Genomic DNA, 60948 nt, shown 5'->3' on the forward strand with positions numbered 1-60948 from the left:
CCAGAACAGTTTGGATTTGTTAAATGAGAAATGTCTCTTGAACACCCAGGGGGAGATGTGGAAGGGCAGTTGGATATGTAAGTCTAGGAGGGAGGGGAGAGTGCTGGGCTGGAGAGAGACACGTGGGAGTTGTCAGCAAATTTATGACCTTTAAACTCCTAAATCTGGATGAGCTTCCCAAAGGGGTGAGTAGAGCGTGCGGATAAAGGGGTCTAAGGCCTGAACTCTGTGTTAGTGTGTCTTTAAGAGGTCAGAGGATGGGGAGGAACCATCCTAGGAAGCTGGAACTTGACCATTGGACTTGGCTACTCGGAGGTCACTGCCTGGGACCCTGAGGAACAGTTCAGGGCTCTGGGATGGGGTATCACAAGTGTGATTGGAGAAGTGGAAATAATGCAGAGACAGCCCAGTGCATTTTGCCATTAAGATGAAGAGATAAGTGGGCAGGAGCTCCAGGTGGAGTGATGTCAAGACAACTTTTCATATGTAAGAAACACTGGCATGTTATATGCTGATAGGAATAGTGTAGAAGGCGGTGGGGGAAGGGGGTGGACGACAAAACAATGATGGGGAGGGGAGAGTTGCTGGAGGAATTGACTGGAGCCAGGAGTGGGACAGTTCATTCCTCGGAACAGGTGGAGAGTGGAATAAGTCACCACAGGAGGAGGGCGGGGGGTGACGAATAGGGTGAAAGCTTCTGGAAGTTGCCTTCTGATTCTGTTCTTTCAGTAAAGGAAGCAACGTCAGAGTCTGAACAGCTTCTCCCCTCAGTTGCCCATTCCCTTTCTTTGACCTGCCCCCTCTGCCAGTTCTGAGGGAAAGCAGTGGTGGCAGGTGGAGGGGAGGAGAGCAGGGGAGAAGGCTTCATGGCACAGGCTGGGGAGAGCGTGCTGTCAGCTGTGCTGAGGGGCAGATGGAGAGGACAGTGGCGGGTAGGACTTGGGCAGACACTAGCAGGCAGAATTTGAAAGGCCATGTGTAAGGTGACTGACTAGAGGGAACCTGAGCCTGCAGGGAAAAGAACCATGTCAGGAGGAGTTTTACTTGAGCAGGGGGTGAGGTGCCGACTTCCACTGACATCCAGATCCAAAATTCCTGGTCTTGGCTCCCCAGAACTTTGCCTCTTGACTGTCCCCTTTCCCACCTCCACCCATGGAAACTTCATTCTTTTAAAATATATATATATTTTTTATTGACTTCAGAGGGGAAGGTAGAGGGAGAGAGAGATAGAAACATAAATGATGAGAGAGAATCATGAATCGGCTGCCTCCTGCACACCCCCTACCTGGGGATTGAGCCGGAAACCCAGACATGTGCCCTGACTGGGATTCAAACCTCCTGGTTCATAGGTCAACGTTTAACCACTGAGCCCACTGGCCGGGCATGGAAACTTCATTCTTTTCCCTCCCCTTCTCCTGCCTGATGTGGTTCCTCTCAGGACAGTCATGCCCTGTAAATGCTAGTGCCCTGGGCCCTGAACTCTGTAGACAGATGTCCCCCAAATTGGGGCATGGAAGAGAGGCATCTGTGGACTCCAATGCCCAGCCCTTTCCCCAGAACAGGTCCCTGACAATCCCATCTCCCCACTCTTCACAGCTCTACACATTTTTTTTCTAAATATATTTTTACTAGAAGCCCGGTGCACGAAAATCGTGCACTGGAGGGGTCCCTCCGCCTGGCCTGCGCCCTCTCGCAGTCTGGGACCCCTCGGGGGATGTCCGCCTGACAGTTTAGGCCCTCTCACAGTCCAGGGCTCTTGCAGTTCAGACCCCTCGCTCCTTACCACCTTCCTGCTGGGCTCCTTAGTACTGCCATGAGCCCGGCTTCTGGCTGAGCAGCACACCCCCTGTGGGAGCACACTGACCACCAGGGGGCAGCTCCTGCATTGAGCGTCTGCCCCCTGGTGGTCAGTGCGTGTCATAGAGACCAGTCGTGCTGTTTCGTTGATTTGCATATTAGGGTTTTATTATATAGGACTAGGGGCCCAGTGTATGAATTCATGCGCCTTGAAAGGAACTGTGGGCTGCGAGGCTGCGGTGTGCACAGGGGCAGGTCTCGGCCCATTCTCTGCACCCCTGCCTGGCCCCTCCCACTATGGCCCCCAGTCCCCTGTCTGCTGGCAGCCCTGCTCCTGCCGCCGCTGCTCCCACACTGACCCCCGCTCGCACCCGCTGATGGCACGGAGCAATTGGGACCGGCGCCAGCAGTGGGTGCAAGCAGGGCTGTCGCCAGCAGTGGGTGCAAGAGGTGGCTGCCGGTCCCGATTGCCCCTCAGGAGCAGGGGGAGGTAGAGAAGCCTTGAGGGGTGATTGGGGCTGGCAGCTGCTGCTCACACCAGCTGACAGCGCCGAGCTATCGGGGTGGCACCAGGCAGCGGCAGTGGGCAGGGCCTGCGCCAGCAGTAAGTGCGAGTGCCGGGCGGGACCGTGGCACGGGGAAGCAAAGAATTTTCAGTAACCAACAGAGTCTCACCCTGATGATAGTGACCGGTGCCCTGACTTGGTCTGGTGACCCCACTCACCTGCTCCACCATCCCACCACGGCCGACGCCTGCCATGTTCTGCTCTGCCACCTGCTGCTGGCACCCGCCATGTTCCACGCGCACCCCCTGGTGGTCAGCGCACGTCATAGTGACTGCTTGTTTGGTTGTTCGGCCCTTCAGTCTATTTGCATATTAGGGTTTTATATATATAGATTGATTTCAGAGAGGAAGGGAGAGGGAGAAAGAAGTAGAAACATCAATGATGAGAGAGAATCATTGATCGGCTGCTTCCTGCACACCCCACACTGGGGATCAGCCTGCAACCCAGGCATATGCCCTGACTAGGAGTCAAACTGTGACCTCCTGGTTCATAGGTCGACACTCAACCACTGAGCCATGCCTGCCTGGCTCTGTACACATTTTTAAACCTGGCAAAAGATGAAGGGAATATTGTAACTATAAAGTTTAACTGTTTAAAAAAGGGTCTGAAATGTGAGGATAGGGGAGGGGAATGGGAAGGCGACAGGCGTGGTCTGAATGGGTGTGGATTTGCCCAGTGGGGAGGCGGAGCTAAGGCCATGGGGTGGGGCTTCCTTCTTAAGTGTTCCCCGACTTCAAACAGGGAGGAGCTGCTTTGCTGCTCAGTCTTGCGCTTGGGATAGGTGGGAGCCAAATGTTTGGGCGGGGCCTCGCCCCACCAGTTCCAGGGAAGGGGAGGAACCAGGCGTGGGTGGAGCTGAGAGATGCCCACCCCTGCTCACCTCACCTGCAGGGGACCAGCTGCTGAGCGCCCGCGTGTTCTTTGAGAACTTCAAGTACGAGGACGCACTACGCCTGCTGCAATGTGCCGAGCCTTACAAGGTCTCCTTCTGCTTGAAGCGCACTGTGCCCACCGGGGACCTGGCGCTGCGGCCTGGGACCGTGTCTGGCTACGAGATCAAGGGCCCACGGGCCAAGGTGGCCAAGCTGGTACGCGTGCTTAGCCCGGCCCCAGCGCTGGACTGTCCCGGCGATCTCGTCTCTGCGCCATGAACCCTACTCCCTTACACCGCGGGCCAGCCTTGCCCTCTGTCTTGTCACTAACCCAGTGCTAATCCCACCCTTTGCCTCCAGTTCTGTGACCCTAAACTCCTCCCTGGGTGGGGGACCCTCCCAGACCAGGGCCCTCACCCACTTTGGAGAGGTGTCCTCACTCTCAGCTCCAGGCTTGCGAGGGGTCCGGGACCAGGGGATTCCAAATCAGGATTCCAGGTTTCAGCCTGACTGCTCCTCACTTACTGCTGAGTGGCCCTGGACAAGTTTCTTTTCTTCCGTAGGCCTCAGTTTCCCCATCTCTAGAATGAGGGTATTGAGGAAAATCCTGATTGAGGGCCTAGAAGTCTTGGGTCCCAGTTTCTCCATTCCTGTTGACTCACTGTAAGATTCTAAATGAATATCTTCGCCTTCAAGGGCAGTATGATGAAATGACAGGCAGGAAGTGGGGATGGTGTTTTGGGGACAAAATGCTGAATCCATCACATCCCCAGCCTGGTACAATACCAGGTGGGGCTCCCCCTGTCCACCTTAGGCCTCACTGTCCCACTGCCTCCCGCCTCTCTCCTCTCTCCCCAGAACATCCAGAGTCTGTCCCCTGTGAAGAAGAAGAAGATGGTGGTGCCTGGGGCCCTGGGGGCCCCTGCAGATCTGGCCCCCGTTGACGTCGAATTCTCCTTCCCCAAGTTCTCCCGTCTGCGTCGGGGCCTCAAAGCCGAGGCTGTCAAGGGTCCTGTCCCAGCTGCTCCCACCCGCCGGCGCCTCCAGCTGCCGCAGCTGCGTGTCCGGGAAGTGGCCGAAGAGGCCCAGGTAGCTCGGCTGGCTGCCGCTGCTCCTCCCCCCAGAAAAGCCAAAGCGGAGGCTGAGGTGGCAGCAGGGGCCCGTTTCACAGCACCCCAGCTGGAGCTGGTTGGGCCTGGGTTGCCGAGCACAGAGGTGGGTGTCCCCCAGGTCCCAGCCCCAAAGGGACTGGGGAAGGAGGCCCCCGCAGTAGAAGCAGCCACTGGCTTTGCCCTACACCTGCCAACCTTGGGGCTTGGAGCCCCCGCTGCACCTGCTGTGGAGCCTGTGGCTGTAGGGATTCAGGTTCCCCAAGTGGAGCTGCCCACCTTGCCCTCGCTACCCAGTCTGCCCACGCTGCCTTGTCTGGAGACCCGGGAAGGGGCTACGGCAGCACTGACGGTGCCCACCCTGGACGTAGCAGTTCCTGCTGTGGGGGTGGACTTGGCTTTGCCGGGTGCGGAGATGGAGTCCCAAGAAGAGGTGCCTGAGGTGGCCCTGAAGATGCCCGGCTTCAGTTTCCCCCGCTTTGGGGCCCGAGCAAAGGAAGTAGCTGAGGTCAAGGTGGCCAAGGGCAGCCCTGAGGTCAGGGTGAAGGGGCCCAGACTTCGAATGCCCACCTTCGGGCTTTCTCTCTTGGAGGCCCGGCCCACTGCCCCCGAAGCCGTTGCTGAGAGCAAGCTGAAGCTGCCCACCATCAAGATGCCCTCCTTTGGCATTGGGGTCTCGGCACCTGAGGTCAAGGGGCCTGCCGTGAAGCTCCCCAAGGCCCCTGAGGTCAAGCTCCCAAAAGTGCCAGAGGCAGCCCTTCCAGAAGTGCAGCTCCCAGAGGTGCAGCTGCCCAAAGTGTCTGAGATGAAGCTCCCAAAGGCGCCGGAGATGGCGGTGCCCGAGATGCAGCTGCCAGAGGTGCAGCTGCCCAAAGTGTCTGAGATGAAGCTCCCAAAGGTGCCCGAGATGGCGGTGCCCGAGATGCAGCTGCCAGAGGTGCAGCTGCCCAAAGTGTCTGAGATGAAGCTCCCAAAGGCGCCCGAGATGGCGGTGCCTGAGATGCAGCTTCCAGAGGTGCAGCTGCCAAAAGTGTCTGAGATGAAGCTCCCAAAGGTGCCCGAGGTGGCAGTGCCCGAGGTGCGACTGCCAGAGGTGCAGCTGCCAAAAGTCTCAGAGATGAAGCTCCCAAAGGTGCCCGAGATGGCGGTGCCCGAGGTGCGACTCCCAGAGGTGGCACTTCCGAAAGTCTCAGAGATGAAGCTCCCAAAGGTGCCCGAGATGGCGGTGCCCGAGGTGCGACTGCCAGAGGTGCAGCTGCCAAAAGTCTCAGAGATGAAGCTCCCAAAGGTGCCCGAGATGGCGGTGCCCGAGGTGCGACTGCCAGAGGTGCAGCTGCCAAAGGTGTCAGAGGTCCGGCTGCCAGAAATGCAAGTGCCAAAGGTCCCAGATGTGCAGCTTCTGAAGGCACCTGAGATGAAGCTGCCCAAGGCTCCAGAAGTGCAGCTAAAAGCCGCCAGGGCAGAGAAGGTAGAGGGGGTGGAATTTGGCTTCAAGATGCCCAAGATGACCATGCCCAAATTCGGGAGGGCAGTGTCCCCGTCACGAAGCAAGTCAGGCGAGGCAGGGGCTGAGGTCTCAGGGAAGCTGGTGACACTTCCCTGTCTACAGCCAGAGGCGGACGGCGAGGCTCGTGTGGGTGTCCCCTCTCTCACACTGCCCTCCGTGGAGCTAGACCTGCCAAGAGCACTCAGCTTGGAGGGGCAGGTTCCAGTGGCTGAAGCGGGCAAGGTGGAGCGAGCAGAAGGCAAGGTAGCGCAGGCAGAGGGCAAGGTGGAATGGGCAGAGGGCAAGGTGGCAGCAGGGGTTGGGGAAGTGGCCTTCCGGATGCCCTCTGTTGAGATCGTCACTCCACAGCTGCCCACAGTGGAAGTCGAGGAAGGGAGGGTAGAGGTGATGGAGATGAAAGTCAAACCCACCTCCAAGTTCTCCCTGTCCAAGTTTGGACTCTCGGGGCCAAAGGTGGCCAAGGCAGAGGCTGAGGGGGCTGGGCGAGCCACCAAGCTAAAGACATCCAAGTTCGCCATCTCACTCCCCAAGGCTCGGGTGGGGACCGAGGTTGAAGCGAAAGGGGTCGGAGAGGCAGGCCTGCTACCCGCTCTCGATCTGTCCATTCCGCAGCTCAGCCTGGATGCCCATCTGCCCACAGGCAAGGCGGAGGCGGCAGGGGCCGATTTCAAGCTCAAGGGTCCCAGGTTCACCCTGCCCAAGTTTGGGGTCAGAGTCCGGGACACTGAGGCTGGAGAACTAGTGCCAGGGGTGTCCGAGTTGGAGGGCAAGGGCTGGGGTTGGGATGGGAGGGTGAAGATGCCCAAACTGAAGATGCCCTCCTTTGGGCTGGCTCGGGGGAAGGAGGTGGAAATCCAGGGTGGGCGTGTTAGCCCGGGAGAAAAGGCAGAATTGATGGTCGGGCAGCTTAAGATCCCTGAGGTGGAACTGGTCACTCTGGGGGCCCAGGAGGAAGTGGGGGCAGAGGGGGCGGTGGCCGTCAGTGGAGCACGGCTATCGGGCCTGCAAGTGTCCACAACCAGGCAGGCAGGCACTGAGAGCCAGGAGGAGGTGCGAAGGATGCCCCTGGGCATCTCTCTGCCTCAGGTGGAGCTGACCAGATTTGGTGAGGCTGGCCTGGTTGCCACCTCGGGGCAGCGGGCTGAGAGTGCAGCCCCTTCAGCAGAGGGCACAGCAGGCTACAGGGTCCAGGTGCCTCAGGTGACCTTGTCTCTGCCTGAAGCCAAGGGAGAGGGTGGTGAGCTGTTGGTGGGCGAGGGCGTCTTCAAGATGCCCACTGTGACCGTGCCCCAGCTTGAGCTGGATGTGGGGCTGAGCCGTGAAGTGCAGGTGGGTGAGGCAGCCACAGATGAGGGTGGGCTGAGGCTGAAGATGCCCACATTGGGGGCCAGAGCTGGGGCTGGGGTCGGGGGACCTGGAGACCAGACCCCAGGGGCCGAACGATCCTTCCACCTTTCACTGCCCAACCTGGAGCTCTCGCCTCCTGCCATGGGCAGCCATGCTGAGTACCAGGTGGTAGAGGGTGAGGGAGACGCTGGACACAAGCTCAAGGTTCGGCTGCCCCGGTTTGGCCTGGTGCGGGCCAAGGAGGGGGTTGAGGAGGGCGAGAAGGCCAAGAGCCCGAAGCTCAGGCTGCCCCGTGTGGGCTTCAGCCAGAGCGAGGCTGTTGCTGGGGAAAGCTCCCCCAGCCCTGAGGAGGAGGAGGAGGAGGAGGAGGAGGAGGTGGAGGGCAGCAGGGAAGGGGCTTCTGGTCGCCGTGGCCGCCTACGAGTTCGCTTGCCTCGAGTGGGCCTGGCTACTTCTTCCAAGGCCTCTCGGGGGCAGGAGGGCGAGGCAGCCTCCAAGTCCCCTGGTGGGGAGAAGTCCCCCAAGTTCCGGTTCCCCAGGGTGTCCCTAAGCCCCAAGGCCCGGAGTGGGAGCAGGGACCGCGAAGAGGGTGGGTTCCGGGTCCGACTGCCCAGTGTGGGGTTTTCGGAGACAGGGGCTCCAGGCCCCACCAGGATGGAGGGCACTCAGACTGCTGTCATCTGAAGCCCCAGGACAGAGGGAGACTCCCCTCCTGTCTTCCCCTCCCCCACCCCTTTTGTATGTGAGTTAACCAGCACTAACCCTCAGAGGGCCAGGAGCCGCGGAGGCCTCCTGCCTGGCTCATTGGCAAGAGTGTCTGTATCTTGCCAAGCCATGTGAATAAATAATCCAGAGGTAGCCTTGTGTCTGGTCTTCTCTGTGTATTGGGAGGGTGTGGGGGGTAAGGGAGGGTGCAGAGAAAAGAATCCCAGAGAAGGAAGGAGGGGGGACATGATCCTGGCCTGAAGGAGCCTATGTAGGCAGACACAGGCCACCTCTGGTCTGAGGAGAGTCAGGGAGGCCTTGGGATGGGCGTAGTGGGAGGGGGGGCCGTCCTAGCCCTTCAGAAATCCCAGGGGCCCCTGAGCAGGACTCTGGGAAGTTCCCCAGCAGAACATAGCAGCAGGACCCCTCTGCTGGGGACTCCGCCTGCCCTGGGGAACCCCCGCACTGGCCAGGACAGCCCCAGGGGCCCTAAGAGAGCAGACTGATTGCTACCCACCTGCCCTCTGCTGGCCACTTCTCCACCAACAAGAGCGCCTCTGCATCCTGGCTGTGCCTTTTCTGTCTGGCTGGTTTGACAGCCTGGTCCACCCGGCCCCACCCAGGAAGGCCTCTCCTGGCCTCTCCAAGCTCCTGGGTTCAGAGCCTCCACTCAAGACATGTGGTTGCTTCATAGGACTAAGTCCTGGGGGCTCAATCTCGGCTCCCAGGGACCCAACCTCACTCTGGATTTATGCCCCTAAGCTCCTGCCAGGGCCTGCAGACACCGCCTCCCCCCATCTCCCTGCCATGCCCAGACTACTAGGAAGACCTGCTTTCCCATCCCAAATCTCCCCTGATGCCCCCATACCCACCCCTCCACTCTATTCCCATCCCAGAGGATGAAGGGCCATGCCCTTGAGTTGTCACAGACCCCCCACTTACTCCAGTACCTTCTTCCTTCAAGCCCGCCCCCCTCCGGTCACTACCCTGTCTCATGCTTTCTCTTTGTCTCCACCAAACATGCAGGGTTATCTGCCCTCATGGCACACACACCCCTTGACCAGCTCAACTCTGTAGCATGTGGGGTTTTCCTCCCACAATGGCTACCCCGTCCAGTGTCTGAAGTGACTTCTCTGTGATCACACTAAGGGCTTCTTCTGTCTCCCTTGTCCTGACTTCTCAGGCCCCTTCCTCCTTCCTGCACACTCCCCTCTCTTCTTCACTCCTCTCTCTCCTTGTGTCCTTTGGGCTCATCCACTCCCACACCCATCCTAGGCCTGTCACCCTCCCGGAGGCTTCTGCTCCTCACCTCTGGGTGACAGTTCCCAAATTCTTTCCTGGGTGCATGAGGGGATCCACTGGCCTCCACATGCCTCCCCTGGACATCTCCTGAGCACTTGGAGGATGTGTGGGGTGGTGGTTCAGAGCTTGGCTCTAGAGCAGGGGTGGGCAAACTTTTTGACTCGAGGGCCACAATGGGTTCTTAAACTGGACCGGAGGGCCGGAACAAAAGCATGGATGGAGTGTTTGTGTGAACTAATATAAATTCAAAGTAAACATCATTACATAAAAGGGTACGGTCTTTTTTTATTTTTTTAGTTTTATTCATTTCAAACGGGCCGGATCCGGCCCTCGGGCCGTAGTTTGCCCACGGCTGCTCTAGAGCCATACTTCTCAAGGTGAAAGCCTGTCTCTGGCACCCAACTTTTTTTTCAATTAAATGGAGCTATTAAAATGTATGGGGTGCCCAGCCAGCGTGGCTCAGTAGTTGAGCACTGACCCATGAACCAGAAGGTCATGGTTCAGTTTCTGGTCAGGGTACATGCTTGGGTTTTGGGCTCGATCCCCAGTGGGGGACGTGCAGGCGGCAGCCAATGGATGATTCTCATCATTGATGTTTCTGTCTCTCTCTCCCGCTCCCTTCCTCTCTGAAATCAATCAAAACAAACAAACAAACAAAAAATAAAACGTGTGTTGTAAGGATAAGGCTTCTAAAGCACTCAATATTAAATTCCCTAACCTGATCTTAGCATCCTCTCCTCCAAAGTGCTTCTGTCCACGTCCCCATTTCTGGGACACCTCCCCCCCCAAACTTTTCAGCCCCTTAGCCTGGCCTCCTGAATGTCTCATCCACAAGCCTCTTGCCTGTCTCCCCAACCTTTCCCGCCTGGGCCTGCTCCAGGCTCAGGGCCTCCACTCTCGCCCCTTCTGCTTCAGCTTTCTTCACACAAGTAGCTTTCTGACACTCAAAAGCCCTCTGTGTCTCCCCAGTGCCCTCAGAACAATGTCCAAAAACTCCTTAGCTTGGCACTCAACCTGAATCCACCTTGGCCACACCTTCCCCCATGTCAGCCACAGGCTGGGGCAGGTATTTTCTGAAAACACACACACACGCACACACACACACACACACACACACCCCTTTCGCTAGGAAAAGCTGCCTTTCTCACCTGTTTGGGAATGTTCCTTGCTTCTGCCTGAGGTCCACCATCAGACCCCCCTCTCAATGGATCCGTTACTTGTCCAACCTCTTCAAGATTCTGCCACTGGGTGGGGGAGGGGGTTTGAACTGCCACCCCACCCCCCATTCCAGCGAGGGGCTCAGGTCTCCAACAACAGAACCAGAGCCACTTAGCAACGCTGGAACCCATTTGGGGGGGCCTGGGGCCCCTCGTCCCAAGCCAGGAGGGCTTTGGGGGAGGGGTGCAACTCTTGGCATATTCCCCGTGTGGCCCAGGGGGTTGTGAGGTGCCCGGGAGGCGAGGGCAAACCTCACAGGGGTCGTAGGCACGAGTGACGTTCTCTTTCCCCCACTGGGGGTACCTCGGGGACAGCGGCAGAGGAGGGCCAGGAGGCCTTCAAGACAGAGGTGGGGCAGAGGTGGTGGCAGGGTGGTGTCTGGCGGCCGGGGCACCATGGCCACCATCCAGTCAGAGACTGACTGTTACGACATCATCGAGGTGCTGGGCAAGGGCACCTTCGGGGAGGTGGCCAAGGGCTGGCGGCGAAGCACGGGCGAGATGGTGGCCATCAAGATCCTCAAGAATGATGCCTACCGCAACCGCATCATCAAGAACGAGCTGAAGCTGCTGCGCTGCATGCGGGGCCTGGACCCCGAGGAGGCCCACGTCATCCGCTTCCTCGAGTTCTTCCACGATGCCCTCAAGTTCTACCTGGTTTTTGAGCTGCTGGAGCAAAACCTTTTTGAATTTCAGAAGGAGAACAACTTTGCGCCACTTCCTGCCCGGCACATCCGCACGGTCACCCTGCAGGTGCTCAGAGCCCTGGCCCGGCTCAAGGAACTGGCCATCATCCACGCCGATCTCAAGCCTGAGAACATCATGCTGGTGGACCAGACCCGCTGCCCCTTCAGGGTCAAGGTGAGGGGCTGCCCTGGGTGGCAGCATCTCCTGTTCTGTCTCCTCCCAGCCTTCCCCAGCCCTGGACGCTCTGGTTGTGAGGAGCAGGAAGACAGTGAGGGGCGACTGCCCCAGTCCAGGTGGGAGACATGGCTGGGCGGGACTAGGCTTGTGGGGGGTAGTGGGAGGAGGGGCACGGGTGGGTCTGAATAGATTTTGGAAATGGAGACAACAGGGTTTGCTGATGGGTCTTATATGAAGTGTCAGAGAGGACCTGAGGGGGCACAAAAGCCTGTTGGCCTGAGCAACTGGAGGATGGCAGTGCCATACCTCGTCACAGTGAGTTTGCCTGTCAACAAACACTTTCTGAATGTCTGCTCTGGGCCTGACCCTGTGCTGGTGCAAGCTCCTGGGCTCGCCCATCCCACCCCGACCCTGTCAGAGCTCCTGGGCTCCCCCACCCCGACCCGGTCAGAGCTTCTGGGCCCCCCCATCCCACCCCGACCCTGTCAGAGCTTCTGGGCTCCCCATCCCACCCCGACCCTGTCAGAGCTCCTGGGCTCCCCCATCCCACCCCGACCCCGTCAGAGCTCCTGGGCTCCCCCACCCCACCCCGACCATGTCAGAGCTCCTGGGCTCCCCCACCCCACCCCGACCCTGTCAGAGCTCCTGGGCTCCCCCACCCCACCCCGACCCTGTCAGAGCTTCTGGGCTCCCCCACCCCACCCCGACCCCGTCAGAGCTTCTGGGCTCCCCATCCCACCCCGACCCCGTCAGAGCTCCTGGGCTCCCCCATCCCACCCCGACCCCGTCAGAGCTCCTGGGCTCCCCCATCCCACCCCGACCCTGTCAGAGCTCCTGGGCTCCCCCACCCCACCCCGACCCTGTCAGAGCTCCTGGGCTCCCCCACCCCACCCCGACCCTGTCAGAGCTCCTGGGCTCCCCCACCCCACCCCGACCCTGTCAGAGCTTCTGGGCTCCCCCACCCCACCCCGACCCTGTCAGAGCTCCTGGGCTCCCCCATCCCACCCCAACCCTGTCAGAGCTCCTGGGCTCCCCCATCCCACCCCTGCCCTTGTGTCTGTTTCTGGGTTTGTTATTGTCCCCTGATGATAGGAGCTAGGAGCGCCGTGAGAGCAGGGCCAAGGCGATTTTGGTCACCACTGTGCCCTTGGCCCCCCCAGCACAGCGCTGCTGTGGAGTCAGTGCTACGTGAATGTCAGACCTGTGTGGGTGTAACAGTGCTTGATAAGGAGGAGGACCTGGGCTGCTGGGAGGTGTCTTTCTAGTGGGTGACTTACAGACGCACGCAGAGAGACACTGAGAGGGGAGAGACACAGACAAGCCATGAAGTGGCAAAGAAAGAACAAGAGATACAAATGAGACAGAAAGACAATGATAGATTTTTAAAAATTCATTCATTCATTCATTCTAAGCTCCTGCTCTGTGCCAGTCGCTGTTCAAGGCATCTAGGGGCTCAGCAGTGAACAGACAAAATCATGCCCTCATGAGACTCAAATCCTAGTTGGTTAGAAAAACAATGAACTCAATAAAAATATAAAATATATAGTTTGTGAAATGGTGTTAAGAGCTATGGAGAAAAGCAGAGGCCCAGGAAGGGGAGTAGGAGGGGGAGGGGACTGGTGTTTGATAGGACGTTTCGGGGAGGCCTCCCTGAGAAGGTGCCTGGAGTAAAGACCTGAGGAAGTGAGGGTGAGTGATGTGGACACCCAAGGAGAGAGCATTCCAGGCAGAAGAAACAGCCCTGCAAAGGCCTGAGCTGGGAATATATCCAGCTTATTGAAGGAACAGTGAGGGGCTCCTGTGGCTGGAGCAGGTTAGTGAGGGGGAAGGTGGGAGGAGCTGAGGGCAGAGATGGGACGGGCAGATTGTAGGAGCCTTCGGGCCTGTGGTGAGAACTTTGGCTTTTGTCACAGGATGTAGTAAAGCCACAAGAGGATGCTGAGCCGGGAGGTATGTGACCCGACTCAGGTCTTCACAGGATCTCTCAGAGCACATGTGAGGAACACACTGGGGGGCAGAGGCGGGAGCAGGGAGAGCTGTCTAGGCAGGAAATGATGGAGGCAGGACCCGGCGGGGCTGTGGCTTCGATGCACAGTGAGCAGATTCTTGATCTGTTCAGAAGGTGGAACCAACAAGATTCGCTGATGGACAAGGTGTGGGGTGAGAGAGCAAGAGAGGGGTTTAATGCTCACAGGCATCCATTCTAGTGGAGAGAAACAGAAACAGAGGCACCAACACACAAAGCAGCGACAAAGGCTGCAGGAGGCAGGCAGCGACATAAGCGGTAAGACTAACAGACAGCGACTGACAGATGGCAGAAGCAGACAGACACTGGGAGAGACGCCAGCTGAGGCCCAGATCTGTTTTCCCCACCCCATGCCTTGCCCACTGGGCGCCCTTTCCACACAGGTGATCGACTTTGGCTCAGCCAGCATTTTCAGCGAGGTGCGCTACGTGAAGGAGCCATACATCCAGTCGCGCTTCTATAGGGCCCCCGAGATTCTGCTGGGGCTGCCCTTTTGTGAGAAAGTGGACGTGTGGTCATTGGGTTGTGTCATGGCCGAGCTGCACCTGGGCTGGCCGCTCTACCCTGGCAACAACGAGTATGACCAGGTGCGCTACATCTGTGAGACCCAGGGCCTGCCCAAGCCCCACCTGCTGCACGCCGCCCGCAAGGCCCACCACTTCTTCAAGCGCAACCTCCACCCTGATGCCACCAACCCCTGGCAGCTCAAGTCTTCGGCTGACTATCTGGCTGAGACCAAGGTAGGGGGGCAGGTGCAATGAGGGCAAGCAGTGTGGGGGCTGCTGCATAAAGAAAAAAAAATCTAGCCAAATACGGTTTGGCTCAGTGGATAGAGCATCGGCCTGCGGACTGAAAGGTCCCAGGTTCGATTCCGGTCAAGGGCATGTACCTGGGTTGCGGGCACATCCCCCGTAGGAGATGTGCAGGAGGCAGCTGATCGATGTTTCTCTCTCATCGATGTTTCTAACTCTCTATCTCTCTCCCTTCCTCTCTGTAAAAAAATCAATAAAATATATTTTTAAAAAAAAAGAAAAAGAAAAAAAAATCTAGCCCAGCCAGCATGGCTCAGTGGTTGAGCACCGACCTATGAACCAGGAAGTCACGGTTCGATTCCCGGTTAGGGCTGTCAGGGCACATACCCAGGTTTTGAGCTCGGTCCCCAGTAGGGGCCATGCAGGAGGCAGCCGATCAATGATTCTCTCTCATCATTGATGTTCCAATCTCTCTCTCCTCCCTTCCTCTCTGAAATCAATAAAAATATACTTTAAAAAAGAGTTAACACATATAAAGCACTTTAGAAAGTGCCTGTATTTAGTAAGGGTCTGAATCTGAGCTCTGTGCTCCGTCTTCCAAGGTGTGTGACTTTGGACAAGTGTCTTTGACCTCTCTGTGCCTCAGTTTCCTCATCTAGAAAATGAGATGAGAAGAGCATTTACCTCCTAGGTTAGCCTCAGGGAGGTCTGGAAGCTTGGCTCAGCTGTGAGGATTGTCACAAGAGAGATCTGGATGAGACCAACAGCGGGACTGGAAATTTGAGGGTCACTCTGGGGGCTGCTGCAGTAAGAGGGGTCTGGGTTATACCACAGTGTGACAGAAAGGGTGGCGTAGCCCCTCTGCCAGCTGCGGATCTGGGGTCAGGCAAACGCGTGCAGTGTGAGGGATGTAAATGAGGCCCAGGTGGGACTGGACCTTTAAGGCAGCCTGTCTGCCACCTCTGTGGCTACAGTCACACACCTGTGCAGAGTCTGGGTGAGACAGCAGAGGACTGGAAGTTTGGGTCAGCTGCAGGACCTGTCACAAGAGAGGTCTGGGTGAGACCAAAGATGAGACTGAAAGATGTGGCAGCTCCTCTAAGGGCTTCTTGCCTGGGGGTTGCCAAACTAGTGTGGCAAGGAGGTTCAACCACTGGGAGGCCCGGAGGCCTGGGATGGAGTGTGGGAGCTGTAGCAGCAAAAGGGACCTGGGTTTGATTCCAAGGAGGACTAGAGGCTTAGGGCAGTTGCTCTGCTAGCTGCTTGCTGGTAGGGGCTGGGCCCACAGCTCCGGTGAGGACTGGAGGTCTGGGGTGAGGTGTGAAACTTGAGTGAGTGATAACTCTGGGTTAGATGATAGGAGGACCAAAACACATAGGCAGGTGCACTTCCAGCAGGAACAGGGCTCTAGATCCGACTAGACGCAGTGGTTCTCAACCTGTGGGTCGCGACCCCTTTGGCGGTCGAATGACCCTTTCACAGGGGTCGCCTAAGACCATCCTGCATATCAGATATTTACATTACGATTCATAACAGTAGCAACATTACAGTTATGAAGTAGCAACGAAAATAATTTTATGGGTGGGTCACAACATGGGGAACTGTGTTTAAAGGGCCAGAAGGTTGAGAACCACTGGACTAGAGGGACCAGGTTTGGCCCTCCCAGCAGCAAGAGAGCTTCAAGTCAGATCACAGGCAGAACTGGAATCAGGATTCAGATGTGTGGACTTCATAGCAACAGGAGAGCTCTGGGCCAGACTGCAGGGCCTGCTGGAAGTTACAGGAGTGACGGGGCCCAAGGCCTCGGTGTGGTGTCAACCCCCACCCACTGTGTCCCACCTGCCCACTGTGTCCCACCTGCCCACTGTGTCCCACCAGGTACGCCCACTGGAGCGCCGCAAGTACATGCTCAAGTCACTGGACCAGATTGAGACGGTGAATGGCAGCGGGGCAGCTGGGCGGCTAACCTTCCAGGATCGGGAGGCGCTGGCCGAGCACGCTGACCTCAAGAGCATGGTGGAGCTGATTAAGCGCATGCTGACCTGGGAGTCGCACGAACGCATCAGCCCCAGTGCCGCCCTGCGCCACCCCTTCGTGTCCATGCAGCAGCTGCGCAGTGCCCACGAGACCACCCGCTACTACCAGCTGTCGCTGCGCAGCTGCCGCCTCTCGCTGCAGGTGGAGGGCAAGCCCCCCACGCCTGTGGTGGCTGCTTCGGAGGAGGGGCCCCCCTACTACCGCCTGGCTGAGGAGGAGGAGGCCGTGGGTCTCGGCAGCGTGTCGGGCAGTGGGCCCTTCTTCCGTGAGGAGAAGGCACTGGGCATGCAAAGGGCCATTGACCAGCTGGATGACCTGAGCCTGCAGGAGGCGGGCCATGGGCTGTGGGGCGAGACCCCCAGTGCGCTGGCCCCACTCAAGGCAGCTGTGGCTGGCCTCCGGGTGCCCGACTCAGGCCCCGAGCCCATCCTGGCCTTCTACGGCAGCCGGCTAGTTGGCCGCCACAAGGCCCGCAAGCCGCCCACAGGCTCCAAGTCCGACTCCAACTTCAGCAACCTCATCCGGCTGAGCCAGGCCTCGCCCGAGGAGGAGGGGCCCTGCCGGGGCAGCGGCTGGGCAGAGGGAGAGCACCGCGGAGCATCTGCAAAGCCGCCCACCATCCCGAAGCGGGACGGGGACGGTCCAGACGTCAAGGACATGACTATGGATGCTGAGGTGAGTCAGGTGGTCAGGAAGGGTGCAGGTGGTTGGGGTCAGGGGTGCCCACAGAGCTTCGGGGGGAGGGGGTGAACCTGGCCTTGGCTCCCCACACATGTGTTGCCAACAGCTGGATCAGAGTCCAACACACACTAGCCCAACCTCGGAACATTACCAGGCTCCACACACTAACCCACACTCAGGACACAACTAGGATGGGCGAGGCTCTGCACATATTAACATGCCGTCAGGCTGTGTAAAAACTCAGGGCACAGTAATCCACCTGGAGGAAGTGACGAAGGCCCCGCACATGCTCACCCACCCTGGGAAGATGTGACAAAGCCCCAGCAGACACTAACATCCCCTCAGGACACACTGGTCTCAGCACACACTATTGAAGCCCCAGGATGTGACGAGGATTGCAACGGTATAGAATCGTCTTCAGAAGTGACAAGGGGTCAGGTGGGACAGGAGGGCGTCCATGAGGGGCAGGATGGTGGCTTCTTGGCTGATGCCCTCTCTTCTACCCCACAGAGGCCGAGCCCTGAGCTCTTCGACCCCAGCACCTGTCCTGGAGAATGGCTTAGTGAGCCAGACTGGGCCCTGGAGGGCATCAGGGGCCCACGGGCTCAGGGGCTCCCACCCCGCCATGCCCACCCACATGGTCCACCCCGGGCCACCAGCTTTCTGCAGCATGTCGGCGGGCAGCATTGATGGTGACCCCACCTACACCCATCACTGGTGGCTGAGCTAGCTGGGCTGGCATCCCTTCCTCAGAGCCATCCCCTGAACCCACAAATTCTTACAGAAAGTTATCCAGAAATTCCCATTGCCCCACCCACAGTGCATGCCTGCACACACCCCCAAACACAGGAGGGCCTTGGTGTCTGGCCTGTGACCACCTCGATCAGAGGGGCACAGAGGCGGCTGCACCCTGTTGGCCCTGAGCACGTTCTTGGCCCTGCTGTCTCTGCCTATTTCAATAAAGAACTGTTCACAGCCCTGCCTCATGCCTGTCCTCGTGCTGGGGGTGGGGGGTGGGGGGGGTTCAGGCTGGTGCCCAGGCCTGCTCTGATGCTGCACCCAGTTGGCCATTGGCTCAGGCTGGAGGCTGGGCTCCCAGGACACTGGGACAGGCTGTGCTTGGCACACTGACCCAATCCCTAAATATGCACAGTGCCTGGCACACAGCACACGAGAACCACCCTCAGAACACTGTGTCCGGCAGGTGCCCATCCAAGCTTGCCAGATGCCAAGGTCTCATTGTGTGTTTACCTGTCCTTGTCACTACAGGCTGGCCATGCACTTGGCTGGTGCCAATTCACACTTGGTGCATGCGCCAGTGTTCAGACAATCGAGTCCACCCTTGGGCTATGGCGATGGTTCGTCTGCTGGGAGCACGCCGAGTGTGTGGCACACACTAACCCATGCTGGCTACAGGACGCTCAGCATGCACCAAGCATGCCATCATACACTGCATGCTCAGCACATGCCAGCCCATGCCAGTTACACATGCCAGCTGTGAGAGCTCAGCACATGCTAAACTAGTGGGCCACATGCTGTATGCTCAGCAATGGCAGGCCACTCCCTGAAGACTCAGCACATGTCAATCACATGCTATGTGCTAGGCACATTCCAGCACATGTTAAGAGCTCAGTGTACATGCTCATGTCCCCACCAGAGGCCCATGCTGGCTGTCCCCGATCCCAACGACACCCTGCCTCACACCACTCAGTCAGGCAGAGACTGTACAGACAAGTTGTTTACTTCTTATTAGAACCTGGGCCCTCTTTGCCCTGGGAACGGGGGGAGGCCGGGGGACTGGCCCAGCATGCATCCCCACTTCTTCTGGGGCTGATCCCTCCCCCAGCTCAGCTGGGATCTGGGGCCACAGCATCAGGCCGCCAGGGGCGAAGGTAGAGATGGGAGAGCAAGGGGGATCTGTGGAGCCACAACGGGACAGACAGAAGCAGGGCTACGGGGACAGGGACCACGACCCAGGGCATCTGGGTGTGTGGGGGCCTTGAAGGCCTCAGCCTGTCCGCTGGGACAGGTCTCAGAGCAGGCGACAGGCATTGCCCACGCTGTCGGCTGAGGCGTCCAGGTCGTGGCTGTAAGGGGAGTCCCAGTCCCTCAGGAAAACAGCCTCCAGCTGGCTCCGCAGGCCGCCCTCGCCGTTCTGTGTCACCAGCAGCGAGGTGCCCGCCGTCTCTGTGAAGTAACTGCCAGACCAGTTGGAGGTTCCTACAGGGCAGGGGGCAGAGTCAGGGCCTGTGGCAGTGCCTGGACCCCCTCCCAGCCCCCGGCGGTGCTCGGACACTCACCGATGTAGGCGGCACGCTCGGTCACCATGTACTTGTTGTGGTTCACTCGGGCATATGGGATCCGGGCCTGCGCCTTGTCCGCAGGGACCACAAAGAGTTTCTGCGGGGGGAGGGGAGAATGGAAAGCAGAGACGCCCCCGGGTGTGGGGTGGGGAATGGGGACAGGTCTGTAGGATTGGGGAATCCGTGAAAACCACAGGGCCAGAGCAGGGTCTGGAGGGGTGGCTTTCAGGCAACGCTGGCTGGGAGGCCCAATGACTTCATTTGCCACCGTTCCCTCTAGAGTGACTCCCAGAGGGGCTCTTCTAGAACGGCCCGTAGGCAGCACCTCAGATGTCCCATTTTCCAGACAGCCTTCCGTCCCCTCAGGCTGGGGCAGGTGTTTCCTCTGGGCACTTCCATCCCACACTCACCCTCCACCCTGCCCCCCCAAACCTGGGCCTCACGCACGGTCTCCCCGTCACCGCACGGTTCACTCTGGGCTGTCTGCTAGGTGAGCTCCACAAGTACTGTGTGCCCAGCACTGCCCAGCACAGGGGTTAGGAGTGGTCTGTGGCGGCGCTTACCACCTGGATGTCGGAGTGGGTGTGGTTGTCACGCAGGGCGGCCAGGGAGAGCAGGAAAGCTCGCATGGACGGCTCAGAGTGACCCCAGCAGCTGACCAGCAGGCGCACCTTGATGCCCCGCTCGTAGGCAGCCCGCCGCAGCCCGTCATCGATGGCAGGCCAGAACCTTGGGGCGGGGGTGCAGGGTACAGGGTGGCGTTATCCACAAGCCTCACTCTTAGCTTGATGGAGCGAGGCCTGGGCCCTGCCTCAGCTTCTGAGAGCCCCCAAACCCTAAGACACTCATCGCTGACTCCCGGTCCTGTTCCTGCCTCCTTAAATGCCACATCCTTTACTCCCTGATTCTGGCTCCCCTTCCTGCCCCCCCAACCCGGCCTTTCCATCATCTTGTCTGCTGCTCCTACTACTTGCTCTGAGCCCCCCAACCCTCCTGCCCCAACCCTGAAAACTCTTAGCCCCCATTCCCTAGGCCCTCATCTGTCTCCAGCCCACGCTCCCTGCTTCCCACTCCAGAAATCCTGCTCCCCCTGCCTCTGGCCTCCAGTCCCCATCTCACCCCCCTAACCCCAATATTCTCATCCTTTTCTCTGACCCCTCTCCCTGTTACCTCTGTCTTCTCTGCCTCTCCCCATCGCTTCACCTCCATCTGTCCCCTTGCCTCGGCTCCACTGCCTGCTTTCTGGGCCCCTTCACTCCCTCTCCCACTCCAGCGGCTCCCTGTCCACCCACCCAGCAGTACCTGCGCGGGTGGGAGAACTCCATGGTGGGCAGGTAGTTCATGACTGCGATATAGATGAAACTCCGGGCATTGTCCACCACGTTGAGCAGAGCCTTCAAGTCTGGGGTGCGGCCACTCGGACACAGGGGTGGGGGCGCACTCTGGGGGCGAGGGGACAGGTAAGACGTGTGCCATGCCAGGGGTGCCACCACAATGGACCCGTGTACAGGCAGCTTGTCACTAGCCAGGTCCTGCGGTCTTGCTGAATCTGCAGCCTCCATGAAGGGGAAGGATGCTTATGACGTCCATTTCACAGGTGAGGAAGCTGAGCCGCAGAGAGGGTAATGACTGGCCTGAGTCACACAGCTGATAAACTGAGCCAGGATTTGAACCAGGCTGTCTGGTTTCAGAATTTATGCTCTAACCCAGTGGTTCAAGACAAAAGGTCCCTGATCCAGCACTAACAGCATCAACTGGGAACTTGTTAGAATTGCAAGTCTGTGGGCCTCACTACACATGGCATCCCGAATGAGGGTGCTGAGGTGGAGCCCAGGAATCTGGTGAAATAGCATTCCCGGTGGTGCTCTCTCTCTCTTTTTTAATTGATTTCAGAGAGGAAGGGAGAGCGAGAGAGAGATAGAAACATCAATGATGAGCTGCCTCCTGCACGTCCCCTTCTGGGGATCGAGCCCGCAGCCCAGGCATGTGCCTTGACCGGAATTGAACCTGGGACCCTTCAGTCCACAGGCCGATGCTCTACCCACTGAACCAAACCACTAGGGCACTCCCGCTGGTTCTGATGCACGCTCAGGTGTGAGGACCTCTGCTCTCATCGCTTTCATCCCTGACTCACTCACAGGCCCCCCTGAGGGCACCCCTCGTGTGCCCATGCCACACCAGGCCCTTTACCCAGCTCTCTCCAGCCTCAGGGCAGGTGAGCAAACTCAGGTTCTGAGAGGGTGAACCCTCAATCCCCTGTGGGAGACCACTGGAGTACAGGACCCCAGCATCCATACACCGTGTATGGCCCCCCCACAATGACTGGGCCTGGCCAGGTGACTTGTTTGGGGGGACTGATGGGGACGAGGTTGGCCACCCCAACTAGTGAAAATATCAATAGCTAAAAAGAGCAGTGCCTTGCCCTAGACCAGTGATGGCGAACCTATGACACGCGTGTCAGAGGTGACACACGAACTCATTTTTTTGGTTGATTTTTCTTTGTTAAATGGCATTTAAATATATAAAATAAATATCAAAAATATAAGTCTTTGTTTTACTATGGTTGCAAATATCAAAAAATTTCTATATGTGACACGGCACCAGAGTTAAGTTAGGGTTTTTCAAAATGCTGACACGCCGAGCTCAAAAGGTTCGCCATCACTGCCCTAGACAGTGTGGCTCAGCTGGTTGGAGATCATCTCATGCACTGAAGGGTCCCAGGTTTGATTCTGCTCAAGGGCACGTACCTTGGTTGCAGGCTCAATCCCTAGTGTGCAGAAGGCAACCAATCGGTGTGTCTCTCTCATATCGATGTTTCTCTCTCTTTGTCTCTCCCTCTCCCTTCCACTCTCTCTAAAAAAAATCAATGGAAAAGTATCCTTGTATGAGAATTAACAAAACAAACTCCACAACAGCAGTGCCTTGTCTAGAGTGCTCAGTATCTGCCACAGAGACAGCCAGCGCTGTCCACAGAACTTCTGCAGCGATGGAAATGTTTCTGTACCTGCACTGTCCTGAGGTGGCCGCTTGCTGCATGTGGCCACTGAGCACTTGGAATGTGGCTAGTGTGACTGAGGAACTGAATTTTCAGCTGGATTTAGGGCTCATGGGGAGGAATAGCTGGGTCCATGCAAGCCCTAAGAGGTTGTAAACATTTTCTAGATAAAACTGAGGCCTAGTGAGGTTGGGATACAGCCCAGGCCCCTAAGTAGAGTGAGCAGGAGTGAGGGCTAGTGGTCCGGACCCCCTCCCCACCAATCCCTGGGCGGGGCTGGGTTGGCCGTGTGTGAGGGCGTGTGGCCAGGGTGTGATAGGCCACTCTTCCTTCAGACTCACTGCCAGGTAGGCCAGAGCAGGGGTCCCGTTGAGGCAGATCTCCATTGGTGTCTTTTGATTGTAGAGGGTGTCATAGGACTGGGGCCAGGTTGACGGGATGGAGCTGCCCTCCTGGCCCAGGTACCAGTAGGCCTCGAAGATCTTGGTCAGGTCTTGGGCTAGACAACTGCAGTTGTACATGACCACGCCCAGCTCCTTGACCTGTGGGAGGGAAATGCTGGGCCTGGGGTAGTGGCCTTCCCATGCCCCCTCAAAATCCCCATTCCTTCCCATGCCCCTCAAAATCCCCTCTCCCTTCTTTTTTTTTAAACATAAATATTTTTTTATTTATTTCAGAGAGGAAGGTAGAGGGAGAGAGAGACAGAAACACCAATGATGAGAGAGAATCATTGATTGGCTGCCTCCTGCACACCCACACTAGGGCTTAAGCCCACAAGCCAGACACATGCCCTGACCAGGAATTGAACCGTGACATCCTGGTTCATAGGTGGATGCTCAACCACTGAGCCACGTCGGCTGGGCTCTCTCCCTTCTTTTTGCCCCTCAGTTCCCCTCCGCCCCTCCCCGCCTCATGCCCCCCCCCCCCCCCCCCCGACCTCCATCTAAAGCCCTGGAATGGGCATGAACTTGATTCAAGACTAATATCTTTAGTCAAATTTTTATGAAAATCAATGTCGCTCCAAAGCTCCAGGTTTCCTGAACCATTGCATATGCTGTCACTTCTACCCTCCAATGAGGGAGCTCCTGCTTATTCTTAGGTTTCAGCTGACAGTTTCCTCCTCCAGGAAGCCTCCCCTGACTGCCCAGACTGCTTCAGGCATTCCTCTGGGCTCTCACGGCCCCTTGGGTTTCCCTCATCACTCTCTCTGGTGGCAAACCCATCTCCCCATTGGACTGGGAGGAAAGACAGCAGGGATGTCTCAGCCACAGCTGTATGTTCAGCATCTCCCCAAGGAGTTGGTGAGATTAGGGGCTGAGCAAATGATCACTGCCTGAGCTATGCCCTCTATCCTGTCTTGTGCTGGTTCCTACAGATCCTTCAGTTATCAGATTAGTTATTTCCTCCTCTGAGAGCCCTTCTGATACCTCAGCTTGGGGCCCCCTTCCTGGCTCAGACCTCTCTGCTTGTGCTTCCCCCATCCCAGCCTTGACTCCTCTGGGCTGACACTACCTGGTGACTGGCCTGTCTCCGCACTGGGTAGTCCATCTGCTACCTCCGTGTTCCCAGCGTTACCCAGAGCAGAGCTGGGCTTAGAGGAGGCATCAGAGAGTGAATAATGAAGCCTAAATGGGTGGACTGGGCCTTGAATGCCCTGGAGAGGGCCTGGCCGCTGTCACTGGGGACCAAGCTTCCATGACAGGTGGAGGGCAGTAGAGGGCTGGATTTGGGGACTTTCCCGGTAGAAAGTGGGAAGGAAGCCATTGAGGACTGGAGAGAGAACTCTGGGATTGAAGAGGGTGTCACTGGAGGCTGGGCACCTGTGGAGCGGGGAGTGGTCTGGAAAGGCGGGTGGGCAGGGTGCAGGCAGACCTGGGTGAGGGAGCGCCAGTCCATGTTGGCACTGCCGATGTAGAAGTGGGTCTGGTCCACCACCCAGAACTTGGTGTGCAGGACGCCATGGGTCAGCTTCTGCATGTCCACCATGCGGACCTGGGCACCTGCAACCGACAGGAGTGGGGGTCAGGGGCTGGCTTGGATAGCCCAGCCCAGCCTGCACCCAGCTGCCCACAACTCACCGCTCTGCAGCAGGGCCTGCAGGTCCGCCTGGGGCTGGGGCCCGCTGGGCTTGCTCACAGCAATGCGAACCTTCACACCTCGAGGTGCCAGGGTCTGGAGCTGCCGGAGGACTTCCTCACCCTTGGGAGGGGGGTGGGGAGGAGCAGAGCCTCTGAGGGGCTGGTCCAGCCAGCTCTCCAGCCCCACACAGCACCCCATGGGCTTGTTTTGATACTGGGCTTCCAGATGAGATCAAGAGTGAGCAGGCTTTACATTAGCCAGTATGCCCAGGGATGGCTTTACAGGTTAGGATATTAAAACCTTTACTTGTTTTAATAACTGGCCGCTCTGAGCTTCGTCAGGGCCTCCCTGCCACTCCCGTGCCATTCCAGGGACCTTCCCAAGATCCTACCTTGGAAGTGTCAATGCCTGGTACCATAGGGGCCTCCAGGCACTTTACAGGATACTGGGGGTTTGGCTTAGGCTGGGGGCCTGGGAAGGTACAGGTGAGGCTTGGTGATGCCAATAACAGTAATAGTGACAGCCCACGATTCCCTAGTTCCTACTTGAGAGGGGCCTGTTCTAAGCCCCTTCACGTCTGAACTCACTGAATTCTCACCACTCTCACTGAGGGGGCAAGTCTGAGTACCATCCCGAGGAAGCTGCAGATGAGGAAGCAGCGCCGGAGGATTCAGTGGTGAAGCAGGACTCGAACCCAGGCTGTCTGCCCCCCAGGCCTGTGCTTGCGCTTTGAACCACTCCAGTGGGAGCAGCAAGGAGTGCGAGTACCTATCATTTCTAACTTTTGTAATTTTTTTCAGGTAGTGCTTAAGGAGCCCCACAGTGTAAATAAATTTTAAGCCCATTTCTCACAAAAAGAGGCAGCAGAAAGAGAAAAAAAAAAGGGGAAACTTCTGTGATTTTCAACAAAGGGGTGATCCACCTAGACTGCTCCTTCCCAAACCTTGAAGCTTTATGGTTTTTAAGTTTGTCTGCAGACCACAAGAATATACTAATAACAAAAGCTTATAAAGGCCTGACTGTGTCGGGCACCACGCTATAATTTGCATGATTAGCCGGTTCCATCCTCATAAGGGGTGGGTGCTATACATTGGCCCCATTCCACAGGTGAGGAAACTGAAGCCTGAGAGTGGCAGTGACCTGCCCAAGGGAAGCGGCAGCCTGGCTAGAGGCTGGGCTGTTTCTCACTCGGCTCTTCCATTTCTTGGGGTGACAGGGTCGGGGCAGCTTGTGAGTAAGTGACATCTGCCAGCCTACTCCCTCGTAACCAAACCCACACCCGACATTCAGAGGCCGACAGAGGACGGTGACAAACACCCCCGGTCCAGAGGGCCATGTGAAGACAGTTGCTTCCAAACACCTGTGTCCAACCCGTTGCATGAGACATGCCTACCTGTCTCCTGGGCTGCAGGAAAACCCCTCTCACCCCCACTCCTAATGCTTCCCACTGCCCCCTTGCTTCCCACCAGGGCCCGGGTTGCCAGGTACCTGCTGTGCAGAGGGCTCCTGAGTGTGGGTATCATTGTTGGTGAGGGTCCAGTAGAAGGAGGCGATGTCCAGGCTGCTGTGGGCCCGGGCGAGCAGGCTCAGCCAAGCCTGGCTGGTGGAGGGGTGGCTAGTGGAAGCCTCAGGGAAGTCCAGGCCCTCGGGGATACTCTCCACCAGCACTGCTCTGCAGGACGGGGGAGGGCGGCTGGTTTCAGGCATAGCAGACCCCCAGCTCACCTGTCTGCCCACCCAGGATGGAAGATTGTATTGTGCGTGCCTGTAGTCATGATTCTCTGAATTCATGCCTTTGTCTACCTGGAGGTGTGGAAGGAAGGTGTGTATGTGGATATCCGTGTGGATGCCTGTCCGCAGATGTGGACAGATGATGCAGTGTGTGTCTGTGTGTGCCTGTCTCTTCACAGACCTGGACAGAAGATGATGCTGTGGCTGCCATGGGAACAGTGTCAGGGGATGGGGGTGGGCACGGAGGGAAGAGCCTGTGGTGCACTTGGGAGTCTGCAACCACCTCACAGTCATGGGCACTGGGTGATGCTGACGGCAGGCCCTTTCTGGTGTGTCTAAGCGTCCCTCGCTTGTCAGGGCTCTTCCCCCACCATCCCAGGCTCTCTACTTCCCCACTTACTCGCAGGGGTCATAGCAGGGTGCTGGGGGCTGGTTGGCTCCAAAGAGATGCAAGTCGCTGTATTCCCATAAGAACAGCTGAGTCATCAGGGCACCGAAACCCACAACAGCCAGGATGAGAACCAGCAGGACCCAGCGGGCTTTCTGTGGGAAGAGGCGGTCAGCCAGCCCAGGGGGCACAGCCCGGCCCATGCCTGAGACAGACCCAGCGTGGCCGCGGGCTCCTACCTTCTCGGCAGCCTTCCATGCCTCGATCTCATTCATGGGCAGCTCACCGACGGACTCCTCAGTAGGCAACTTCAGCTGGGGAACAACAGGGTGGTTTGGGGGTGACATGGGGGTCCCTACTCTCCACTGTACCCAGTCCCTCCCCACTGGGGCCCCATCCACCTACCTCCTGATACATCAGTTTAGGCTTCATCTTGCCAGGCAGCCGGGGGCACGCAGAGTGCAGGTAGGAAAGTGGGTGTATCAGGGTCTCCAAACTGTGGGAACAAAAGCTGGCACTGTGTGGGGGTGCTCTGGGCTTTTGGCTGACACCACACAAGGCGGATGAGTCTTGGGGCTCACGGGATCCACTGGGTTCTGTCCATGATCACGGGGGTCAATGGCACGGAGCCCGCCAGCCCAAAAGGAGGAAGCAGACCGCTGGTCAGCAGGGATTTCGAAATCCCTCAAGCTCTAACGCCTCTGCTCTCTTCCCAACGACATGCGGTAGCCGCCCTTTCAGTGCCCGCTCTGCAACCCACCAGCACCTTGCCTTCTCTAAGCGCTAATCTCGACATTCCCAGAGAGACAGCTTCGGATGGGGTCAGCTCGGCGGAGCCTCAAACCTCTGTGCCTGGCTTTCCTAGCCAGGGGGCATTTTCCAGGTGCCTCCTCCGTTCTGACCCCCAGGTACCCACCAGCCAGCTCAGGCCGGGAGCCCAGGACCATCCTGGGCCTCCCGCCAGCCCCCAGCCCATCCCCCCCAGCCCGCCTCCCCTCCCCTACCCCGAGGTGCCTCGGCTTCGGTCGGCAAGCTGCAGCTGCTACTCTGCGGGGCCCCAGCTTCTGCCCCAACAGGCTGAACTGGGGCGAGTGGAAGGCGGGGGCGGGGACCGAGGAGGCTCCGCCTCTGCAGCAGGGAGTCTGCGCAGGGACCAGGGGGGCCGGGCCCCCAGGTAGGTTCCGCCTACCTGGCCTGGCGGGGAGTGTCCATGGCCTGGGCATGGACTTTGCTGCACCCGACCCCAGAGCCACCCGTACAAGGCAGGGAAGCCACAGGTAAAGAAAAAGGATCCCCGCGTCCCCGCCGGGGGCTGGGCTGGTTAGAACCTCCTGCCGCCCAGCGAAGAGGCTGCGGTCTGATCCCGTAGGGGGCGCTGTGGAGGCGGCCGAGGGGTGTTTCTCCGTCTCTAGAATCGGTGAGAAACGTACTCCCGGGTGAGAATTTAAAAAAGACACCGCCCCCACCCCCCCATCTTTTCTCTCTACAAACCTTGTGAAGTTTCGTACCACGGGCATGCATTGCCTAATCAAACATAAATACATAAGATAATGTTTTAAAAACTTATAAAATGGAGACATCAAAGTTGAGTGACAGCTCACGCTCTGCGTGTGAAGAGCAGGGCGGGGAAAGGAGACGGTGGGTTTTCTGTTGGAGTCTATTTTACTTGATTTATCATTTTTTTAAAAGCCAACTGATAGGGATTTTTTAAAATTTTGTTTCTGAATCCAGGCTCTGGCTCGTGGATAGGCTGGGTTTCCCACCTCTCAGTCTCCTATCTCCCAAGGAGGATTAAGGCCATCACTGCAGATATAAATTGGAGAGCCCTTCCCCACCCACTTCTGTCAGTGAAAGGGGGGCAGGACTCGCTCCCCGCAGCCAGGCAGGAAGTTAACAGATAAATGCAGAAAAGTATATTTTTGAGAGAAGAGCGTCAGAAGTGGTTGCTTTGAGAGCGGGACTTGGGGGTGGGTTAGAATTGCATTTTAATATATCTGTATTTTCAGGACCCCAGGTTGGGGAAGTAGAGCTCGGCTAGACCCATCCTCTCATTGCAGGGAGACAAATGGAGACGGGGCAAATGGATCCAGCAAGAACTGGCAACAGACCACGGTATTCTGAGATTACAGAGCAGAAGATAGCAAGGAGACAACAGTCTTAGAGGTGGTTGGTAGCAGGGTTTCAGGGTGGGGAAGGAGGTATGGGGCAGGAAACAACTTATGCCTTTTTTGTTTTTTTGTTAACCCTCGCCTGAGGATATTTTTCCCATTGCTTTTCAGAGAGAGTGGAGGGGAGGGAGGAAGTGGGAAAAACATTGATGTGAGAGACACATGGACTGGTTGCCTCTTGCATGAGCCCCCATGAGGGGCTGGGAGCGAACCCACAAACCAGGTAGGTGCCCTTGACCCTGAATCTGAACCCATGACCCTTTGGTCCCTGGGCTGACACTCTAACCACTGAGCACACCAGCCAGGACTTGCCGTTTCTTTATTTGCAAAGGCCTGGGTGAGAAATGTTGTATTAAGATTAAGGGGTTGGAACAGCAGATGTGAAGTTAGGAAAGCTGAGATGAACAAGAGCAAAACTGAGGGAGCAGTGAGGCTTGGAGAGGTGAGGGACAGGACTGAACACACTGAGCCTGGGGAACCGGGAGCCACTAATAAACCAAAAATAGGAAGAAAATAGAGGGAGTTCACTGAAACGGTTAGTGACCTTCTGGCTTTCAAATTCTACTAGTATAGTGATTACAGGGACTGTAATGAGGGGTTTGGTTGTAACTTCTGTTGTACTTTCATCAAAGCAAAACACTAGCACTGGAGAAGTGGGTTCCATATATGAGGATTCATATATGAGCCTCCACACTTATGTGACTGTATGACCTTGAAAAATGACAATGCAACTGTGCCTTAGTTTCTCCATCTGCAAAATGGGCATGGTAACAATAGCACTTTTCATAAGGTTGTTCATGAATTTTACACATATTTATTGAGTACCTGTGTACTTGGTATTGTTTTAGGCTCTGGGGATAATGCTGTGAACAAAACAGACACGAGGAAAGACAGACAAAAAGCAAAATAAGTAAATTATACGTAAATTATAGTAATAAGTACTATAGAGAATCAGGAAAGAGGGATAGGGGTAAGGGTGGGGGTAGGGTTGTTTGCAATTTTAATTAAGTCAGAGAAGGCCTCTCAGAGAAGGAGCTACCTGGACTTCCTTGGGGAAGTGTTCCAAGCAGAGGGAAGGCCAGTGCGTCTGTAGCACAGTAGGCACACAGGAGAGGGAGACATGAGTCTGGGAGGTGACAGGAGCAGGCCATACAGGGTTACCTGGACCATGTGAAGACAGGGCCTGAGCAGAGGAGGGTCCTGCCTTCGGTGTTGTAGTGGGTTGAATTGTGGCCTCAAAAAAGATATATCTGATGTGGCATTACCCCTGGAACTTGTGAATGTGACATCTACAAAAAGGGTCCTTACAGAGAACAGACTGATGGTTGCCAGAGGGGAGGTGAAAAGGTGAAGGGATTATGAAGTACAAATTGGGCCCTGGCCAGTGTGGCTGATTAGTGGCAGTCTGTGCACAGAAGTGTCTCTCTCACATCGATGTTTCTCTCTCTCCCCCTCCCTCCCTTCCACTCTCTCTAAAAATCAATGGGAAAAATATCCTCCAGTGAGGATTAACAAACAAACAAAAAGAAGTACAAATTGGTAGTAACAGAATAGTCACAGGATGTAAAGTACAGCATAGGGAAGATAGTCAGTAATATTGTAATAACTATGCAAGGTGCCAGGTGGGTACTGGAAATATCAGGGGAACATGTGATCAAGTATATGGTTGTCTAACGACTATGCTGTACACCTGAAACTAACACAAAATAATATTAAATGTAAACTGTAATTGAAAAATAAAATTTAAATTAAAAGAAAAGAAAAAAAAAAGTCGCCAAAACCGGTTTGGCTCAATGGATAGAGCGTGGCCTGCGGACTGGGGGGTCCCGGGTTCGATTCCGGTCAAGGGCATGTAGTGCCTGGGTTGCCGGCACATTCCCAGTGGGGGATGTCCAGGAGGCGGCTGATCGATGTTTCTCTCTCATCGATGTTTCTAACTCTCTATCTCTCTCCCTTCCTCTCTGTAAAAAAATCAATAAAATATATTTAAAAAAAAAAAAAAGTCTTTGCAGATCTAATCGAATAAAGGATTATCTGGGTGGGCCCTAAATCGAAGGACAAGTGTCTCTGAGAGACAGAAGAGATTGGAGTGATGTAGCCGTAAACCCAGATATGCCTTGAGCCACCAGATTCTGGGAAAACCAGGGAACAGAATCTCCCCTAGAGCCTCTGGGGGGTGGGGGGGGCCATGGCCTTGCTAACACCTTCATTTTTCAGTTCTACCCTCCAGAATTGTGAGAAGAAACTTCTGTTGTTTTAAACCATCCCGATTGTGGTAACTTGTTAAGGCCACATGGACAGCTGGTGTGGTTTGCAGGTTCCCCCTGGCTGTGTGGTGAGCAGACTTGGGGAAGGGGGTACAGGAGCTGGAACAGGGAGACCAGGGTGGGGGCAGCCACTAGGAGAAGATTGGATGGAGTCTGGTTACATTTTAAAGGTGGAGCTGATGGAATCTCTAATCCAATTGGATGCAGAATCCAGGTAAAGGATGGAGTTGAGGATGACTCCAGGGGTTTGGGCCTGAGCAACTCAAGGATGGAGATGCCAGTACCTGAGCTAGGGAAGATTAAGGAGGAGCAAATTTGAGGAAAAGAGCAGGAATAAATAAAGAATGAACGGCCCTAGCTGGTTTGGCTCAGTGGATAGAGCATCAGCCTGCGGACTTAAGGGTCCCAGGTTGGATTCCAGTCAAAGGCACATGCCCAGTTGAGGGCTTGATCCCCAGTACGGGGTGTGCAGGAGGCAGCCAATCAATGAGTCTCATCATTGATGTTTCTATCTCTCTCTCCCTCTCCCTTCCTCTCTGAAATCAACTATATATATATGTGTGTGTGTGTGTGTGTGTATATATATATATATATATATATATATATATATATATATATATATATAATTTGAGATGTCTAAAATCGCCCTAGCTGGTTGGCTCAGTGGCTATAGTGTCGGCCTGGGGAATGAAGGGTCCCAGGTTTGATTCTGGTCAGGGCACATGCCTGGGTGGTTGCGGGCTCAATCCCCATTGGGGGGGCATGCAGAAGGCAGCCAATCAATGATTCTCTCTCATCATTGATGTTTCTATCTCTCTCCCTCTCCCTTCCTCTCTGAAATCAATAAAAATATATTAAAAAACAACAACTATCCAGGTGGATCCTTCAAACTAAAGGATTAATACATATCAAGCACACAGAATGGGCATGTAAGAGGTTCTGAATAAATGTGATGTGTCAAGTCTAACAGCCCAAAAAAAAAAAAAAAAGAAAAAGAAAGAAAAAAGGCATCATTACTACCCCCAACCCCAGCCAAGGTGGTTGCAGTTCAGTTGCTACTTAATTTTTAAAATGCACATAGGACGTCTATGAAAATTAAAATATGAGGCTCAGGCTCCTAGCTGGAGTGCCCTCCCCCCACATTCTAGTCTTCAGAAAAGGACTGTGAGTTCAGCTGGAGAAGTATCCGGCGCTCCCACCCCAGGTCCCAGGGGAGCAGGCAGGATGAACTGAAGGGCTGGAGCCAGGCTGGCAGGTGCTGGCACTGTCCCCAGCTGGTCTCCTGTGTTCCCAGGTTCCTAGAAGCCCCCACGGGGTTCCAGTGCAATGACCAGGCTGGTCCTTACGCTCCCCTTCCTTGCACCTCTCCCGCCCATGGAATGTCCTGTCCCCTTGACCTGTGCCCTCCCTGCTTGTGTGACACCACAGACCGCAGGAAAGGAGGAAGCAAAACCCACAAGGCTTTCAAGACACGTTGGTACAGCTCCCCGAACACTCCACTCCTGGGTGAGGGGGTGGGGTTGGGAAGATTTGATCCCTCCTCCACAGCTTTGGATTGGAGAGTCCAGGGTTCAGATCCCACACTGTCACTTCCTTCGGGAGTCACCTCAGGCTGGGGGCTTTACTTCTCTGAGCCCTGCTGGCCTCATCTATAAAATGGGATCATCTTACAGTTTAGACACTGTCTGGGGCACAGTGGCTGGGGGATCTCCAAATGGTATATGGGGGTGGGTCTCAAAGTCCCAGAGCCCCGCACCCAGGTCTCAGCTCTGTGTGTCACTGGGAAAAGAGGCTCCCTTCTCTGAGCCTTACTTTCATTCTCAGACAGTGGGCAACTTATATACCAACCTCACGTTTGCTGGGAAGTCAATGAATCCATCCACGGCAGGCAGGTAGCACAGCACACTTCTGATACAAGCTGGCTGGTGAGAACTGTATGTCCCCTATTTGATCACAGATAATCTTGTGTGCCCCCTGAAAAACGAAGTCTGTGTCTGGTTTATTCCTCTACCCCCGGCTCCCTGCCAGTGCCCAGCATACTATACACTCAAGAAATGTCTGTTAAAAACAGAAGAAATGGAATAGAATGGAAATCTCTGAGAAAGGACTTTCTTAGCTGCCTCTCTAGTCCTTGTGACACTTGTTTTATATACAGTGATAACCAGCTTGTGTTCTAAGCCCAGAACAGATGGAGTAGGAGCAGGTCATGGCATCTCAACCTGAGAGTAAAAGTCAAGGTTGATTCAAGCCATCTGAGTGCAAAGGAGGGTGGGGGCCGCTTAGCTGCTGAAGCACACGTGGAGCACCGGACAGGGCACACGCCAGGAAACACCCACAAACCCATGGACCTTCCACGTGGCTCAAACTGAAATGTTCTCGTGTTTAAAGGAGCCAATTTTCCCTTGATCATGCAGGCCTCTTTGGACAGAACAATCAACTGTCTGTGGTTAAGTCTACAGAAAACAAAGCAGAGCATTGGTTTTGTAAACTTTTTTGTTTTTGTTTTTAGCAGTAGAATCTTTATTTCAAAAGACTCCTCCCTAGAAGGTGCCTCGCCTGAAAAACAATAAAATAGGTCAAAATAAAACAAATAAAACCCATCATGAATGGTGAATACTTCTGATTTGGAATTCAAAGTCTAAGCTGTCCCCTCCCTGTTCAAAACCCCTCTGTGGGTTCCCATTGCCTTCAGGACAAATGCCATGCCCTCTAGGGACCCCACCATTGCAGATTCAGGTCCCCCTCTGACACCAAAGCCACCTCCAACTCTCACCTCCTCCCTGAACTCCCGTCTGGAAGTCTCATGGCCTTCTAGATACCTCCCTCAAGGTGTCCCCAACCCCCTTACACCGCTATGTCCCCAACTCTCCTTAGCATCTCTCCCAAATCTGCTCCTCCTCTGGGCCCCCATTTCAGGGACAGCCGTCCTACCCATCCTTCAGGTCTCACCCTGTGTGCCAGCTCCTCCAGAAATCCCTCCCTGACTCCAAGGGAGCCGTCGGCTTCATCCTAGACCCCCCATGAGTCTCCTTGGCCTCCTGAGGGTCTCTCCCACCCACCCCTTATCTCTCCCACCCACCCCTTATCTCTCTCACCCCCCCCTTATCTCTCTCACCCCCTCCCTTATCTCTCCCATGGCTTCAACCTGGACTCTCTGGCCACCTCCTTTCCAGCCTTCACTCAACCCTTCCAATCCCCCTCCGAGTTTGACTTGCCTCCCATCCCCACTCAAAAACTCCCCGCGGGCCCCAGTGTGCTCACCGTGGATCTGAGTCCTGAACGATCTTCCCGAATAACTTACTCTCCCCATCCTTGATGACGCAGCCATTTTTAATATCTTTCAGTTCCTTGAACTGAAACCACTTTACCGCCAACCCTCCCACAGCTTCTCCTTTCATCTTGCTCACATCTATCAACTAGAGTCCCATCTATTCCAGGAAGCTCTCCCTCACCCCCTAGTTGGTTCAGGTACCCCTTTTGGGCTCTGACAGTCCCCGGAGGTTCTCCATCCTAGCCCTGACCACTCTGGGCCGTCACTGCCTGCTGATGGAGCTGTGTCTCCCCCTGGACTGTGAAACCTACGAGAGCAGAGCGATCTGTCTCAGTCACGTTTAAGTCCCATTACCACCCAACACAGGGACAGTACATGGCAGGTGCTCAGTGGCCAGTTCATTCATCTAGTTATTCAACTTGTATTTATTCAGTGAGTACCCGCTGACAAGCCCTGTCTAGAAATTGAAAATACAGCATAGAACAGAAACAAAATCCCTGGTAAAGATGGCATTTGGGGGCGGAGAGGGGGGAGTGAAACAATAGATAAATGAGTGAAACATAAAATGCGTCTTGGAGAAAAAGAAAGCAGGGGAGGAGGATGGTGGTATTACAACGGAAAATGGTGGTTATCTGAATTCAAAAATAACACAACATATCGGGGGGAAAGAGCATTATTAGCCCTGTTTTTCAGATGCAGGGCAGGGCTCAGGGAAATTACTACCTAGGTTGCATAGTGCCGGTTTGTTGGCCTGGAATTTGAACAGAGCTCAGTTCTGCTCCAGGACACTACATTGACAAACCAACTCATGGACAGCGAAGAAACAGAATGTCTTTTCCTTGCAGCTCTGAGGGAGGCCTGCGCCTGTGAAAGTGCAGGATGTGGGGCTAGATTACAGGGGTGGGCAAACTTTTTGACTCGAGGGCCAGAATGGGTTCTTAAACTGGACCGGAGGGCCGGAACAAAAGCATGGATGGAGTGTTTGTGTGAGCTAATATAAATTCAAAGTAAACATCATTACATAAAAGGGTACGGTCTTTTTTTTTTTTTTTTTTAGTTTTATTCATTTGGGCCGTAGTTTGCCCACGGCTGGGCTAGAAGGTAGGGTTCCTTATGTTTATCAAACCAGGCACTGATCTAAGCACTTTATACATTTAATTCTTTTTTTAAAGCCCCATTTAACAGATAAGGGAACTAAAGACCCAGAGAGATTAAGTCATTGGCACAAAGGGGCACAACCAGGAAACAGTGGAGCCAGGATTTGACCTCAATCTGCCTCAGGCCCAAGGGGTGGACAGGTGCCTCTCCTGTTGTTTACTATCTGCAGTTCTGTAGATGCCTTCCCCTCCTCCCTCCCCAACAGCAGGTGAACCCAGAGGTGGCTCTGGCCTCTGAAAAACTACCAATATCCCTTCCCCTCCCAATCTTTGAGGGGTACATTTGACGCATCCTCCAAATAGAAAGGATATCTGAGTGCAGCTTTAAGAAGAGGACTCTGGCTCTCCTTCCAACCAGGCTGCTCTTGCCAATCCATCCTTGGTACTTTGCCGCTGCTTTGGGTCAAATCAAATGGTGTCCCTCTTCTCCGCCAAATCCTCCAGTGGCTCCTGCCCACCTCACTCAGAGCCAAGCTGATGGGCCCTCAGCACTCCACCGACCTCATCCTCCAGCCCTCTCCTCCCTCACTGGCCTCCTTGCTACCCCTTAAATATTCCATGTTCTTCCCTCAGGGCCTTTGTATTCGCTGTTCTCTCTGCCTTAAGGGAGAGCTACGCCACTCTCCCTTAATCCAGGTATTTGTTCAAACATCACCATATCAGAAAACCTTTTCTGACCACCTGATTTAAAACTACAACCTTTATCGCGCAGTCCCCACCCCCCTCCTAAAACATCCTACAATCTACTTCCCTGTTTCTAATTGTCTCTCGTCCCTGCTAGATTGTAAACTCCATGGGGCCAGAGATCTCTAGGTTCGTTCACTGATGTGTGCCCAGTGCCTAGCACAGGGTTGGGCAAGTAGAACATGCTTTCTAGATAGTTGCTGAGTAAATAACTTGTGTTTTCATTCCCATGTTGCAGGAATGAAACTGAGGCACAGGCACATTAAGCTATCTGCCCAGGTCATGCAACTATTTAAGTACGATATGCTAGAATCGCCCGACTGGCATGGCTCCGTGGTGGAGTGTCAACCTATGAACCAGGAGGTCACACAGTTTGATTCCCGGTCAGGGCACATGCCCTAGATTTCGGACTCAATCCTCAGTAGGGGGCATACAAGAGGCAGCCGATCAATGATTCTCCCTCACCATTGATGTTTCTATCTCTCTTTCCCTCTCCCCTCTCTAAAATAAAAAAATATATATTAAAAAAAATAAATGCTAGAATCAAGATTGGAACCAGGGTGTTCCAGATCCCAGGGACACACTGCTAGCCACTGTCCTACACTGCCTCGCGCAGGCAAGCTGACTGAATAAGATACTTACCATTCCACCTGGGGACGCAGGGTTGCTGACATCTGACTGAGGTGTGGTGGGACCTGCCTCGTCTCTCTGTATCCTCAATTCTAGAAGTCAAGGGAGGTCTGGGTCTAAGCTTCCTCTAATCTCCCCCCTGCCCTCCCCTCACACCACTATACCAGCTAAATGCTCTCATTTTTTGGGTAAAGATCACTCAGTCCAACAAGGTGAAGAGATAAGGATTAACTATTTACGTGAGCAAGATTCGTGATGGCTGATGGGCCACCCCCTCAAGTGTGGTGCTGTGGCAGATGTGAGGACAATGTGGAGATGGTGATGTGGGTGGCTGCCATGGCAGAGGGTATCTGCATGGTATACGGTGTGTGACTGACGCCATCGCAATGATGAAGAGGTGGGGGCAGGGAGAGAGCAACAATGAGGAGGTGATGAAGGTGATTGGACGAGGGTGAGAGTGACATGGTTACTAACAATATTAGCCCAAATCACCATGTCAAGCTGGACATAACACAAGAATAAACTGGCAGAATCCTCCCAATCACCCCTGATATAGGTGTCCTGTGTGCATTTCATAGAGGAGGAAGCTTGGGTTGCAAAGGTGTGACTAGTAGCCAAGGTTACCCAGAAGTTTAGTGGGGGAGCTGGATTCTGGCTCTACCCCGCATGGTGGTGAGTATGTGACACGGGCAAATGCTGGAGAGGTGGAGGGAAAGAACCCTGTAAGGCAGCGTGGCTCCTTACGGGGAAAACCAGAAGCATGAGGCATGGACGGTGACAGCTAGAGGAGCAAACGTGACATGGGAGAGATGGTGACACAGTGGCGAGGATAACACAGGGGAACATCAACGCGATTTAAGGTGAGGGTGACAGGAGACGTGCGAAGGTGACACGGGTGTATGATGACAGTTTAGCTGGCGACATAAGAAGCCGATGGCGACTACAAGGCACAACTGTGCGCTATGGTGGCAATGGGCGCTTTAAGGGGACAATAGCGAGTTAAGGGGGTTCATGGCGACAGAAGGAAGGTGATAGCGAAAGAGGGGGAATGGTGACAATTTAAGCGGGATGCGAAGGGGAGGAATGGCGATATAAAAGGACCGAGAACAACATAAGGGTAGAGACGCATTACCGACACGAGGTGACAACACAAGGAGGGCAGCGGAGGCGCCGCGCACCCAGATCGCACAGTACCTGCACTGCCCGCTCCCACTCCAGCACCCAGCCGGGCACGAACCCTCGGTGTTGGAGCTGGGCCCCACACCCCCGCTGTGCGCAGGCGCACTCTGGCTGGAATGCGGGTCAGCGTGGGCCTCGCTTGTGCGTTTCTGATTGGCCACGCTCCTCGCTACTGCAGGGCGGGGGGAATTGCCTTGGAGACTGTGAGTGATCACGTGACGGCTGCCGCCTTACTCTCGTTGGTGGCGGCCCTAGCGGCTAGAGCGGCCGCGGGCGGGTCAATCTCGCTTCCGGCGGCGGGAGCGGTGCTTTCGGGATGGACCTCCGGGCTAGGGGAGGGGGGAGTCTGACAGTTGGTTCCGCCCGGAGGGGCGGGCGGGCGGCGCGAGTGGGCGCGGGCCCGGAGGGCCAGGTGAGGCGTGGGCCGGGAGAGGTGGGATTGGGCAGGAAACGGTGGGGATGGATGGCATCCAGGCTCACTGGCGCTGCGTTGCGGTCCTGGATAAACGACTTTTTTCTTTGAACCTCAGTTTCCTCCTCAGTAGAGTGGGGGTCAGTATCTGACTATAGCTTCCTCCTTCTGGTTTGGAATGAGAAGTCAGCTCGCGCTTGGCGGAGCCCCTCGCTCTGCGCCTGGCACTGTGCTCACTCGTTAATATACTATTATTGTTAGGTGTGATGATGATGTTTGTGCTTGGCGGGGAAGATCTGGATGTGGGAACGTGGAAGATTGTTGGACTTGGAAGCCAACAGATTTCAGTTCAAGTCTCAGCTCCCCTAGCAGTGGGCCTGTGCCTTCGCCTCTCTGCGCCTTATTTCTGCAGTGAGGGCTAGCAGTCCGAATATCATAGGGTCCTTGTGAGGATGCTGACGAACGTGCGTGTAAAGCTCCTAGCACAGGGCCTGGGACAGTATTGAGTAGAACTCGCTAGACTCATAATAATGATTTTGAATCAGTGTTGTTGCTGGGACTTCCAAGGCAGTAAAAGGAGGGAGGAAGCTCAAAGACAGCAACAGGAACAACCTGGAATCTGGAGTCAGGGAAATCGACATCCTGCCACTTACAAATATTCCAAATCCTACGATTTTTCTTTTTCTTTGAGACTACTGATGCATTTTCCTCCAGTCAGTTAACTTGAGAGAAGGAAAAGTGGCCTGGCTGGCCATGAGAAAGGAACTCTTCACTTGAAATACAATGGAAACAGAACAGTCCATTAAATTGAGTGTGATTCCATATTGTCAGGTACATGGAACTCATCAAGTTACCTAATACTCGGTTCCCAGCTCACACTTTGCATAGGACTGTCCTTTCCTTTTCCTAGCTTACTGAAGATTTATTTATTTTATTTAATGCACACAGATCTCCTGCTGAGCATTGTTCTAAGTCAGTGGTTCTCAACCTTGGCTGCACATTAGAATCACCTGGGAATCTTTTTAAAATCCTGATTTCTATGCCGAGGCCGGTTTGGCTCGGTGGATGGAGCGTCGGCCTGCGGACTGGGGGGTCCCAGGTTCGATTCCGGTCGGGGGCATGTGCCTGGGTTGCGGGCACATCCCCAGTGGGAGATGTGCAGGAGGCGGCTGGTCGATGTTTCTCTCTCATCGATGTTTCTGGCTCTCTGTCTCTCTCCCTTCCTCTCTGTGAGAAATCAATGGAATGTATTTAAAAAAAAATAAAATAAAAAATAAAAAAATAAAATCCTGATTTCTGGGCCCCATCCTCCGGAAATTCTGTTTCTTTGTTGCTAATGTTGTGGCCCCACCCCATAACAAAGAAACAGAATTTCTGGAGGATGGGGCCCAGAAATCAGGATTTTTTAAAAATTAAATCTTTATTGTTAAGATTATTACAGTTGTTCCTCTCCCCCCCCCATAGCTCTCCTCCACTCAGTCCCCACCCCACCCTCTGCCCTTACCCCTCCCACTGTCCTTATCCATAGGTGTACAATTTTTGTCCAGTCTCTTCCTGCACCCCCACACCCCTTTCCCTCCAAGAATTGTCAGTCCACTCCCTTTCCATGCCCCTGGTTCTATTATATTCACCAGTTTACTCTGTTCATCAGATTTTTTATTCACTTGATTTTTAGATTCACTTGTTGATAGATATGTATTTGCTGTTCATAATTTTTATCTTTACCTTTTTCTTCTTCTTCCTCTTCTTAAAGGATACCTTTCAGCATTTCATATAATGCTGGTTTGGTGGTGATGAACTCCTTTAGCTTTTTCTTATCTGTGAAGCTCTTTATCTGACCTTCAATTCTGAATGATAGCTTTGCTGGATAAAGTAATCTTGGTTGTAGGTTCTTGCTATTCATCACTTTGAATATTTCTTGCCACTCTCTTCTGGCCTGCATGGTTTCTATTGAGAAATCAGCTGACAGTCATATGGGTACTCCCTTGTAGGTAACTGACTGTCTTTCTCTTGCTGCTTTTAAGATTCTCTCTTTGTCTTTTTCCCTTGGCATTTTAATTATGATGTGTCTTGGTGTGGTCCTCTTTGGATTCCTTTTGTGTGGGGTTCTCTGCGCTTCCTGGACTTGTAAGTCTATTTCTTTCACCAGGTAGGGGAAGTTTTCTGTCATTATTTCTTCAAATAGGTTTTCAATATATTGCTCTCTCTCTTCTTCTGGCACCCCTGTAATTCGGATGTTGGTATGCTTGAAGCTGTCCCAGAGGCTCCTTACACTATCTCCATATTTTTGGATTCTTTTTTCTTTTTGGTTTTCCGGTTGGGTATTTTTTGTTTCTTTGTATTTCAAGTCTTTGACTTGATTCTTGGGATCCTCTTGTCTGCTGTTGGATCTCTGTATATTATTCTTTATTTCAGTCAGTGTATGCTTAATTTCTAATTGGTCTTTTTTCATATCCTCCAGGGTCTCACTAAATTTATCAGCGGTTTCCAGAAAATTCTTGAAAAACCTTATAACCGTGGTTTTGAACTCTATATCCAGTAGTTTGCTTTCCTCCATTTCTGTCATTTGTGACCTGTTTCTTTGTCTCCGCATTTTTTATGCTTCGCTGTGTTGATAGAGTGGCTTTGTGTGCTAGGTGTCATATAGGGCCCAGTGGCTCAGCCTCCCCAATTACCTGAGGTGGACACTCTTGGTGCACCCCTTTGTGCGCTTTGTGCACAGTCTTGTTGTAGTTAAGCCTTGATTGTTGTAGGTATCACTGGGAGGAATTGACCTCCAGGCCAATTGGCTGTGAGAATCAGCTGTGTCTGCAGTGGGAGAACTTCTGTGCTGAAGACACCCTTTTGGGGCAAGACTTGCTTCAGTGGGGCTTTGGTGCTCACTGAGTCTGCCCCCTGAGTGTGTCCCTTATGGATCTGAGGAGTTGTAATCTGGGTGGTCCCACTCTGACCACTGGGTACACTGGCTCTTGGATCTAAGGAGGTGCTAATTTAGCCTCTGCCTGAGGCTACCCAGCAGGAGCTACGAAGAGATCTGCAGATTCCCCTTCCTTTTTTTGGGGTTTGGAGGTGCCCAGATGAGGCCCAGCTGTGAAGCAATGCAAGCTGCTGTGGGGCCTTGGGCCTTCTCTTGGAAGTTCTGGGTCTGTCTGTCCCAGCTGCAGTTTGTTAGGTAATTTTCAGATTGCAAAGGGCCAGGGCATTCATATGCAAAAGCCTCTGCCACAGCCTGGGTGGGGCGGGGTCTCAGGGAATCAACAGGGCGGAGCAAGCAGCTATGGCTGATCCTCAGCCCTGCCTTAAGGGACCCCGCATCTCAGTGTCCCAGTAATTGCTGCCAGCACCTCTGAGGGAAAGCCGCCCTCAAGTTCCGAGTTCTGCCCGCTGCCAGACAGTCCAGTTTCTCCCCGTATGAGTCCTGGGACCCCAGAGACTTCCCGGAACTGGAGTTCAGAGCAGTCGGGAGCTTGTGACTCCCTCCCGATTCAAAAAGACAGCCCCGTCCTCAGGTACCAGCCCCTTTCCTCGAGCGCTCAAGCCTCCGTACCCCTGCACTTTACTTCCGCACCTCCTCTGAGTGTCAGTGTGCTTTTCTCTTTCCTTCTAGTTGTAGAATTTCCACTCAGCCAGCCCTCCTGTAGTTCTGGATGATGTCCGTTTTGTCTTTTCGTTGTATTTTTGAATTTGTTGTGGGAGGCAGCAATTTCAGGTGTTTACCTATGCCACCATCTTGGTTTCTCTCTGAACTCATTTACTCTTAAGAATAGATACTCTTATCATTCTTATTTTATAACCAAGGGAAGTGAAATCCAGAAAGGTTGCCCTGCCTGTGTGGCTCCAGCACCGGTGTGGCTCAGTGGTTGAGCGTCAACCCATGAACCAGGGGGTCACAGTTCAATTCCTGGTCAGGGCATATGCCTGGGTTGTGGGCTTGATCCCCAGTGTGGGGCGTGCGGGAGGCAGCTGATTAATGATACTCTCTCATCATTGATGTTTCTTTTTAAATATATATATATATATATATATATATATATGTTTATTGATTGATTGATTGATTGATTTCAGAGGGGAAGAGAGAGGGAGAGAGAGATAGCAACAACCTGGGCATATACTCTGACCGGGAATCTTGGTTCATAGGTTGACGCTCGACTATTGAGTGATGCCAGCTGTGCTCATCATTGATGTTTCTCTCTCTCCCTTTCCCTTCCTTTCTGAAGTCAATTTAAAAAAAAAGAAAGAAAGAAAATTTAAGCCCCAGAGTCAGGGTTAGGAAGTGGTAAATTAAGATTTGGATCCACGCCTTGTAAGGGCTTAACACAGGTTATCTAGTATATGGCAATTACTTGAGTTTGGGGAGTGGTCATTTTTCCATTATTATTAATGTTATAATTTTCACCATTCAGAGAGTCAGCGCTGGAGATGGGCTTTTAATGGTGGAGAGAGGAAACTGAGTCCAGCAGGGAATTCTGCAGCTGGAGGAGGATACCAGTACTTAAAGGCTTCTGGTAAGCGTTAACTGAAACCTTGCAAAGACAGATCACAGTGCCTGCTCATAGTAATCCCTTGACCAGCATTATCATAGCCATTGGACTGACTTGGGTTCAAGTCCTGGCCCTGTAGTTACTTATTGTGTGACCTTGGAGCTGCCATTCTCCTCTGTAACATGGGGATCGTTTTTACTTTCTTCCCCTGTGGTTGTGAGGAATCACTGAGATATGTATATACTCAGTCCCTAGCACGTGAACATTCAGTAGGAGCTACTGCATGGGCACTGGAATCAGGGAGAACTTGTTTTTGAATCCCAGTAAAGCCATTTGCTAGATGTGGCATTTGGCAAATGACTGTACTTCAATGAGTTGGTTTCTTTCATTGATTTAAATGGGTCTGATGCTAGTTCTCACTCATGAGGAGGTTGTGAGGCCTTAGCATGGCACCTGGCTCTGGTCCTGATATATAAATGTTTTTCTGTCTGACTCATTGAAGCCTCTTCTTGCCCTGCCCTTTGAGAGATGCAGGTATGTTATCTTTGTCCACTAGTAAAATCCAGGAGGGAAAGTGGGTGTTAGAGCGTCAAGTACAGGGTGGAATGATGTCTGTGATCATGTTCATCAAAGGATGCAGCAGGAGCCAGGGAAAGGCAGATGAATCCTAGCTGGCGGCAGAGGAGAGAATCTCACGTGTGGGGACTTAGGGGAAGCTTCACAAAGCAGGCAGCAGCAAAGCAGAGTAAGAAGGGCTTGCCAGGAGAACAGGAGAAGATAAACATTCCAGGCACAAGTGACATTCTGTGTGAAAACTGGGAGGTAGGCAAAGCCCCTGAGTGTTAGAGGAAAGGCTGGGTGGGAAGCCTGGGAGTTAAGAATAGCCCAGGCTTGGAGAGCATCAGACAGTGTCTCAGGTGCTTTGTACATAGAAACTCACGGCATTTGTCTAAGGCATTGGTCGGCAAACTCATTAGTCAACAGAGCCAAATATCAACAGTACGATTGAAATTTCTTTTGAGAGCCAAATTTTTTAAACTTAAACTATATAGGTAGGTACATTGTTATTAACTTAATTAGGATACTCCTAAGGCTTAGGAAGAGCCACACTCAAGGGGCCAAAGAGCCGCAGTTTGCCGACCAAGGGTAAGGTAAGTAATGTTTGTATCTTCCCAGTTTACAGATGGGAACACTGAGGCTCGATGTGTAATTTGCCAAGGCCACACAGCTAATAAGTGGTAGAGCCAGATTTGAGCCCTGCAGTCTGGTTACAGAGTCCTTACTCTTTTACTGCTTCTGTTCCGCCATCAGAATGCAGGGGGGAGGGAGGCAGATTGAGTGTGCCGGACAGAGGGCCTTCTGCACCCCAAAGAGGAGGTGGACGGGGATGAGGGCGAAGGGTCACAGTTGGGGGCTGGGGTGGGTGGCAGGGAGCAGAGGGGAGGGTGAGGGCAAAGGAAATGGAGGATACGGCAGGGTCAGAGAAGAGGATGGGGCTAAGTGGGAAGTCTGGGCCAGGGCAGTGGGACGGATGTTCCTGGAGTCAGACAGCATCGAATCATCAGGAGAGAAAGGTACTTCCTTTAGTTTCTTTTCAGTGCTGCTGTTAATGTCCAGGAGAAAGTTTTCATTGGTGCTAATATGTCTCTAACACCTTTCTAGCACCTGCTAATCTCTTAGGTGAAAATTGGCTTTTCATTTCTTCTCTGAGGCCCCTCATGATTTGGTGCCCCACCTGTCTGCCCTTGTCTCCTCTCACTCTCCTCCTCACTCCACTGCAGCCAGGCCAGCTGCTGCTGCCCCTCCAACATGTCAGATGGGCTCCTGGCTCAGGGCAGTGGACTTCCCTTCTGCTGGAGCACTCTTCTTCTGTAAAACCACATGGCTCACGCCTCCACCGTTGGGTCTCTGAGTGTCACTTTAGAGTGTTCTCCCCTGATCACCCTCTGTAGGATTGCAACCTCTTTCTTCCCAGGCCCTCCATGTTTTCTCCGGGACACTGAAGGCTTTCTGACACACCACACCTTTTTTTTTCCTTTTAAAAAAATATTTTTATTGATTTTTAGAGAGAGAGGAAGGGAGTTGGGGAGACAGAGAGAGAAAGATCAATGTGAGAGTGAAACGGCAAAATATTGATTGGCGGCCTCCTGCATCCCCCTTCTGGGCATCAAGCCCATAACCCAGGGATGTGCCCTGACTGGGAATCGAACCGTGACCTCCTGGTCATAAGTTGATGCTCAACCACTGAGCCACACCGGCCAGGCTGACACACCACATCTTAACTGTTCTGCTTGTTTCCTCTCTGTGTCCCCTTCCCCCTTTCCTTACCTGCATGCCAGGCTCGGTGTTTTTGTTCACCTCAGTATCCCTAGCTCCTAGAACAGTGCTTCACACATAGTAGATGTGAAGCACACAGGTTTTGAATGAATGAATGAATGAATGAATATTTATGGTTAAAGTCTTGGGTAGGGGGTGTCTTCCCCCCCCCTTTTTCCTTTTTTCCCCCTTCCTCTCTTTTTCTAGCTAGAAACTTTTGAGGTGTGTGGAATAGAGCTGTGGACATTTGCTGTCCCTGGGCCTTGTCCCAGGCAAAAGTGATAGCTGTGGTGGCAGCTCTGTCCCAGGCTGACTTCCTGCCAGCTGCTCCAGTCTATTCCTGGGCTCTGAGCCCCCAGTCCAGGAACTCTCCTCTGGCAGGCAGACAGGCAGCAAGAGAGGGACAAGCTCTCACAGCCGGTGGCAACTCATGAGCCCTCTCCCCTTGTTCTCTCTTCCAGGCTCCAGGGAGCTGCGTGAGGGCCAGGGCGACAATGGTCTCAGTGACAATGGGTGAGTCTGTGGACTTCTCTCGGGGCCCCCTCTCCCCCCTGCCCTTTTTGGAGTATGACCTTGTTGGGGAAGACGTGGGGGAGGGAGGGCCAGTCACAGGCAGGAACAGCTGTACTGGAGGTCCATGGAGGTGGGGCCAGGCCTGCTCAAGGCCTACCCGCTTCCTCTCTGTATCTTTGCCTCCTGCAGCCTCGTTTAGCCATAAAGAACTTGGGTATTGAAGTCCAGCAGACTCCCACATGGCCTCTCAGAGCCTCAGTTTTCTCACCTGTAAAATGGAGATACTAATACTTCCTACAACCTGGGATGTAATAAGGATTAAGGAGGTTATTGCATGTAAAATCCTGGGCATAGTTTTTTGCAGTTCCTTTTGCTTTAGGCAGCTAGCTACTCCCAACCTATGTGGTACTTTTTTCCCCTTAAGAGCTTGATTGATATACAGTTTATATTTTGTACAATCACTTGTTTAAAGGCTACAATTCAGTGGTTTATATACATATCTTTTTCTTTAAAAAATATATTTTTATTGATATCAGAGAGGAAGGGAGAGGGAGAGAGAGATAGAACATGAATGATGAGAGAGAATAATTGATTGGCTGCCTCCTGCACACCCCCACTGGGGATCGAGCCCACAACCTGGGCATGTGCCCTTGACTGGAATCAAACCCAGGACCCTTGAGTCCACAGGCCAATGCTCTATCCACTGAGCCAAACCGGCTAGGGCTACATATCTTTTTCTCTTCACAGATTTGTGCAACCATCACCACAGTCGATTTCTTTCAAAACATTTTCATCTCCCTCCAAAAACCCAATGTCCATTAGCAGCCACTCCCTCCACCCCGACCCTGGCTCCACTAACCCGCTAATCCACTTTCTGCCTCTATGGATCTCTACATTTACTGTTCTGGACATTTCATTAAATGGAATCATTACGTGGTGCTTTTTGATACTTAGACAAAAGTGCCTGCTTTTGGCTGATGGAAACCAGGGCGCCCTGGCTAAGCAGGTGCCTAGAGCCCATGCAGAATAGAAGGCACCTTTTCCTCTGGGCAGGAGCCCACCTTTCTCAATTAGAGATACAGGCCTGTGGCCTGGTGGGCAGGGGCCTCCTAGGGAGAGGTGTGGCTGTGCGTTTGTGCCGAGCCCTGCACTGCCGCCTATGAGACATCTGACCGGAGTGTGTCTCTCTTTTTTTTTTTAATATATTTTATTGATTTTTTTTTTTTTTTTTTTTACAGAGAGGAAGGGAGAGAGATAGAGAGTTAGAAACATCGATGAGAGAGAAACATCGATCAGCTGCCTCCTGCACATCTCCTACTGGGGATGTGCCCCCAACCCAGGTACATGCCCTTGACTGGAATCGAACCTGGGACCTTTCAGTCCGCAGGCCGATGCTCTATCCACTGAGCCAAACCGGTTTCGGCAGGAGTGTGTCTCTTTTCCTGCACTGAGCCTCAGTTGTCTCAAGCAAAATGAGCACAGCAATACCAAATTTTTTCTAATCTCAACTAGCATTGCCCAACCCCCAACCGGGGTGGCTCGGTTGGTTGGAGTGTTGTCCTATGCACTGAAGGGTTTCGGGTTTGATTTGATATTTCTCTCACTCTCTCCCCCCGACCCCGCCCTCCCTTCCTATCCCTTCCTTTCTCTAAGCATGTCCTTAGGTGAGGATTAAAATAAACAAACTAGCATGGAATGTTGGATGTAATATTATTTACCATGAGAAAGAAAAAGAATGTTGCCAATTAAACTGGCAGCCTGGCTGGGGTGGCTCAGTGGTTGAGCATTGACCTATGAATTAGGAGGTCACGGTTTGATTACCTGTCAGGTCTGTCAAGGCACATGCCGGGGTTGGGGGCTCGATCCCCAGTAGGGGGCGTTCAGGAGGCAGCCAATCAATGATTCTTATCATTGATGCTTCTATCTCTCCCTTTCCTTTTCTCTCTGAAATCAATAAAAATATATTAAAAAAATAAAACAAAACAAAAGACACCTGTGGCACACCATCGATTGTGAGGTAGATCCTGGTTTCAGAGATATTAAAAATGAAAAAAAAGATTTTACTTGAAATCAGTGATCTTACCTAACCCCGGGCCTAACAGAGCAGGGTCAGTGTGAAGGTCACACCCAAGAAAACAAGAAAGACATTTAGAAACAGTAAGCCAGGGGCGAGGTGCCCACCCTCCCCCTGCCTGCTTCCTCACTGGCAAAGTGGGGGAGTCAATGCTGCTTAACCACGGTTGTCACGAGGCGTAATTCCATCATCTGTGTAAAGCACTCAGCCCAGGGCCTGGCATTTGATAAGCATTTAATTTGTGGGAGCCGTTGCTGTTGTGGTTTTGCTGCGGCTGTTCTCTAAAGAGAATAATGTGAGTAATGAGTCCTGTCCACCCCCACCAGCCACTTCTGAGTGGATCCAGTTCTTTAAGGAAGCCGGCATTCCTCCGGGACCTGCTGTCAATTATGCTGTGATGTTTGTGGATAATAGGTAAGGGGCACCGAGGGGATGAGCTGAACTCGGGGAGAGGTGGGAGGAGACAGGGAACTGGCTGGCCCACCCACCCTGGTCCACCGTGGCCTCACTGCTGACCCTCCCCTGCAGGATCCAGAAGAGCATGCTGCTGGATCTTAACAAGGAAATCATGAATGAGCTGGGCGTGACTGTGGTGGGCGACATCATTGCCATCCTCAAGCATGCCAAGGTGGTACACCGCCAGGTGGGTGCTCTGTGCCATCTCTGTTCCTGGGTTTGGGGAGGGGCAGGGCAGTGGTATAGCTGACAGGAGGCTTAGAAGCAAAGGCAGGCAGACCTGGGATCCAAGGCTGGTTCTACATTTGCTGTGTGACATTGGGCACATTGCCTAACCTCTCTGAGCCTTTGTCTATCTGTAGTATGCACATCGGCAAACCTATTTTTGCAGGGTGATTGTAAATATTATATTGTATAAAGCCTAGTACAGTGTAAACAGTAGGGCTTCAGTAAAAGCTGTCTGTATTATTATTATTACTAGAGGCCCGGTGCATGAAAATTCATGCACTGGAGGGGGGGTCCCTTAGCCCGGCCTGCCCCCTCTCACAGTCCCGGAGTCCTCAGGGGCAGGAGGCGATGCCCCCGTCACACCTCTGCTGCTGCCACTGCCGGCAGCGCAAGCCTCGGCCGGCCCTGGTTACCTGAGCCTTGGGCGGCCCTGGGCAGCTGGGGGGCTAAGGGGACTGGGGGACTCCGGAGGCAGGCACGTGCCCGGCCTTGCCACGTGCCTGCTGCCCCGGCGGGGCTGAGGGAACTGGGCACCGCCATCTTGTGGTTGTGGGGGCTGCCATCTTTGAAGGCGGGGCAGTCAATTAGCATATTCCCTCCTTATTGGCTGTGGGCACTGCCATATTTGAGGGTGGGGCAGTCAATTAGCATATTTCCTCCTTATTGCCTGTGGGCACCACCTTCTTTGAGGGTGGGGCTGTCAATTAGCATATTCCCTCCTTGTTGGCTGTGGGCGCCGCCATCTTTGAGGGTGGGGCGGTCAATTAGCATATTTCCTTCTCATTGGCTGTGGGCACTGCCATCTTTGTGATGGTGTGAGAGTCAATTAGCATATTCCCTCTGTATTCGATGGGATTGCTAGTTGTCATCTTACTAATATAATGATCACGACCAGCTTTCTTCTCTGTCCCCAGGACAGAAGCTTCCTATGTGGGATCCAGTTGGTGACTTGGCCAACAATATGGTGGTTCCGTTCATTATTGGCCCCTCCGGTTGGCCCCTCTGGTTACAGTGTCCTTAGACTAATGATTTCACCTCCCTGAATCTCTCTGAAACAGGTTTTTGACACACCCTGCTGCATAGGATGGCTTTGGCCATCTACCAACAGTGTATGTGGCAAGGAGTGCCAGGTTTGGAGTGAAGTGCTTGTGAAGTTACGATGGCTCACACTTAACCATGTGCTTGCCATCTGTGCCCTTTATACCTATTAATTCATTTGCTCCTCCCTCCACTTGACTAAGAAGGAAACTCGCTTCAGAGCTGTACTCCAGCTTCCACATGGCGGCTGCTGGGTTATTCTCATGTCCAGTAGCTCCCTCCATCCCAGAGATGGTCTTCATAGTTCCACCATGAGAACAAGCCCCTACAGCGAGGCTTTCTCCAGCCAGGGGCATTATCTGAGTTAGCACGGAGATGGTCACAGAGCAGCACTTTTTTTTCTTTAAACTTATAATTTTTGATCTCTAGAAATGTTCCAACAATAGTACAGAAAGTTTCTATGTCCTTCACTCATCTTCTCCTAATGTTAACATCTTACATAGTGATGGTACATTTGTCAAAACTAAGAAATGAACAGTAGTATGCTAGCATTAACTAAACTACAGACTTTTTGGATTTCATTCATTTCCATTGATACCCTTTTCCTGTTCCAATGCCTCACTGCATTGACTGACGTCTTCTTTGTCTCTCTCTTCAAAAATTTATTTGAGAGAGAGAGAGAGAGAGAGAGAGAGAGAAACATTGATTTGTTGTTCCACTTATTCATGCATTCATTGGTTGTTTCGTGGATGTGCCCTAACTGGGGATCAAACCCACAGCCTTAGCTTAATGGGACAAGGCTCTAACCAGCTAAGCTCCCTGGCCAGGGCTAAATTTATTTTTCAATTACAGTTGACACACAATATTATATTAGTTTCAGGTGTCAACACAGTGATTTGACATGACCTTGACAGTTTTGAAGAGCACTGGTCAGGTATTTTGTAGACTGTCCCTCAGTTAGAGTTTGTCTGATGTTTTCTCCTGGTTAGGAGTGAAATGTCTTGAAATTTTTTCTCTAGCAGCTCTGAAACCCTAGTTTGGTTTAGATTTCTGAGTACCCTGTTCCCTCACCCCATGCCCCTGTCCCCATGGTAACCCAGGCACTTTTTTTTACAGGACATGTGCAAAGCTGCCACTGAGTCGGTGCCCTGCAGCCCTAGCCCCCTCCCGGGCGAGATTCGCCGAGGCACCCCTAGTGGTGAGTCCCATCTGTTCATTCTTACACTCCTGCAGTGAAGGGAACACACCTGGAGTCTGCAGAGGTGACAGCAAAGGCATCTGAGGCCCTCTTCTCTTAGGGAAAATTACACTGGGTGATGAGGGGCTGGTGGTAGTTCTGTCCTGTAAAGTCACTGCAAACACCGCATTAGTGAACACTGAATCATGCGCCTACGGGCAATACAAGGTTAGGTTCCTGCAAACCTCTGATCACCACATTTTAAAAAAAAATATTTTATTGATTTTTTACAGAGAAGAAGGGAGAGGGATAGAGAGCCAGAAACATTGATGAGAGAGATTGATCAGCTGCCTCTTGCACGCCCCCCACTGGGGATGTGCCCGCAACCAAGGTACATGCCCTTGACCAGAATCGAACCTGGGACCCTTCAGTCCGCAGGCCGACGCTCTATCCACTGAGCCAAACTGGTTCGGCAGATCACCACATTTTTCCTTAGCTGATCAATACTGAACTTCTTTTATGTGTGTTTCCATTTAAAGACACTTTATTTCCTAGCTATTGTTGATTCATTAACATTGAACTGTGGTTAATAACACTATAACTCATTTCTGAACGGAGCTCATGTATTTTCACACATGTATTTTTTCCATAAGGCACATACATCAGTGCCTCCTTGCATTTAGGAACACAGACAGCATTTCAGTGCTGTGCTTAGGGAGCCGTTTTAATCAGCAAAATCATAGGCCATGGAAAGAACACTTTTTACAGTATGAGAGCTGAAACAAGAACATAGCGTGTGGCTTGTCTGACCTCAGTTGGGAGTGTGGGTGTTGGGCGACAAGTTTTTCGCCATTCTGTGCATGTCTGTGAATGACCACAGACGCACCATGAGTGTTAGTTTTGGAGGTTACAAGTAAATTTTAATGAAGAGGTGAATTTGAAAATATGGAATCTGTGAATGGTGAGAACCGGCTCTATTTATACTTTTGTTTCTTCATTAGTATGATAACTTAAAAAAAATTAAACCTAAAGAAATAAATAAAAACCTAAAAAATTTAACATGCATATTTGTTAGCCTTTGCTACTTAGCAAGCCACCCCAAAACTGGTTTAAAACACCGACATTTATTTCCCATGGTTTTATGACGTTGTTGGTCATTTCTGCTCTGGGCCAGCTCAGCTGGTCTCGATGGGTGATCTAGGAGACCTCAGCACACATCTGATGGCTGGCTTGATGTCAACAGGGGCAGTTTGGGCACATGCCTCTCATTTTCTAGCAGCTGGCTCAGGCTCATCCGTACAGTGGTGGTTGCAGGACTCCCAAAAGCAGCATGGGAAGGCAGCCCCCATTTTTCAAATCACCTCTAAGCCTCTGCTTGTATAACATCTGCTCTTGTCCCATTGGCCAGAGCCAATCACATGGCTCAACTCAGAGTCATTGTGGGCAGAGCCTACCCAAAGGCATGGTCAAGGGAGGCTGAACAAATTGGGGGTTCGTTTCTGTAAACTTCTCTTACAACTTACATGCAGAAAAGGGTTCAGATTACAACAGTACAGCTGAATGACCTCACAGACGGGACACCATGTGGGCAGCAGCGTCCAAATCCAGAAACAAGCGTGACAGTGACTCCAACCACCTCGGGTGCCCACCTCCCTGATTTCTAGCAGCATAGGTTAGTTTTGCTAGTCTTTCAAGTCTATATAAATGAAACTAGATATATGTACTCTTTGTACCATTCTGAATATCTTAAATAGTTTAAAATAAATTTTAAAAATTAATTAAAACAAAAACACTAGTGGAAAAAATAGGCAATCAAATAGTAAGAGGAAACAGGCAAAGAAGGAAAGAGGGGAAGAGTTCTCCAAAACAGCATTCCTGATGTGGCCACCTGTATACACTTTATATCACATGTATGTGTCTGTGAGCAGCAGTCATGATGTCAGAGCACAAAGAACCTGATGTTAATATTCAGTAGAGACAGACAGTTGTTTTCCCTCTGCCTGAATGGTGCTAACTTGCCATGATGAACGCGTTCCTGACTGTCCCCCTCCCACGCTGGGATTGGCCTCTGCTACTTAGCCTTACATGCTATAGCCCTCACTTATACCCTAGGACATCCCTCTCTTGTTCTACAGAAAACAGGGTCCATCAGAGACTGTCCCCCATGCCCAGAGGGAAGTCACCTCTTTTCTTGCCCCAGACCAGCTGGAGCCAGACCCACATTCCCAGGCCTGGCTGAGTGATCCCTGCTCTGAACCCCGGTTCCCTTGTCTGTAAAGTTGGTTATCAGTAGGGTCTGTCTAGCACAGATGTTGGAGGTTTGGTGGTAGTGTTCATCTTTTCAGTAGATGCTTATCGAGGGCTGTGAAGTGCCAGAAATGTGTGGGCACTGGGGATACAGCAATGAACAGGCAGTGTCTCCGCAGGGAGCTTGCATGCTCTGGGAGAATCCACCAGTAAACAAATAATGTAAGTTAATGTCGAGCAGTAATAAAGGCTATGAAGAAAGAGAAAGTGTGGTGTAGGGTAAGGGAGCACAGGTTGATGGGTGGTCTGGAAAGCTTTCGCTAAGGAGACCATCTGAGAGGAAACCTGCGTGAAGAGGCAGAGCAAACCTGTTGGCACTCGGGGAACTGCATGCCAGGCCAAGGGAACAGCTCGGCTGAAGTGGAGCGTGGAGGGGAGGGTCGAGGTCCGCGCGGGGCTGCATAACTCACTGATGGGTGAAGTGTGGTAGGGACCAGTCTGGTCTTGAGTCTCAGGAAAGACCCTCAGGGCAGGGAGGGGTAGACTAGTTCCTGGAAAGACTGGCTCACCCAATCCCCAGACATCCCCACAGGAGGACAGCACAGCCACAGAGGAACTCTGGCTGCTCCTTCCCCATTCCGTCCCAAGGCTGGCCTCCAGCCGGCCTACCTCCCAGGGCTCGCTGAACTGGACTCTCCCCTTTCCTCCCTGCAGCCGCCTCCCGAATGATAGCCAACAGCTTGAACCGAGACTCCCCACCTGGAACTCCCCCCAGGCGGCCAGATACCAGCGCCTCTAAGATCTCCGTCACCGTGTCCAATAAGATGGCAGCAAAGAGTGCCAAGGCCGCTGGTGAGCAGACTCGGGCAGGTGGTGGGAGGAGCAGGAGGTGAATGTGCGTTGTGAGTGCCTGAAGGCCACCAGGTTCAAAGGGTTTGTAATTGATCAAGTCACTGCACCTCTGGAGGCCTTGCTCTTCACGTCTATAGAATGGGGCTGGGGTTACCCTACCCAGAGACAGTCAGAAGCACTTGAGATGATGTGTGTAAGCACAGGTGCACTGTGGTTCAGTCTTTTCAATTTTATTTTATTGTGGTAAGAACACTTAACATGAGGTCTACCCTCTTAACAAAGTTTTAAGTGTACACAGCAGTACTATTGACTATAGGTGGTTCAGTCTTTTTTAACAGATGTTCACTGAGCCCCGCACTGTGCCCGGCCCTGTGCTTGATGCCTGGGGTCAAAGGTAAAGAAGCTACTGTTTCCTCTCAGCAGCCAGAGGGATCTTGCAGAACCCTCAGCCAGATCTTTTCACACCTTTGTCTAGAACTCTCCAGGGCTTCCCATTATTCCAGCAATAAAATCCAGTCCTAATGTGGATTCCTCTCTTGTGTCTCTTCCCCTTGCTTGCTGCCTCCGGCCCCCTGCAGCTCCTTCCCCCTGTGGGGCCTTTGTCCCCTGTTCCCTTCTTCTGGAGCATGCTTCCTCTGCAGACTTCCGTGCCTGGCCTCTGCTCCGCTACGTCTCAGCTTGAAAGCTGGGATTGGGACTCTGGCCTTAGGGCTCTCAAGCCCTCTCTGTGCTGCACTTTCCCCCCTTTGTTGGACCCAGCCCACAACAATGTTGGCACAAGTGGAACCTGAGGCCCAGGGAGGGGGCTTCATAATCTGATGCCCAGCCCCATCATGCCCTGTCCACCTCTTTCGAACCCTGCATGCTCCCTTTTGCTGGGGGCGTTTGGAAGTGCCCCAACCCCCTTCTGGCCTTGTGATTTGCCTGCCATGAGAAAGAAAGTTAAAATTACTTTCTAAAGTATTGAAAAGATAGCCTGGGAGGACTGGCGCTCTTCCCCCTCGACACATTTGAGGGGATTCTTTTTTGTAAAAATGGAGTTAAAATTTAGTTATATACAGATTGTAAGTTTACGACTTGATTAATTTTTGGAAGGTGAGCACACCTGTGAAACCACTGCCTGGTGGGGCTCTGTAACCTTCCCTCCCAACCCAGGTCTGAGTGGAGTCTGGGCTGGGAGGTGAGCCTGTTTGGGGTGGACAGAGCCGCAGAGAATGGGAGGCCCACTGCAACCTGGGTGTCTGAGTGCCTTCTGCCCTGTCTGGCTCAGACCTCTGAGTTTCTCGGTGGTTCAGAGTCAGTGATGACAGGGGTTGTTGGGAAAATAAGGGGTTCCAGTCATGCGGATGCATGGACATAAAGGGCACATATGTGCCCTCTGCAGGGCATCTAGTCCCTATCCTGGGAGAACATTCTATCCTGAAGGCACTCAGCCACACCCTCTTCCCCAGCTGCCCTGGCCCGCCGGGAGGAGGAGAGCCTGATTGTTCCCACCAAGCGACGCAGGGTCACCGCTGAGATGGAGGGGAAATACATCATCAACATGCCCAAAGGCACCACCCCCCGGACCCGCAAGATCCTTGAGCAGCAGCAGGCGGCGAAAGGTACTGGCCTGGCAGGGGTGTGCGCTGGCATAGCCTGTGCTTCCCTTTCGGTCTCATCCCGCTGGCATTGGCGGAGAAGCAGGCTCTAAAGGGATTCATGGGGTACTGGAACCAGTCCCCCTCAGATACCGAGGGATGGCTATGCTCATTCTTGCTAATGGTTGTTTAATATTTCCACAGTATTTATATATCATATCAAGCTTTCAGTTGGTGGCTATTTAGGTTGTTATTTAGAGAGAGAACGTGTTACCAACTCATCAGATTTTCTCAGAGGCCTATGACCCCAAAAAAAGTGAGCGGGCCAAGTAGTGATCAAGAACTCTTCCTGCACACACACCTGATGAACTTGCACTAGGTCCAAGGAACATATATCAATTTTAGTTCATCCTTCCCCCAGTTAACACCAGCCAGGAGCCGGAGGGTTAAGGTCAGTGTTAACCAACAAGTGTAGACAAAGCCTAACTGGGCCCAGTCTGTGCCTATTGTACCAGCGCTGCTTGGGGTCTAGGCTGCCATATTGTCCCCTCCCTTGTCTGCACATGTTCACCCGGGTCTGGGCCACAGGGGCCACTCATCCGGTGCTCAGTGATGGCCTTGCTTCCCTCCAGGTCTCCACAGGACGTCTGTGTTTGACCGCCTCGGTGCCGAGACCAAGGCAGACACGACGACAGGCAATAAAGTGAGTTGGAGACTGGGGAGCCACTCGGGGCTCTCAAATTTTTGTCCTCCCTGGGTGTTGTTCCTGACACTTCCCACATCTCACCCCTGGCATACCCTGGGCCCATCTCAGGGCAGAAGACAGGGAAAAAAACGTCCAGCCCGGGGTCTGGCTGACTCCTGGATGCTGCCCTGTCCCAAACCACCCTCAGCATCATCCCCCAAAGCAACCCCTCTCCTGGGCCCTGTCTCAGGGACACCCCACTGTCCTCATTCTAGGCAGTGACCAGACGGATGGCGCCATCTGTCTTGCCTGCTCTGCCACCTCTCCCTGTCTGGATAGGGCAGTGGCCTCCTAACTGGTCACTGTGCAGCTACTGAGAGCCCCACCAGCCCTTCGGCCACAGCAGCAGTGTGTGCTGCCACAGGACAGGCCGCCTGCCGCCCGCTGCAAGCCCTTCACAGGCTTTTCACCAGCTCAGGGTGAAGCCCTCTTCTCCCCTTGGCCCTGCAGTCTGCAGGCCCCAGGCATGGTGCGTGCGTAGGAGCACCCAGTCTGGGCCCGCTGCACAGTGTGAATCTGCCACCGCCGGGCTGCATGGCCTTGGCCACGTCACGTATGCCCTTCCTACCTTGGTTTCCTGTATAGTACCCACCGCATAGGGTGAGCGCGCGGATTAAGTGAGAGGTACCTGCATGGTGCTGTGGGGTCTGGGGTGTGGTAAGCACCCTTCAGTGTCACCAGCTGCATTTCCTGCCTCAGCCCCTCACCCACCAGGCCTCACCCGCTCTGGCCTGAGCGTGATAATGGCACTCAGGATCATGTGGCTTGAAGATGGAGCCACGCCAAGAGCTTGGCCCAAGCGAGTGCTCCAGTGATTCTTACTCTGGCCTCGGGGACTGATTCAGTCTTGAGGGTCTGGCTTAAATGTTGGTGCTTCCGAAAGCTTCCCTGAACTCTGAGAAGAGACGAGGCTTCCCTGTCTCCTGCTCTCCAGCACCCTCCTTTCCTCCACAAACGTATCACTGTCAAATTAGAGAATTACTTGTGTCATTTCCAGTGCCAGGTCTGTCTTTCCCTCTGGACTGTGAGCCCCCTGAGGACAGGGCCAGGCCTGTCTTGGGCACCCCTGGGTCCCCAGCACCATCCAGCACAGGGCCAGGTACAGAGTCAAGACTCAGAAAATATCTGTCAAGTCATGACCAAATTTGTCTTTTCTCTCCTGTTCATCTGTAAACCTTAGCTGAGGTCTTACCTCTTTGTGGCATGTGCTTTCTCCTCTCCTCCTTACTAGACCCACTTCTGGTCAACTCTCAGATCCCATCTCAGATGTCCCTTCTCCAGGGAGCCTTTCCTGAACTCCACCCAAGGTCAGGAGCCACCTTTGGGCTCCCCCAGCTCCCTGACTTCCCTGTCATGGCTCTTGCCAACATCTATGTGTTACCAATGGGTGTTTCTCTCAACTTCGATCTCCAGGAGGCCAGTAGGCACAGGGGCAGCTGTCCAATAATGCATGTTGAATGACTAAATGACTCACTTGTTCTGTCTCTGACCTCCACAGCCCACGGGAGTCTTCAGCCGACTGGGGGCTACCCCAGAGATGGACGAGGATCTGGCTTGGGACAGCGACAATGACAGCAGCAGCTCTGTTCTACAATATGCCGGGGTCCTGAAGAAGCTAGGCCCGGGCCCAACCAAGGCCAGTCCCCAGCCGGTGCCGACTGTCAAAGCCAAGGCCACAAGCTCAGCGATGACGGCCAACACCCCTACATTGCGGCGCCTGGCCCTTCCCTCCCGCCCAGGGTCCCTGTCCAAAGTCAGCATCATCCAGAGACTGGGCAAGGCTGCCCCTGTGCCTGAGGCCCAGGACAGCCAGGTCACGAGCACCAAGAGTAAGTCATCAGCCGAGGTCAAGGTCACCATTAAGAGGACTCTGGGGCCCCGGGGGAGCGGCTCCAGCGAGGGCCTGGGTGCCCAGATGGACCATGCAGGCACTGTGAGCGTGTTCAAAAGACTGGGCCGCAGGACCTTCTAGCCCACAGGTGGGGCACAGGCCCCTCTCCAGGCTCTCGACTCCATCAGCCTTCAGCCAGGGACCACCCTGGGATGGCACTGCGGTCTCCTTCAGGCATTCAGGCCGGCCCGAGCTTGTGGGGCTGCATCCCGTTTACTGAGTCCGAGATGGTCGTTGTGGCCTGGCCTTGCCACTCTGGGACTTTCCCTTCTCTCATGTCCTCTGTCCTGTCCTCTCTGACTGTAGCCTTGGCAGGGCCCTCTTTTCTACCTCTCCCGAGTGCCAAGTGCCCTTTATCTCTCCTATATCCCCCTCCCTCCCTCTCAGCAGCATCTGCTGCCTCAAACCCCAGCTTCTTGGCCTCTTGGTCCCCCAGAGCAGGTGTTGCCCGGAGGGTCTCCCTTATCCCTCCACCCTGCTGCTTCCTGACTTCCCTCCCATCACTCCTCTGTCCCCTACCCCCCAACGTTAACTTCTTTTTCTCTCCCTGTCTTCACTCTATTCATTTATCTTCTGTTTTCTGTCCCTGTGGTAAGGCCCGACTGTCCGCTGCATCCTGCCTGACCCTCCTGCACCTCCGGCCTCCCAGCGGCCCCCGCGTCGACAGTGGCGTCGAGCCTGTTGAGACTGTTAGCAGCCTCACTCCCAGGCTGGAGGGACCTCCCCAGACCCTGGGCTGCAGCTGGGGCACCTCCGTCTTCCCGCCCCGGGCATCTTTTCTCTGAAAGGCAGTGGCGGGTGTGGGCAAGGGGCACTGGGAAGGGAGGCCAGTGCCGAGAGAGAAGAAAATAGCTGTTTTAATATATTTTTGACTTTCAAATGTTTTTCTCCCCTCCTTCAAGGTGAGTCGCAGGATGGTTTTTCACACAAAAGCATAATGTGATGGAGGGGTCGAATGAAGGGTTGGGCTCTGTCTCTGAATGTCAGGCTCTCTGCACACATGTGGGCCATGTCTCTGCTGCAGGCCCCGAGCCCAAGGGAGTACTGGCCACGGGCAGCGTTCAGTTGGGTCTCCTCCTCCCTCAACAGAAAGCTGCCTCGGTTCTGTCACTCTGCCCTCCCCCTCCCTAGATTTCACCTGTTTCTGTCTCTCTCTCTGTTGGTGGCTTTCCAAATTGCAGGCCCCATTTGAAGGTGAGGGGTACACATGGGTTTGATTTCCACTTGTTTGCTGCTGCACAGCCCCTTCTCTGTGCCAGGCCTGTTCTGGGAGCTGGGACCTCTCCGTGAGCAAGACAGACAAGCCCCTGCCCACGTTGCTAACTGTTCCAGCCAGGGAGATGGGCAGTGACATGACCACGGGGGATTGAGGGATGAGTGAAAGTGGCCAGGGCCTCTTTACTAATTTATTTTTTTAAATATATTTTTATTGATTTCAGAGAGGAAGGGAGCAGGATAGAGAGATAGAAACATCAATGATGAGAGAGAATCATTGATCGGCTGCCTCCTGCAGGCCCCCACCTGGGCATGTTTGACCACAATCAAACCTGGGACCTTCAGTCCGCAGGCCGACGCTCTAAATCAGTTAGGGCAGACCAGGGCCTCTTTAGATGTTAGGGGTAAGAAGACCTGTTGGGGGAGATGACAGGCTGAGCTGGGAATGAGAGAAAGCAGCTACATAAAGTTCAGGAGGAGTGTTCAGGCAGAAGAAACAGCTGGGCAAAGGCCTGACTTGGACAAGGAACTCAGAGAGGCCTGTGTGGCCAGCAGAGAGTGAGGGACCTGCCCTTCAGCACAGGTGGGGGCGGGGGCGTGGACCAGAAGCAGATACCCGAGGCTCTATGACTCTGGGGGAGGAATTTGGGCATCACCCCCCAGAGCACTGAGGAGTTTGGGAGGGTTGGAAGCAGGCAGTAATGATCTGAGTTGCTTTCTGTGAAGCTGGCTGTGGCCCTGGGAGGAGGATAAATTGCTGGAAGGGTAAGGATGGAGCAGGGAGGCCGTAGCCTGTCGAGAAAGGAAGGGTGGTGGTGGGGAAGACAGAAGTGGATGGGCTCGGGTGTGCTTCAGAGCAGCAGCAGGGTGCTTCAGGTGCTCTGAGAGACTGGGCGTTGGGGTGAGGGGAGGATGGGAAGCACGCCTGGGTGGGAGACTTGAGCATCTAGAGCAGCGGTTCTCAACCTGTGGGTCACGACCCCTTTGGGGGTCGAACGACCCTTTCGCAGGGGTCGCCTAAGACCATCGGAAAACATATATAATTACATATTGTTTTTGTGATTAATCACTATGCTTTAATTATGTTCAATTTGTAACAATGAAAATACATCCTACATATCAGATATTTACATTACGATTCATAACCGTAGCAAAATTACAGTTATGAAGTAGCAACAAAAATAATTTTATGGTTGGGGGTCACCACACCATGAGGAATTGTATTAAAGGGTCGCGGCATTAGGAAGGTTGAGAACCACTGACCTAGAGGAAGGTACTCTTTGTGAGGCCAGGAGGCCAGGGAAGGAGGAGCGGGTTGGGTGGGAGGGCACTCAGCTTTTCGGCTTTCAACTTGACGGGTGAGCAGGCTGCTGGGGCTCGGGGCCACCTGGGCTGGAGGTCAGCAGCTTCGGGGAATTCTGAGGGTACTGTTGTGTTCAAAGCCAAGGGCTTGGTGACACCAGCTGACAAGGAGCATAAGAGAGGGGAGGACCCAGAAGGAGCATGGGGGCCCTTTTCCCATTTAGAGAACAGATCTGATAAGGGGATTAGACCTTATCCATTTTTTTTTATTGTGGTAAAATATACATGACATAAAATTTACCATTTTAGCTCAGCCACCATGGCTCAGTGGTTGAATGTTGATCTATGAACCAGGAGTTCACGGTTTGATTCCCGGTCAGAGCACATGCCTGGGTTTCGGGCTTGATCCCCCGTGTGGGACGTGTGGGAGGCAGCTGATCAATGAATCTCTCTCATCATTATGTTTATATCTCTCTCCCTCTCCCTTCCTCTCTGAAATCAATAAGAATATATATTTTTAAAAATTATCATTTTAACCTTTTTAAAAAAATATAAAATCCTCACCCAAGGGTATTTTCCCCCATTGATTATACTAGAGAGAGTGGAAAGGAAGGAGGAGGGGGAGAGAGAAAGAGAAACATTGAGGTGAGAGAGACAAATGGATTGGTTGCCTCCCTCGAGCACCCCTAACGGGGCTGGGGAACCTGCAGCTGAGATACATGCTCTTGACTGGGAATCAAACCTGTGACCCTTCTGTCCACAGGCCCCTGCTCTAACTACTGAGAAA

At 53.5% G+C, this 60948-nt stretch overlaps 4 protein-coding genes across 10 annotated transcripts in view; 3 read left to right on the forward strand and 1 right to left on the reverse strand.

Annotated features, from left to right (window-relative positions):
* Positions 1 to 8056, forward strand: part of PRX (periaxin) — a 15666-nt gene extending 7610 nt beyond the window's left edge. For all 3 annotated transcript variants that reach the window (XM_070398204.1, XM_070398203.1, XM_070398202.1), the window contains 2 exons: positions 3255 to 3451; positions 4094 to 8056. In XM_070398204.1, coding sequence (XP_070254305.1) covers positions 3255 to 3451; positions 4094 to 7882 — 3986 coding nt within the window. In that variant the 3' untranslated portion in view covers positions 7883 to 8056. The remainder of the gene's footprint in view (positions 1 to 3254; positions 3452 to 4093) is intronic.
* Positions 8057 to 10818: 2762 nt separating this feature from the next.
* On the forward strand, positions 10819 to 17757 carry HIPK4 (homeodomain interacting protein kinase 4). The gene is made up of 4 exons (XM_070399094.1): positions 10819 to 11283; positions 13696 to 14052; positions 15943 to 16776; positions 17293 to 17757. The coding sequence occupies exons 1-4, from the start codon at positions 10819 to 10821 to the stop codon at positions 17470 to 17472; spliced, it is 1836 nt and encodes a 611-aa protein (XP_070255195.1). The 3' UTR covers positions 17473 to 17757.
* A 750-nt stretch (positions 17758 to 18507) lies between these two features.
* PLD3 (phospholipase D family member 3) lies at positions 18508 to 37729 on the reverse strand. 4 transcript variants are annotated; one of them, XM_070399096.1, is made up of 13 exons: positions 37650 to 37723; positions 32562 to 32687; positions 26684 to 26774; positions 26518 to 26592; positions 26291 to 26433; positions 25648 to 25831; positions 24159 to 24279; positions 23953 to 24080; positions 22422 to 22622; positions 20388 to 20527; positions 19649 to 19814; positions 19083 to 19182; positions 18508 to 19002 (listed from the first exon to the last, which is right to left on the reverse strand). In XM_070399096.1, exons 3-13 carry the CDS (start codon positions 26708 to 26710, stop codon positions 18815 to 18817), a joined length of 1473 nt encoding a protein of 490 aa, XP_070255197.1. In that variant the 5' UTR covers positions 26711 to 26774; positions 32562 to 32687; positions 37650 to 37723; the 3' UTR covers positions 18508 to 18814. The 4 variants fall into 4 exon arrangements, with proteins under 4 accessions (XP_070255197.1, XP_070255198.1, XP_070255199.1 ...); XM_070399097.1 differs by lacking the exon at positions 37650 to 37723 and adding an exon at positions 36468 to 36529; XM_070399098.1 differs by lacking the exon at positions 32562 to 32687 and having other exon boundaries at positions 37650 to 37729.
* A 237-nt stretch (positions 37730 to 37966) lies between these two features.
* CUNH19orf47 (chromosome unknown C19orf47 homolog) lies at positions 37967 to 60474 on the forward strand. Of its 2 annotated transcripts, XM_070399034.1 has the most exons (11): positions 37967 to 38046; positions 42450 to 42551; positions 45305 to 45356; positions 47757 to 47844; positions 47959 to 48073; positions 50269 to 50350; positions 53291 to 53428; positions 54880 to 55032; positions 55641 to 55711; positions 57252 to 57582; positions 58241 to 60474. In XM_070399034.1, exons 3-11 carry the CDS (start codon positions 45338 to 45340, stop codon positions 58327 to 58329), a joined length of 1086 nt encoding a protein of 361 aa, XP_070255135.1. In that variant the 5' UTR covers positions 37967 to 38046; positions 42450 to 42551; positions 45305 to 45337; the 3' UTR covers positions 58330 to 60474. The 2 variants fall into 2 exon arrangements, with proteins under 2 accessions (XP_070255135.1, XP_070255134.1); XM_070399033.1 differs by having other exon boundaries at positions 57252 to 58333.
* The last annotated feature ends 474 nt before the right edge of the window (positions 60475 to 60948 follow it).

This window comes from Myotis yumanensis, unplaced genomic scaffold (genome assembly GCF_028538775.1).
Source record: "Myotis yumanensis isolate MYYU_CA2020_CCGP unplaced genomic scaffold, mMyoYum1.0.hap1 SCAF_18, whole genome shotgun sequence".
NCBI classification, from domain to species: Eukaryota; Metazoa; Chordata; class Mammalia; order Chiroptera; family Vespertilionidae; genus Myotis; species Myotis yumanensis.

Bases quoted from the DNA above. Each gene is read 5' to 3' on its own strand.
- HIPK4 (XM_070399094.1), top strand. From the start codon at position 10,819: ATGGCCACCATCCAGTCAGAGACTGACTGTTACGACATCATCGAGGTG. The intron at 11,284-13,695 runs GTGAGGGGCTGC...CTTTCCACACAG, and splicing joins GCTGCCCCTTCAGGGTCAAG to GTGATCGACTTTGGCTCAGC. The intron at 14,053-15,942 runs GTAGGGGGGCAG...GTGTCCCACCAG, and splicing joins ACTATCTGGCTGAGACCAAG to GTACGCCCACTGGAGCGCCG.
- PLD3 (XM_070399098.1), bottom strand. From the start codon at position 26,710: ATGAAGCCTAAACTGATGTATCAGGAG. The intron at 25,832-26,290 runs GTAAGTGGGGAA...CCCGTCCTGCAG, and splicing joins CCCTGCTATGACCCCTGCGA to AGCAGTGCTGGTGGAGAGTA. The intron at 19,183-19,648 runs GTAAGCGCCGCC...CTCCCCCCGCAG, and splicing joins CCCACTCCGACATCCAGGTG to AAACTCTTTGTGGTCCCTGC.
- CUNH19orf47 (XM_070399033.1), top strand. The intron at 47,845-47,958 runs GTAAGGGGCACC...CCTCCCCTGCAG, and splicing joins GTGATGTTTGTGGATAATAG to GATCCAGAAGAGCATGCTGC. The intron at 48,074-50,268 runs GTGGGTGCTCTG...TTTTTTTTACAG, and splicing joins CCAAGGTGGTACACCGCCAG to GACATGTGCAAAGCTGCCAC.